This window comes from Halichoerus grypus, chromosome 15, assembly GCF_964656455.1.
Source record: "Halichoerus grypus chromosome 15, mHalGry1.hap1.1, whole genome shotgun sequence".
NCBI lineage: Eukaryota > Metazoa > Chordata > Mammalia > Carnivora > Phocidae > Halichoerus > Halichoerus grypus.
The window spans coordinates 4,245,887-4,299,932 of record NC_135726.1 but is presented as its reverse complement, the minus strand read 5'-3'; the positions used below and the strand labels follow the sequence as shown (position 1 = coordinate 4,299,932).

Here is a 54,046-nt window from a genome sequence, read left to right as displayed (position 1 = left end):
TCAGAATGTGCAACTCGGACATCTAAAAATAAATACCGTATAAATACGCTGATCTCCCCGAGTCCCCTGCTTGTGGACACCAGCCCCAGCCCCCCTACCGGTATGAACCTCTACACTGCGAAGTGCTTTGGAATCTTTTCTCCAAAGGAGGGCATACCCTTCCCATGTAAGTAAACCCAGGGAAGCCCATCTGAGCTAACTCTGTTGTCTGCAACACAGCAATAAGTACTGTTTCTTAGTTCATATTTTTAAAAATCAACCTCCAGCAGCTTGTCTCTTCTTAGCTTTAGGAAAAATGCATGACATTTGGGTTTTGACAAGCTGTGTAGTTGAGTGATGAACAAGGCAGACGGTGCATTCAGAATGTCTAGGTTGAAAGCCTGGGTCCGATACACCTGCGCGATTTGGGGCGAGTTACTTACACTTCCCGGATCTCCGTTTCCACATCTGTAGAATGGGACCGAACCATCACAGCAGCTACTGCCCAGGGCGGTTGGAAGGATTAAACGAGTTAATCCCTGTAAAGAGCTTAGAATAGCTCTGGGCACGCAGAGGTGTGCTGGCCAAGGTGTTTCCAGCTGCCTGTGAGGGAAGCCCTGATGTTTGCTGATGCCCAGTGTCCCTGGTGCAAATACCTCCATCATGGCTGGTTGCAAGCTACAATGTGAGGTCACCAAACGTGGAGTTGGGAGGGGGTGAGCACCGCTGGATCGTGTAAACCGGTTCTGGCCGGCTCCAGCACACCACTAAGTGCAGAGGCCCCCGGGGAGTGTTCTGTTAGTCCGTGGTGTAAAGTGCGGTCCCGGACCACCTGAGGCCTTGTTAGCAATGTAGATCCTCGGGACCCCTGGGTCGGAAATGCTGGGGGTGGGCCCAGCCATCTGCATTGTAACTCGCCCTGCAGGTGGTTCTGCGACGTGCTGAGGGAAGTGTGAGCTTTGGTCTGTGTATGTTTTAATACATTCCAGTGACTATGTAGCAATTAACATGACAATTGTTCCTCCTTGTGCCCTGACGTCACTGCCCCAAGTCGCCAGTCTCCTATCCATCACGTTTAGGAAGACTGACCTCATCCCAAGGGGACACTGAGTGCCAGAGAAGCAAAGGGACAACCTCAGGGCCACACAGCGTGAGCTGGGCAGACGGGCTGGCCGTCGCCTTCGTGCGGCCCTCAGTCGGCAGGTGGAGTCGTGGGGCCTCCTCCCTGGGCCAGCCGGGGCCCCAGGGGAAGGGACCCTCAGGTCATCCCAGGGTGGAAACCAGAAACCCTGAAACAGGAGCCCAGAAGCAGCGTTTCAGAGTGGAACCCCAGGGCACCGTGAAAGTGGCCTCTGGAGTGAGCTGTTCCTTTTTCAACGGAAAGGGCACATCATAAATAATTAAATAGCTATCTTGTCCTGTCTTTACAGTGGGTTCCCCGGGGTTCCCAGAGCATTTGCGGATGTGGAGATGTGGATCATCACCGCCAGGGGTCCCCAAGATCAGGTCCTCACCACCAGGGGTCCCCAAGGTCGGGTCCTCAGCGCCAAGGGTCCCGAGGGGGGAACGTTTATCCCAAGCAGCCTCTGTACCTTCTTCCTCCTGAAGTCCAGGTTTCACCACTCGGCTTTGGGATCCCAGGCAAATAGCTTCTGAGCCTCCATATTTTCCAATCCCGCCGCCCTCACAGATGAGCACGGTGTGTGCTTGTCACAAACATCGTAGGCCCTCGGTTAAAATGGTAGCCACTCTTGCATGGGAAGCGTTCTCACTCCCCTTCCCCAACCCCCCCCCAAGTTTCCCATGTCAGCATGGAGGTTTGGCGGCCCCCCGGGCTGCATGGGAGGCCCCGAGCTAGCGCTTTCCCACACAGAAATGAAGCCTGAGAGCCTAAGTTAATGTGACTGCAGACTTTCGGGCCTAATGGCCATTGTCAAGAAGAGCCTTTTAGAAAAACTTTCAAGCCCGAGCCAGGTTTTAAGGCCCCTGTGGGCTTGTTAAAGCCAGCATTTTCCCCCACAGCCAGGCAGCCCCAGGGAGGGCAGCCCACACAGCCCCCCCCCCCCAGAACTCTCCAGCACTCCCCTGGCGGCGGGTGGACCCCTCCCTGCTCCCTGACAGCTGTCGTGCGTGCCCCCAGCCTGCTCCCAAAGGCCTGGTCGGGTGGGTGGGGTTTTTCTCTCCCTCTTTCAGCCCAGGAACAGCCCCAGCCCCCAAGGCCAACTCAGCACAATGCACCAGGCTGGGGAGGTCAGAGCCCTCCCACAGCATCTGCTCCTGGTGAGCATAAATCCAGCGAACAATCCCCTGGGGGGGAGGGGGGCATCTCCATGTCACGCGGGGTGGGGGTGCTGGGCCCAAAGGGGGCCTCGAGATGCTCCTCGGGGAAAGCAACACACACAGGCTTGCTTTTCCTTAGATGCGCTGCAGCGCTATGGTAACAGCCAGTGATACAGGCAGCCGGAGAGAATGTTCTAGAATCTCTAAAGAGCCTGGCAGGAGCGAGCTGGGCCTGGAGACCGAGCTGGGGGTGTCTGTCCGGGGCATTCCCGCACCTCTTGTTCCCTTGGCAAAGGAGCCAGCCTGTGGGGCAAATGGCTCCCTGCCCCCCACCGCCCCCACCTCTCCACGCTGTCCAGAACACCTAGAATGTGCTTTCTGGAAAAGACGCCGGTGCCTCTTCCTTAAATATCCCAATCTGGGGCCTCTTTTGAAAATCAAAAGGTCTGAGAACACAGGGCCACCACCATGTGGGGCGAGAGCTGCCCTCTGAAGCAGGGCACGACCTCTTCCCTGGCCACAGTCCCCACCTCTCCGTGCTGTCCCCTTGGCACTCAGCCTCCTTCCCTGCCCCCTGCCCCTGCCCAGAGAGGGCACAGGAGGGCCAGACGAGAGGCAGGCGGCTCCCAGTTAGGAGCCACAGACCGCGGAACGAGGAAGGCAGGGAGGGCTCGGAGGGTCAGGGATGCGCTCATCTGCTGTTTGTTGAGCCCCTCACACAAGTCGGAGTTTGAGGAGCAGACAGCCTGTGATTCCGTCCACGTGCATATCCTGCCTCAGAGCAGTTGAAATAAATACCCGTTTGCATATCCGACCTGCAAAAAGCAAAAAGATTCATAAGAATGAGAAAGCAGAGTTGGCTGCCTTGCGCTGGGGGGGGGGGGCATTGGGGGTAGAGAGAGGCTGCTTAATGGGTAGGAGGTGTTCTTTTGGGGTGATGGAAATTTCTGGAACTAGACAGTGCTGGTCGTTGCATACTGTTGTGAATGTGTGTAATGCCACTGAATTGTTCACTTTAAAATGGTTAAAATGGTAGATTTTATGTTATGTGTATTTTACCTCAATAAAAAAAAAAAAGGCATCCTCTCCAGGGCTGGGGGGGTGTGGGGAAAGGGGGGCGTGCAGACAAGCACAGGGCTTCCCCAGGGTGCGCTTCCTCGTGGCTTTATAACTGAGATCCTCATCTTCTTGCTGCCCATAGGCCAGGAGCCTCTCTCAGCCACCCGCCCCCCAGCAATGGAACATCTCCCTCACACCAAACCCTCTCATACTTTGAATGTCCCCGCCAGGGAGGCCCCATCCTTTTCAGGTCAGGCCCACCGAGGATAAGGTCCCTTTCTTAAAATCATTATGTGAAACAGGCCCCAAGCCCGCGAGTGAGACCCCTTCCTATTGGTCATTCCTCCACACTCAGGGGCAAGGGATACCCCAGTGGGTCACTGGGGGTCGTCAGAGAATTCTGCCTGCCACCGTGTCCATCGATGGGGGACTTCTTCAGTCAACTACGATACCTCCACGATCTCGAACACAAAGAATTTAAATAAAAGGAGATCATCTATGCAAGCTGTTGACAAACATTTCCCGTGACGCATCAAGGGAAAAGAGCACATTGCAGAACTAGACATATATATATATAAGTAAAATTTCACAGATGTGTACCATTTCACTTACACATAATTTCATTTTATCAAGAAAATTATATCTAGGCACGCCCGTGTGTTTGTGTTTGCGCGTGCACGTGCGCACAAAGTCTGGAAGAACACAGGTGTTGAGCTGCAGACCTTTCATAGTCTGGTCTATATCCTTCCAGACTTTTTTCTTATTTTATATACTTCTGAACTACTAGAATTCGTTACATGGGATATCTGTTACTTTTGTAGTTAAAAAAGATTAAAGCATTAATAAGAAAAAGCTCATGAAGTAGTCACCAGTTTAATTTCCACATTTTTAAGGCACGTAAAGGAAAACTGGTCCACCCCCACAGGCCCTTTGATGTGATGACCCTGGGCATCCTTTTCAAGCCAGGCTCTTTCTTTTTAGCTTTGAAATACTCCTTAGTGACTCTTGAACTTATTCATTGCTAAGTGAGAGATTCCAGAAATCAGTGTGGTGAGAACCTGGAACCATTCCCCCGGCACAGTGTTCTTCTCCAGGAGCAGGGACCAAATGCCTCTGCACAGGTGGGCGGCGGGCTGAAGCGGGTTGTCTACACTGGAGGTGAGCAGCAGCCGGAGATCGGAGTCAGGCTGGGAGGCAAGACCAAGCTAGTCCTGGAAGGTCAGGGCAGGTGTACGTACACCAGGTGGCCGGCAGGGATGGGGGACCCCGGGAGGCATGAGTCAGGCTCAGGGCAGAAAGTAGAAAAGATTCTAAGTATTTCTGGCAGAAAGTTGGTACAAGGTATCAGGTGCTTACAGAAGCAATGGCCACAGTCAGGACCCCCAGAGGCCGCAGGACTGACCTGCCCGGGGAGCTGCCACGGGAACTGCCACACTTCGGAGGACTGAGCATCAGAAAGCTGTGGAAGAGACCATCGAGTGAAGGACACACCCTTAAAGCTGCAGCCCGGGGCTGAGAGCCCCCACAGCTGCCCTGCACCTCCCTCGAGACAGGTACCCATAGAGCTGGGAACCCAACACCAGCATCCCGATGACCTTGGGGCCAAGAGGAAACAGGCCAAAGAGACACAGCTCCATGTCCCCCCACCTTCCAAATCTCACGTGAGCACATCTAACTGGCACACCAGAACCCTATGGCAAGAGAGTTTGGGGAATTCATTTTTAACTTTTCAACGAAGTTAGAACCTATGCTGACTCCAAGGATCCTTACCCAGGAGGGGGGACAACATGCCGCAGGAGGTCAAGGATCCAGCCAGGGGCCTGGGAGTCGGGTTCCCAGCCCCAGAGGCAAGAACTTCGCCACGGCCCCCAGTTTAGGTTTCTTAGATGACCCCAGGGGTCCTTAAGTATAGTGGTGGGGGTCAGGTTTCTCTGCTTTAGCCTTGGTGTGGCTACAAAGATTAACTCCTGCGAAGCTCACACTCTGATTATTGTTGATCATCCAAGTTGTATTGGCCATTCTGTATCCAGGGGCTGCCATTATTAGCCAAGCTCTGTGCTGAGCGTTTCATGCATCACTGTGTATCAGATATTTTACAGCAAACTTTAAGGACGGGGACTGTGCTATTATTTAAAAGGTGATGAAACAGGCCCAGAGGAGTCTTGTAACTTGCCTGAGGTCACACAGCAAGTGAATGGCAGAGACAGGATAAGAACCCATTTATTTAACCATATGACATTTAATTAACGATGTGACATTGGAGCTACCACAATTCATCTTCGATTTTCTTTTTAAAGGAGAAAACAAATCTGTGCTTCCTAAATGCAGTTTGTTTGGCAGACAATTGTTCCAAAATATGGGATGCATGGGGCCATAAACAATAAAAGGAATCCTTTGTCAGGGAGGAGCCAGAATCTACAGAACTAAATGATCCCTGGGGCTCCCTTTCAGAGCTAACATTCTGCTCTGAAAGCAAGCCTGCTTCCCCTATTACACAGCAGCTGGAACCTTCGCTGAGCTGAAAGTGACTACCCACGGGGTCGGAGAGGTGGGGGGTGCTGCTTCTTGGAGGATACTCTGTGATCGCTCTTGAGGCAACCCGCAATATGGTCCCAGGGTTGCCATAGCAACTCCCCATCTGGGCTATTTCAATGAAATATAGGAAGCATCTTCTGCTTCCAGCCTGGTGTGGCTTTGAAGAGGGATTCCTTCATTCATTCAACAAATATTTAAAAGTGGCATCCTGGGGTGGCAAACTCGGATGCTTACAGGAATCAGACTGTTAACATGGAGGAGTTTTTGTAAAAGGGTAGCAGGGGATTAACCAAACACTGGGGGCTGTAGGGCCCTGGAAAGTGCACCGCCCCCCAATCCATATGGGCACTCATCTCAGTCCCAGCCCCTCCCAGCCCAGCAAGAATGTGATCCCAGTGTTACAGATCTTCTTTGGATTTGTCAAGAACAGTCAAGAGCTGGGTTTTTATGTGAAATCTTACCATTTTTAGACATTGATGGCCAATTCAAAATTTGGGATGGGGCTTCTGAGTACCATTGTGCAGGTCATGCACTGCTCTGGGGTCACCTGTATTGTGTAAATTCAAGGGAACAGCGCTCTCTGCAGTTGTGCATTGGCAAACTGTGCAGTCCAACTGTGACAGAGGGGCCAAATCTGGCTGGTGGGTCACCAGCTTGCCAATCCCAACTCGAAATATCCAGCCATAGATGTTTGACTAAACTAATGATTGTACAACCATCCAGGAGAAGACAAACACCACGACTCTAGCAGTTTTCACGGATGTGAAAAAGCCCTCACCATATATTAGCAGGTGGAAAGAGCGGGTTACAAAAACATCAACAGAGTGTAATCTCAGTTTTTGAAAATAAAATGTATATTCTCAGTTAAAGTGAAAGACTATATCCCTAAATGTGACAACAGTTACAACAACCACCTCTGGGAGGTGGAAGATCAGATCATTTTGATCTTTGTCTTTTTTTTTTTTTTTAAGATTTTATTTATTTGACAGAGAGAGCAAGAGAGCACAAGCAGGGGGAATAGCAGAGGGAAAAGGAGAAGCAGGCTCCCCACTGAGCAGGGAGCCCGTTATGGGGCTCCATCCCAGGACCCTAAGATCACAACCCAAGCTGAAGGCAGATGCTCAACCATCTGAGCCACCCAGGCGCCCCTGATCTTTGTCTTCTTAATCTCTGTTCTCTAAATGTCCTGATGATGGCAAGTAATACTTAACAAAATGGAAAATGTTTTATTTCAAAAATTCTTCTGAAATGCAATCAAAGTTTCTTTTTATGGTCAAAAATAGTGGTCCCCAAACCCAAACCTGCATCCACATTGCCCTGAGTGTTTGGATGCAGACTTCCTGCCCACCCCCCGTCCGTGACTCCACCGCCCAGGGACCAGGCTCGTGGAATTTGCCTTCACCATACTTCCAGGTGATGCTAATGCAGGCCCAGACCCTACACATTATGAACCACCAGGAAAAGCCATCATTAGGTTCTACTTCAGCAAAGACTTTCTCATTAGAGTAGCTAAGAATTACTTGGCAAACTTGCTAAAAATACAGATTCTAGGGACGGCTGGGTGGCTTAGTCTGTTAAGCGTCTGCCTTCAGCTCAGGTCATGATCCCAGGGTCCTGGGATCGAGTCCCGCATCAGGCTCCCTGCTCAATGGGGAGTCTGCTTCTCCCTCTCCCACTCCACCTGCTTGTGCTCGCTCTCTCTCAAATAAATAAATAAAATCTTTTTAAAAAAAATACAGGTTCTGGGATACTCCCCCAAATCATGGCCCACTGGGTGGGTGAGTGGGGTGTGGGAATTTTATCTGCATTTTAGCAAATATGCCGGGTGGTTTTGCCGTGGCCTGTCTGGGGACACCCTTTGAGGTACAAGCCCTTTTAGGTGGCACCTATTTGCTGAGTAGTCACCGGGCTCCGAATGTATGCCAGGCACCATGCCAGGAGCCGGCAGACCCGGGCAGCTGCAGAAACAAGCCTCTGCCTTCTGGAGGTGACACGGAGCAGAGCCAGAAGCAGCAATCCCCCCCAGAGTTGGGAGAGACAGCCTGGCAGAGGGTGCTGGGAGCCTCTGGAGACATTCTTCCTCTCGATCTTTCAGACCAACAGTGTGGGTCTCAACAGCAACCAGCCTCCTTTCAGTTGGTGTTTGGATCTTCAAACTCAAAACTCACACCACTGGGCAGCAATCCGCCTGCTTGGCTCCTGGTTAGACCTCCGTAAACAGGCTTCTCGCTTCGTCCCTTCGCTTCCCCGGACTCGGCCGTCAGTTCTATTTCAGCTAAAGTCACCTGTTCCAGGTGAGAAGTCTGACGTGTCCTCCCTGCCTTGCTGGGTGCGCTCTGTGAATTCTTTGTTTTAAAATCTGTCTCAACGTCTGTATTCCAAACAGACAGGAAAATAGAAAAAACTAATCTAACAAATCCCCACCCGCCCATAACACAGATGCCTACTTTTATCGTATTTTCTTCAACTCTTTTAAAAATAAATGAAAGCAAAGACATGCAGCTAGTCTCACTCCGACGCCGCCTCCCTCCCCGGGACTCAGCACCCCTTCTCCCAGCACTCGAGGTACTTTTGCTTGTATGTATATATTCACAACCGATATATCGTCTCATTGAAAATTTAGCTCCGGTGTAATCATTCCACAGCCTTATCATTTCGCAAATTGCCTTTTACACCCACCTTGATGCTTTGGGATTTATGGGCATAATCCCATTATGTTTTGCCTGTGCATGCCACCACGGCTTGGCAGATCCTCAGCAGTGACCTCACACTCGGGAACTGCTGGGATAAGCCAACCCAAGAACATGTCGAAGTCTGCCCTAGCTCTCTTGAATTGACAAAATAACCCATGGCCAAGTTAGCTCTCCGTTCAAAGCGGCCTCTTTTCTCCCATATCCCCCAGCTGCAGGGCAGCACCTCTCCCCCCGCCCCCAGACCAGGGATGGAGCTCCCTGCTCCAGGTCCCAGCCAGCCTCCTCCCCAGGCTCCTAGTCTGCAAGTCTCCGCAGAATGACTGGTAGGGCTCTTGGCCTCAGGGCATATGTGCTGCCCCTGCCCCTTCTGCCCCACCCAGAGGGAGCCAAGGTCCCCCACCTGCCCCAGCCCTGGGGTGCGCTCCAGTCTCTCTAGTGGTATCTTAAGGCCCCTCCAGAGACAATTAAAAGGGAGGAGCATAGGGGATGGTTGGAAGCCCCTGGAGGCCGAGGAGCTGGACCGGTGCACCAGATAGGTAGACAGATACATAAGGTATGTCCTCGTCCTCCAGGGGCCGACTGGGGACAGAGCCAGAGGCAGGAGGGAGCCAGTTCCCAGATGAGGAAGCCGGGACCCCCCCTCTCCGCCTCTTTGCCCAGTTGGGCGCAGAACAGATCTGACCCAGTGGGAGCAGGTCTGGGTTCTATGTTTGGCTTGGAAAGCAGGGCAAGGCCCGCCCTGTTCCAGTGCGCCGAACACCGATTGTTGACTGAGCACCTACTATGTGAGAGGCACTGGGGAGACCGTCCCCGCCCTGGAGAGGGTCACGGTTAGTGGGGGATGGGGAGAAGCAAATAATATAAGGAAGTATCCTGGGCTCCTATAACTCTGACCACCGACGACAGGGGGCTGAAAACAAGAGAAATGTCTTTTCTTACAGCTCTGGAGGCCAGAGGTCTGAAATCAAGGTGTGGCCCAAGCTCCAGACGCGGGTGGCTCCAGGGAGGACACTGCTGGCCCGCCCCCCAGCTGCTGGGGCTTCAGGTGTCCCTCCTCCGATCCCTGCCTCCGTCTTCACCCGGCCTCCTCCTCTGTGCCTCTGTCTCGAGTCTCCCTCTGCTTTCTCTTACAAGGACCACCTGCCATTGCATTCAGGGCCCATCCTAAATCCAGGATGATCTCATCTGAAGATCCTTTAACTTAATTTCATCTCAAAGACCTTATGGCCAAACACGGATGTGTCTTTGGGGACCGCCATTTAGCCCATGACAGAGTGTGGGGGGACCTTCTAGAAGAAGCAGATCAGAGCAGAGACCAGTCGCTGTCTAGAGGGACAGAGTGAAGGATGACTGGATCAGGGGTCCAGGGAGGGAAATGCACAGAGTCCTGGTCTGAGAAACCAACAAGGCCTCCTGGCCCCTTGTTCCCCGGAAGCTTAGACTTGACCCCAGGGCCAGGAGGCACTCCTGGGGGGGGGGGGTGTTAGCAAAGGGCTGATACGGAGCTGCAGTCTGGGGAGCAAAATTCTCTTCTAAATTTAGGATGAGCTTTTCTGATGGGCAAGGAAAGGCCTGAAATTAAAGCATAATGTTGGAAAGAAATAAGTTCTAAAAATGTCTTTTAGTTTTATGACTTAAGAACTTACAATCAAACATAAAGCGAGTCTTGGAGGCGCCCGGGCTGCTCTGGGCTGGGAGGTGCGTGGGTGCTGAGGGCAATAGCAGGTGCCAGGCAGGCTCACACACGAGATCCCTCCAAGTCTTGAGCGAGCACAGGTGTGGCGGGATTCCTCCCAACTCTTCGTGGTGTCCTGCGGCCTCTGTCCCGTGAGGTTCTGCGGAGCCAGGTGAGGCCAATCAGTCACTTTCATTGGGCAGAAGGTTGGTGCTCACTCATTCATTCCTGAGTGGCAGACCCGCAGCGGGGGCTAATGAGAAGCTGCTTAGGACGACCTGCGGCACCTGGGTGGCTCAGTCGGTTAAGCGTCCAATGATCTCAGGGTCATGATCTCAGGGTTGTGATCTCAGGGTCGTGAGATCAAGACCTGCATCGCATCGGGCCCTAAGCTGGACTTGGAACCTGCTTGGGATTCTCTCTCCCTCTCCCTCTGCCCCGCTCGCTCTTGTGCTCTCTCTCTCAATAAATAAATCTTTTTTAAAAACGGACTCCCTGGGTTCAAATCCTGCCTCACTTACTAGGGGTGTGTGGTGGACTGTGTTTCTGTTCACAAATATTTGGTGATATATCCCTGCCCCACTGAACTTCAGCCTAGCCATATGCCTTGCCCTGGCTACTCCATAGGGAGGTGAAGTGTCCTGCCTAAGATCCTGCCTCTGAGTGGTGGAGCTGCGATTGGATCCCTTCCACTTCGCCTCTGCTGGCTCCCAGCGCCAGCCCCTCCCCCCACCGGGGCGGCCGGGAGCCCCTCCCCCCACCGGGGGCGGCCAGGAGCCCCTCTCAAGCCCCATCCAGGTGTCAGCCTGCTCTGGTAAAACACACCACAGAAGGCATTTGTGTTCTCTTCCACGCCAGACCCAGAGCTATAATGGTGGGACCCTGGACAGTGGCACTAACCAGCAGGGATAGAAGGATCTAGATGCTCTGTCACTGCCTTGGTGTCAGGCTGGAAGCGGCTCACAGCCCAGCCCTTCCCCAGAGCAAGGATGGTCTTCTGGAACCACTTAAAGAGTGGCCATCATAATACGTAGAGAATATCCTCGTGCTGCGTTGTTGGCGCGGTCCATCTCATTTGTTGTCCTGGAAGTGTGTGAGGGAACAGTGTGGTCTGAATGTGTGTGTCCCCCACATACACATGGTGGAATCCTAAGGCCTAGTGTGATGGTGTTAGGAGGTGGGACCTCAGCGGGGGGGTGGGGTGGTGAAAGGGTCGTGCATGTAGAGCCCTCAGGAATGGGATTCGTCCTTGTAAAGGAGACCCCATGGAGCTCCCTCACTCCTTCCAGGTGCGGACACCGCGGGAACCAGGGGAGGGCCCTCAGCTGACCACACTGGTGCCCCAACCTTGGACTCATGGCCTCCAGACTGGAAGAAGCAAACCTCTGTTTATAAGCATTCAGCCTGCGGTATTGTGCGTAGCAGTCCGGCTAAGACAGAGAAGTACCGTGGTCACGGTCCTGGCTTTGAGAGGAGACTGGAGCTCAGAGGGTGAAGGAACCGGCCACTTCCAACCCGACTCGGCCTGAGCGTAGAGCTGCCTCCTGGCCCAGGTGGTCCCCTCTTCACAGCGGACCTTTCGGTTCCTGTTTTGGCCTCTCTTCTGCAGCTCACTGACAAATGGGGACCAGGAAGTGGCGAGTGACTGTGATGAGGACCACCTGTCCTGGGACGGGGGCAGCAGGGGGCCTGCTCCCAGCAGGGTGGCACCCGGGGCTGAGCTCCTTCCAGCCTCGCAAAGCCCCCTGGAGAGTCAACATCCATCAGGAGCCCGGGTAAAGCGGAGAAACAGAAGCCTCCCCCAAGGATCAATCAGCTAGGAGCTGCGACCTCCCGGGAGGGCACAGAGACACGAGGGCAACGATCGGGGTCGCCTCTGTCCCACCCCCACCTATGTCAGCCCCTGAGCAGGAGGGTGCCCCAGCCCTGGCAGCATGCCTGGCCACAAACAAGGTCACACATGCCTTGGCACTCCCCCCACTGAAAGGTGAGGTCAGTGTCCCCTCCCCTTGAACTTGGGGAGCTCATGACCCCTTCCCCAGTAGGGTCTCGTGGAAATGCTGCCATGGGACTTCTGAGGTTCAGAGGCCATACAGCCTCCCCCGGGTCCTCGGGGACGCTTGCTCCGGGGGAAGAGGTCCACAACCCTGACCCCGCCGGGCCAGAGGGGGAGGCCGTGCTGGGTGCTCAGATCCACACCCCACTGAGCTGCTGGACAACCACCTGCACCAGATGCCAGCAACCAGGACGTCCGACCAGTGGATCTGACCTCAACCAAATGAGACCCCTGCCAGTGAGAACCACCTCACCGAGCGCTTCCTAAATTCCTGCCTCACAAAATCAAGGGCAAAATAAGATGGTGGTGGTTGTACATCCTTTGATTTTGGGTAATCTGGAGCACGTGTTGAATGACCAGGTAAAGTAATTCAGAACGCATCTAAGCAGAGACTTGAGTCCCCAGAGCTCCATCCCCAACCCCTCCGTCAGGGCTCAGGGCTCAGGGCCGGCCCAGAGGGCAGCGGGTGGAGGTAGTTCTAGGCAATGTTACCCGATACCTACTCGGTGCTGGTTACAAGGATAAAGACATGCAGAGGCAGGGCCTCTCTCTGCCCTCAAAGACCTCACAATCCCATCAGGTGCCCTCTGAAATCCCAGCAAAGGCCTGAGCTGCTACTTTAGATTCAAACCCAGCTCCTTGACCCATAAACCCAGCTTCACCCTCTTTGCTCTTGCCCGGAGCAAACATCCCCATGGAGCCTTTGTCCACAGTCCCCTTGTCCCCCCACCCCCACCCTTTGCCCACCTCACTGCTCCTCTCCTTCAGGTCCCAGGTGGTGTCACCTCCTCAGGGAAGCCCTCCTTGATGCCTCTGACCAAGCCCAGTGTCTTTACAATGTTCCCTCCCAGAGCCTGGCTTTTCTTCCAGAAGGCGCTTATCCTTACCTGTAATTGTCCCGAGTTCTCTGACCAGAACTAAAACCCACATGCTACAAAGCCGGAGACCTAGTTTGGCTCCCTCTGTTCTGGGTGTAGGAAAAATCTGGGGCATGCACAGCTAGCAAGACCTAGTGATGGGCCTGACATAAGGAGACCTGAGGCCCTACGGGACATCGTCCTGATCCTCGCTGCCCCTTCTGCCTTGCGACCCATCCCAGCAGGTACCACTGCTGCTGATTCTGCAGACGAGGAACCTGAGGCCCAGAGAGGTTAACTAACTTGCCTGAAGCCACAGAGCTGCAAGCAGAGGGAGGGGGAGGAATTGGCACCCAATCGTGGCTGGGGGTGGGCTGGAGGGCAGCCTTGCCCACACCTAGCAGGGCTCCTTCCCACTCTGATTTCGGGGTGTGCCCCATCCCCACCCCACACTCAGCTCCTCACGCCCGGTCGTCTGTATGTCTGAGACTCCTCCAGCCTGATTCTGGGTTTCCACCGGGCTGGCGTGCTGCAAGTCCAGTTTCTGAGCTCTAGAAAAACCCCAGAAAGGCTGCTTTCTCTCAGCTTTTCCTGAAGATGGAGTGGAGGATTCTGGCCACTCGGGAGATCCCACAGTCCCGCACCACGTCACCGTCCCAGCTACAGCGCCAGGGGCACGGGGAGACCTGGGTTCGAATCCCAGCTCTGCACTTGCTAGCTGGGCAGCCTCAGGGACTCACTCTGTCTCCCCGAGCCTCAGTTTCCATAAAACAGGGACACAAGCGGCACCTTTTTCTTCAGGTTGTTGTGAAAAATTAAATAAGCAACAGAATATGAATGTGCCTCGCCCCCAGTGACACCACGAATGTCTGTTAGATTTGAGTATGACAGCGGCCTTCATGTGTAAGTCAAGAAAGCAGCGTTTTCACACACGCCAGACAAACCTGTTTTTTGAAAAACAAAAAAAAATTTATTTCTGTAAACTGTTTGAGGGCAGATGTTCTTCACAACCCCAAGACAGCACAGATTTCCTACCCCCAAATGAAATGAGCAAGGAAAAGAAGAAAAAGAACAACACAAACTGTGCTCATGAAGAACCAAGCCAATCTCATCTTTCTCTGGGAAAAAAAAATCCTTTTGAACGCGTGGTGCCCACCCGGGAGGAACACCACAGACCTTCTCGTGCCACGAGGGCAGGGACCCGCTTAGTGGCAGAGCTGCCCCCCCCGGCGCAGAGGGCCTCCCCGAAAGCGAGAAATCGGCCCCCAGTTCTACCTGAATTCCCGCTGTGCACCCTGGCCTCCCTCCCAGGCGTCCTCACCGGGGGAGCCCCTGAAGGGAACTCTGAAAGATTCCTCGTCCCCACTGGACTCGGCCCCGTGCCCCCACTCCATGCTGCGATGAGACCTCAAGCCCAAGGGTAGGAATGAGCCACTCCAGACCGTGTGCCCAAGCCACAGCTGGGCAACTATTAAGGCAAATTTTTTCTCTTCCGTTGGGTCGGAGTCAGGCCTGAGCGTCTCACTGCCGAGCACCGTCCCCGTTGGACGGATGCATAGCTTAGGCAACTCTGAATCGGGGGATGAGGGACCCCGGAGCACGCTCGGGGGTGGGGGTGGTCTGAGCCTGATGCATGGGATCGACGTGTGTGCTGGCGAAGGCGGCCCCCCGACGGGCACAGCGGCCTCCTCCACCAAGCAGGCGGGCGCCACGGACACCAGACGGCGGCCCAGACCCCCAGGCGACGCGAGCTGGTGGCGGGAGAGGCCAGGCGGGATGCAGTGTAAGAGAATGCCAAAAAAAGGGGGCACCACAGGAGCCTCAGATCTTGGTGATGTGCGTGGCCTTGGCATCAAAATGATTTTTCCTTAGAACAAGCAAGAGGGGGAGAAGGAAAAGGAGATAAAAGAAAGATGTTCCATGAGCTTCGGGAGATAGGGCGCAGGGGGGTCGGGAGGGAAGCAGGGAAGGGGAGACGAGCCGCAGACAGGGTGGCGCGCGTGGCCTCGCACGGCGTCTCCTGTCCCTGGTGGGCTGGCGGGCTGGTGGCTGAGGCCGCGGTCCCCTTCCCCGGGGAGCAGGCGGATGACATTGCAAGGGGCAGGGGAAGGGCTGGGGTTACTCCGTCTGTGCGTCGTAATTGGCGCCCCCCGCCTTCTTGAGCTCGCTCTTGATGAAATCTTCCTCCAGCTCCTTCCGATCGCTGATCACAAACTCTTTAGCAAAATTCTGCAAGAACAAAATAAAACACAGAGTTCCCGTGAAGAAGGGACAGGATCAAAGTGTTGCTCAGAAAACACACCAGAAAGTCCTGGCACCCAAAATACTAAGAAATGATCAAAATGAAAATTTGGTGGCAGCGTGGTTTGGCAAGAAGAGGAAAAACCGTGACTGGAGATCAGGAAATGGGTGAAGTCAGGATACAGTGTAGTCCCGACCAAGGTGATGGGCCAAGGTCAGACTGGGCTCGAATGCTGCGCTGTCATTTTCTGGCTGTGTGACCTTGGGCAAGTTCCTTCAACTCTCTGTGCCTTAGCTTCCTGGTCTGTGAAAGACCAACCTGTCAGAATAATAGGAGAAGAGGCCGGAAAGACAGGCGGGTGTGCTGGGAAGTGTTTAATATCAGGCTGTTCCAAAACGAGGGGTGGGGGCAAGTCCTGAACAGAAGCTTGTGCTCATTTCCATGGTGTGAACATTTGCACCAAGGTGGGTTTCAGCCACAGTGATGAGCTGAATCGGTGCAGACACTGTCCTCCCTCGGAGCGCACAGACTTCACCATAAGTTCCCCCGGGCCTGGCCCATGTGAGGTACTCAATAAATGCCTGTGGCGTGAACGCGTGAGGCAGGTGATCTGGCTTATCTGAGAACTCTGAGCCACGAAGAATCAACAGTTATTTTGATATGTGGATCACGAGACTTCACCAAACAAGGATGGTGAAAGAGAAGAAAACACAGAAATTTACCAAAATACGAATAACATGTCTGAAGGTCAGAAAATCATCCATACACACACACACAAAAAATCCACAAGGAAATAGTGTAAACAATGACCACCATTTATTAAGCACCTATGGGTACCAGACACGGTCACACGTTGGCAAACTTAATTCTTTTTTTTTTATATATATATTTTTAAAGATTTTATTTATTTATTTGAAAGAGAGAGAATGAGAGAGAACACATGAGTAGGGTCAGAGGGAGAAGCAGACTCCCTGCCGAGCAGGGAGCCTGATGTGGGACTCGATCCAGGGACTCCAGGATCATGACCTGAGCCGAAGGCAGTCGCTTAACCAACTGAGCCACCCAGGTGCCCATGGCAAACTTAATTCTTAAAACGCTTTAAGATGACCCAGCAACTCTACCCCTAGAGATCTACACAAGGGAAATGAAAGCACACATCCCCACAAACACTTGTACACGAATATTCACAGGGGCATTATTCATAACAGCCCAAAAGTGGAAACCACCCAGATGTCCGTGGGCAGAAGAGCAGGTAAATAAATTATGGTCTGTCCACATGATGGAATATTACTCAGCCATAAAAAGGAATGAGTTGTTGATACACAGTATCATGGATGAGTCTCAAAACCATCATGCTGAATGAAAGAAGCCAGACATAAGATCACGTACCGTATCATTCCCTTTACATGAAATGTCTGGAAAAGGTAAATCCACAGAAACAGGAAGTAGATTTGTGGTTTCCGGGGACTGGATGGGGAATAGGGGATGAGTTCTAATGGGGACGGGTTTTCTCCTGGGTAGGGGGGATGAAAACGTTTGGGAACTAGATAGGGATGGTGGTTGCGCAACACTGTGAATGTACCAAATGCCAATGAATCGTATAATTTAAAATGGCTAATTTTATGTTATGTGAATTTCACTTCAATTAAAAAAAAAAAAGACTACAGAAAAAAAGTCACCATGCCTCCAAGAAGAATGAGTAAACCAAGAGAACACTCAAGGTCAAGTTTCACAGTATAAAGACAAACCATTTGCCATACCAAGCCACTAAGATTCTAACAGGGAGGGGAGAGGGGAAGGTTAATATTTGTCAAGCAACTCATGTGCCAGGTGCAGCCTCATACATCTCACTTAATCCTCCCTCAGCATGTTAGCTTTTTTTTTTTTTTTTTAAGATAAGACCCACGGGGTTGGGCTTGAAGAGATTGTGTAACTAGCCCAGAATGACCAAACATCCTTCTGACCCTTTCTATTCCCATCCACCATCCTGTGCTTTTAAGCATCGGTGTCTGTCCTCAGTATAGTGAGTGAACACAAGTTGGACGTATGGGCCAGGAAGGGGAACCGAGAATTAACGTGTTTCTCAACCTGAGCCCCAGTGGCAGTGGGGGGAGGGGTAGAGAGCAGAGGAGGAGGAAGCCAACAGCTCGAGATGCCTCTAGCAGGAAGTGCAAAGTTCCCCTGCTGTGTGATAGCTATATATGGTGACAAAAGAAATAAGAACACTCCTGCTCATGTCTGTTAGCCATTAGGAGATTTAGATTAACAAGAAGTTTGATAAGGCACTAAGAAATGTACAGTGAAACTGTGCACGGAGCTAGGCAGAGTCCAACTGAAAACCACGAGCATATGGGAAATCAAATCACAGCCAAAATAAGGAGCAATCCAGAATAACAGAATCTAGTAAAAACGTAACATAACAATAAATGTAAACGAGCAAAATTATCCCCCAAAACAGCTATGTCTTAGACTATCAAAAAACACCCCCCCCAAACTCTATGCTAGATACCAGAGACATGATTTAAAAACCAAAAGGTGAGGCAAAAAATGATTATATCAAAAAAAGTACACAGAGAGGCAACCTCACCTTCTCATTATGGGAGCAGCATCCGCCCTCCAGGGGGCCAAAGGAGTGGGAGGGGGTGGAGACATGTGGAGGGGCCGCCCCCACACAGGATGCTCAGCACCCCCAGAGGCTTCGAAGGTGAACTGACACTTCCCCTCAGGGTGTGGATGCTACAAAAAGTCCCCAAAAGGTCTGAGTCAGCCAAAACCCAGCTCAACATCGACCCCTCCCTTCCCCATCTCGGTTCCTTCCAGCAATCCTCAGAAGGGACCTTGCACTTGGCAGGGTGAACACCAGCGCCCCCAGGGAGTGGGCTTCATTGTGACATTTCAAAAAGAGGCAGAAACAGCAAAACCAGCTCTGTAGGCAGCCGGACCCCCAACCTGGGAGCAACACACCAGACGGGAAGGAGCCTGCATAAGGACCAGCCCACAGCTGAGAACCACAAAGAGCACATCTGAGCAGGGACCGACCACCACCCGCCTTTGCTCACACCTCTACCCTTAGCCACTGTCCCTAGCACCTTCCCGCTGTCACCAAATGCCTACAGGGCAGAGGCAGGTGATACCAAAGGCCGCAGTTGTCAGAAGGAGACAGGGCCCAGAGCAATGCTAACACATAGGGAATTTTTCACTTTCTAGCAACCACGTTGAAAAAAAGTAAAAAAGAACCTGGTGATAGCAATTTTCATAGGATTTTTATCTAACTTTACAGATCCAAAATGCTGCCATTTTAACATGTAACCAACATACAAAATCATTAATGGGACCCTCCACGTTCGTTTCTGTGTAGGAAGTTTTCGAAACCCAGTGCACATTTTACACGTACAGCACAAAGCAGTGCAGACGGGCCAAACCTCAAGTGCTCAGCAGCCCCGTGAGGCTGGTGACGGGGCGGGTCTAGATAGAACAGGAAAGAGTCTGAAAGAATAATGTGCTCAGTCAAGGAGAATCATGAATCATAAAATAGCTCAACTGATATGAGTAGAGGAGGGGGAACTTTTGGAGGCCTGGAAATGGGCCATATCTCGATCCAGAACTTAAAAAAAAAAAGGCCGTTAAAACTCTGACATTCACCCCCTCATCTGATTGAAAAGCAGCAAGAGATGCATTCCTCCCAGGGCACACAGCAGCTTCACGGCAGGGGCCCCGTGGGGCAGGTTCTGACCCTGGTCTGTCCTGTCCTCTCCCTTCCTCTGCTCCAGACCGCCCATCCCTCCCACCACAGCCTCTGTCATACCCTCAAGGCCAGAAAGCCACATGGCAACAGCTTCAAAGCAAAAGGTGCCGGTCTGGAGGCACGGTCACCTGTGGTTCTAGAAAGATCTTCTCTGTCATATCTGGGAACACTCTGTCCCTGTCTGATAGCTTCCAGAAAGGGTCACTCCTCCCTCTTTTCCATGGAAGAGGCCCATGCATCTAAACCTGACTCCAGGATGGCCTTGAGACATGCAATACTAAGTTTAGGAGGCATTTGTCCCTGTGACTTTTCTCAAGTGCATATATGTTCATATTTCAAAGATGTAAGACAGACATTGCTTCCATTAGAAGCTTCCAATGGTCTGTCCCTAGGAAGGCAACTCTAGAGAAGGACAGGTTAGAACCAGGCTCCGTACATAGTCTAGAATCTATTTGCGAGACTGGTTTAAAAAGTGTTTAAATATTTGCCTGTCTTTTGTTTTAAACCATCTCACTTTTTTTTAACTTTTTTTTTTAAGATTTTGTTTATTTATTTATTTGACAGAGAGAGAGAGCGTGCAAGCAGGGGGAGTGGCAGACAGAGGGAGAGGGAGAAGCAGCCTCCCTGCTGAGCAGGGAACCCCATGCAGGACTCGATCCCAGAACCTGAGCCCAAGGCAGACATTTAACCACCTGAGCCACCCAGGTGCCCCACCTTTTTTTTTTTTTTTAAGTAGGCTCTACACCCAGTGTGGAGTCCAATGTGGGGCTTGAACTCACAACCCTGAGATCAATACCTGAGCTAAGATCAAGAGTTGGGCACTTCACTGACTGAGCCACCCAGGCGCCCCTAAACCATCTCACTTTTAAACGGCTCCCAACTGCCTGGGTTTAAACCCCAGCTTCAGTCCTGAAGTGTGCTGGGCATGGGTTTGGTCCAAACACAAACAGCAACAGTTGTCCATTTGCATCTCGGGCAGTTGGCCCTCCCCAGGGTCTTCCCCTCTCCCGCCACCCTGGGACTTACCACCCCTCCCCCACACACACTCCACCACCCCCACACTCCACCCCCCCCCAACTCAGTCTCCTCATGTGCAAATGAGGACAATAAGACCTACATTCTGGGGCTGTCAGGAGGATCTGATGAGTGTGCATAAGGCTTGGACACTCGATGAGGGTTCCCAAGAATGAGGAGGTGATATTTTTTTTTTTTTAAGATTTTATTTATTTATTTGAGAGAGAGAATGAGAGAGAGAGAGCATGAGAGGGGGGAGGGTCAGAGGGAGAAGCAGACTCCCTGCCGAGCAGGGAGCCCGATGCGGGACTCGATCCTGGGACTCCAGGATCATGACCTGAGCCGAAGGCAGTCGCTTAACCAATTGAGCCACCCAGGTGCCCTGAGGAGGTGATATTTTAAGTGATCCTGGGTTCACCTTTGTTCTCAAGATTGTCAGGGGAATCTGAGATGGAAAGTTTCCTGAAACACTCAAGAGTGAAGGCACAGGGAGCAGCTGGTTCCTCTTCTCTCACCCACAATGGTTTCTTCATCCCCGCCATTTATTTTAATGAAGGAAAGTCCAGGCAATTCCTTAGCATAACCAAAGCAGCAACCTCGGCATCTCCTGGCCCTTGCAGAGAGAAGACAGCAAATCCAGCTGCACACCCAAAAGCTGGGCACAGGGTTAGCCCCAGGAGGACAGGCAGGAAGCCTGTTGGGGTAGAAGCGTCAGGTCTCCTACCCAGAACACTAGGACTAGGGTGGGTCACTAACCTATGCAGAGAATGTGGGTACAGAGAAAGGTCTGGGAAGAGAAACTGAGTGTGGAGTCTTTGGCAGTTAAGTTTGTGATGTCAGCAATGCACGTTTCTACAAAGTGGGACGAGGGAAGAGAGGTGACTTTCATTGCATCCAAAGAGAAGGAGAACTAATGCCATGCATTTCTTCCAGCAAACATATGCTTACTAAGCACCTGTTGTATACCAGACATTCTCCTAGGTCCTGGGAAGGCAGAAGTCTGGTGCTTCAGGCTCTCTTTGAGAGTCTGACAGCATAGGAAGAGAACCAGGGGGGCTCTAAAATGCCCCAAGGGAAGCAGTCAATGGCTCTGGGCCCTGGTCTCTATCTCTGTGATAGAAGAGGGAGAGACAACAGGTTCTCCTGGCACTTTCCCAGCAGCCATCTGTGGCTTTGCACCTGAGCCCCCGGAGCACGTGGGGCACAATTCCACCTCAGATGCCAGAATCTGAGGGGCAGTGGGGAAAACTGGCACAGGAAAGTCAACTACGGGATCAGAGACTGGCTTTCAAAGGGAAGACATGTGCTAGCTTCAGGTCCATCCCCAACCCCTGCAGAGAAGTGCGGGCAATAGAATCTCTCCTCCCCCGTGTGTGAGCTGGGGCAGGGGGTGGACAAGACACATGCTGGCCACAATAATGTATCTCTTCCCCAAGTGGGTGAAGATTAATTATAAGCCAAAGACCTCGGTATGGTAAGGAAAGCAGTCAGTGTCCCACGGCCTACATCGTGCTAGGAGAAAGGACACCTCCGAGAAACAAGTGCAAGATGAAAATGCACAGTGCCAAGCCCGCTGGGTGTTCAGCTGCCAACCCCTCCTGGGCCCCCCACACTTGCCCTCCTACAACCATTCTAATGAGCTTCAGAGACCCAGGTTTTCAAAATCCTTCCAGCAAGGTGTAATTTACTCAAAAAGAATAGGTTCTTGGAACAGGCATGAGTCATCATAGAAAAGGGAAAAAACAAACAGCAAAATGGCACCGTCTAGTGTTTGGCAGATTTGGGAACAAAGGCCCCTGCGTCACCCACGCAGCTCATGAGTGACATGACCCCACTTCGCCAGGGAGAAAACAGAGGACAAGGGAGAGGCATTCGGTCACATTTCAGGGGGGCACCGGGGAATTGTCCAATCTTCCGAGGCAGGTGGCAAGGAGGCACAACATCTTGGAGCATGCTGGGCGTAGGGTTGGGCCAACACCAAACAGGGGCAGTTGTTCATATGCCTGGAATCCTGACCCCTGCAGGGCCACCCACCTCTTCAGCATTTGGGTGACCGCCTGGAGTCTGACCCCTGCTCTCCTGACCGTGGATATTTACAGAAGCCCCGACACCCCTCTGCTGATGTCTGACTATGGCTACATCTAGATGGGGAATGGCAGGAATGTGGGAAACATGCTTCACTCCTCCTGCATCCACGGCAGACATCATCATCAATCAGGGCATTTTTCTCACAAGTCCAGACTTAGCATCAGAAGCCTTCTTAACCCAGAGCCCCTGCTATCGATCGACTGACAAGCACAGTTAAATCCAGGCTGACATTTTCAATTTCCGCCTGGTCAAAATTGTGCCCAGCCTTTCTTCTCAGCCACACCCACTTGGGGAATTTTTCCCAGGAAATAATTCAACAGACTTTTTTTTTTTGGTAATTATAATATATACTCACAGATGTTCATTGTCAGTAAACACCAGATTGTTTCCCCATTTCAACAAAACTTGAATAAGTAAATAGTATCTGCATCGAACACTTCATATACATCAGGAATTTTATGCCATATTTTATTTAATTTTTATAATCCCATGAGTTAGATATTATCATCATCCCAAATTTTCAGAGGAGGAAGCTCAAGTTCAGGGAAACGAAGTAAGTAGTCAGCGAAAGGTGACCCCTGCTGAGTGGTGGGCTGGGCCTGGACCCCACAATGGAGCCTGTGCCAAGGTCTTTACAAAAGTGAGGCGTGGTCCATGGAAGGGACGAGAAACAGGAAAAATCCAAAGGACACAAGCTGCAAAGAGCACAGGCAACTCCAGCCCAGCAAGATCGCAGGGTACATTCATGTCACCCGTGAAGAGGAGGGGGCTGATCTCAGTGCTCCGGGCTCCTTCGGTGAAGACCTCCCCGAGTTCTAGCTAGGTCCCCGCTGCAGGGAAACCGTATGACAGTGGTCATGCCACCACCAGCTGGCCGAGGGCTGGGACCCAGCTGGGGCTTAGCGAGGGGCACCCAGGCCCCAGCCCGCCGGGCAGAGCTCTTGGCTCGTGCAAGCAGCGGCCAGTCATGTGCCAGGCTCAGGATGTGGGGCATCCTCCTCTCTCTCCTAAGAGCTGTAACTTCTTGCTAGCAGGAGCACAGACTGGGTCCCATGGCTCCCCAGCGTGAAAGTGGCCTCTGATCCTCCACCAGCTGCTTCTGCCTCAGCCTCCACATCTGAGTAATGGGGGTAAGTAATGGGGGTAGTAACAGCACCTGGTCCATGATGACTAATCCTGGCGCCCATCCGTGATACCCACACCGCCCTTCGCAGGCTGCTTGGGGCTTTGTATTTCTGATCAGGTCGTTTGTGTCTTAAACATAGGACACAAGCAACAAAAAGCCCCCTTGCCTGAGCCCAGGCCCAGGTGAAATGCATGAGCACAGAAGGCCCTTTCTGGTTCGGAGAATAAAGGGCCTTTCCATAAACCACGAGCTTGAAGAAGCATCAACATTCCTGGTGAAAACAAACAGCTGACACCCTCTGGAGAGCCTCGAAGCAGCCACAGTCGGTCCCCAGAGAGCCGGGTCCCCAGAGTGCGGGCGGCATCAGCCCCTTAAATCTCATGACACGGACGAGTGCGGGTTCTCCCGGCCAACCCCGCCAGCTCGCACTTCTGCTTGCTACAGAAACAAAAGCAGAGTGTTTGGAAATCCCAGTCCACCCCCAATTCCCTCCCTGCGTGTAACTGGCTTCCACAATTTAATGCAATCCTGAGACCAGTTATTGAACATTTAGGAATGTCCTTCCTCTGTCCTAGGAATATGCAAAAAGTAAGACACAGTCTGAGGCCTGTGTGAACAGATTTGTTTCTTCACTTTTTAACACCTGTTTTCCTAGCTCTGTAATAACGTTGCCATGGTCCCTGCCCTCGAGATTACCATCTAGGGTCATTTATTTATAATTCATGGAATCTATAATTCATGGGATCGTAGTAGAAACACAGATGAAGGAGCAATTAATTCTGATGGAGGCTGGTAGGAGAATGGCATAAAGAAGGAAGGTTTTGAAGGATGAATAGAAGTTCATGGGTCACCAAAATAGAGAAACCCTTTCCCCTTTGCATTTCTTTAATCCTTCCAACAGCCCCACGGAAATTTACATTCTCTTTTTTATAACATCTTTTTCATAGATTCGAAAGACAAAGTTACTTGCCTGAGGTCCCAAAGCAAAGAGTTGACGGAGCTAGAATATCACCTTGGGTCTCACATCCCCTTAAGCCCACGCTCTTTTCCATTTGACACAGCAGCATTATTTTTTTTTTTTTTCAAACAAGTGCTGAGCAATGATATTCCATTTCCAGTTTTTATTTTAAAGGCTCTACCATCAGGAAGACTGAGTAAGTTTAAAAATAAATCTAAGAGGTTTATTTCCCGCACAACTTCTCAGAGCCTTTAATGGACCATGGGAATCGACAGAAGTAGGGTTTCCAAACCGCATGTGGCCTCAGAACATTTTCTTGGTGCTGAGGACTTTGGAAACGGGCAGCGGGGCCAGGTGACTGCATCGGGGCTCTGGGGCCAGGCGGTCTGGGCACCAGGCAGGGCTCCACCATGTCCAAGCCCTGGGACCCTGAGCAAGTGACTCAACTTCCCTGCGCCCCCAGCCCCTCATCTATAAAATGAGGAGAGGGCTAGAACCAGGCTTGTGGCAAAAAGTTAATGATTTCAATATGGGGAAAGTCCTTCAAAATGCCAAGCACACAGCGGAGCACAATAAAACCATCGTTAGGCATGTTATTAGCACAGGGGTCCACAGATGCGGCCCTGTTGCTGGAGCCTTAGGTATACCTGGTCTTGGCCCTGTGGGGTGAGAGGGGGTCCAGCATGACCCCGCTCCTGTGGTTTCGAAGCCCTGAGAATACACATTAAGCTGAGAGTTCCACACAGTCACTGAAACGTCCATCCTTCCTGCCCTCACTGCTCCTTGGGGGCACAGGACTGCCCTACTTTCCCAAGGATGAAAGCGGAGATGGACCTTGGTCACTCCACGCCATGAACATTCATAGGATGTTAAAAAATAAATAAAAGGGGGGCGCCTGGGTGGCTCAGTCAGTTAAGCATTTGCCTTCGGCTCAGGTCATGATCCCGGGGTCCTGGGATCGAGCCCCGCATCGGGCTCCCTGCTCAGCGGGAAGCCTGCTTCTCCCCCTCCCGCTCCCCCTGCTTCTGTTCCCTCTTCGCTGTGTCTCTCTCTGTCAAATAAATAAATAAAATCTTTAAAATGAATAAATAAATAAATGAAAGGATCACATGAATAAAGCCATTCTGCAAAGCAAGCACGATGCATCACAGACCGAGTCTGCTCTAAATCAAGCCAGCCTGGGCCAGCCTGGACAGCAGGCCCCTAACAGTGGGGCCTGCCTTGTCCCCGTAATCCTGTACGGGCGCCAGAACAATGGCCCGGGTGTTCTGTCCCCGGCACCAGCCGGGCCCTTCTGTGTGGCAGACGACAGCCGGGGCGGGGCAGCCAGGCATGCTGTCTGTCCGGCCAAACCCCCCGACCCCAGTCTGGGCGTCACCACTGTCCAGTCCGATTTGCCCGGGAGACTGTCTTGTTTTGTCTCCCTTTCCCCTGGGCACAGACCTATCTCAGTTTCTCAGCCTGGCACTGAGCACAGACTAGAGACCCCAGGTCAAACCTCCGGATTTTGAACTCCTCTGCTGCTCCGGCCTGGGTCTGCTGCTTGGGAGCCAGGGCTTTGGGGCAAGTCCTAGCACTGCCCTGGGCCCAGTTGCCTCATCTGTTAATGCACCCGTGCAGCAGGCCCCGGGGGAGGGAGGAACTGGCCGATGTCAGCACTGGCAAGGGTGGGCCAGGCCAGGACCTCTGGTGTTGCTGATGGCAGGGACTCCGGTCCAAGCCATGTGCAGGACAACGAGGCAATGTGGCTCAACCACAGACTTACCATCTTCTAAGGAAATAACGCCCAAGGGAGATAGAGAGCTGTGCCTCACGGGTCATGTCGAAAAGGGGAAGCTAGGAATAAGAGCAGCTACCACAGCCAGGTTTTTCCCAGACATGCTTCCAAGCATTGCCCTCTATTTGCTCAACCCTAAGAGGCAGATACTGTATTACCCCTGTTTTGGACTTCAGAGGACTGAGGCCCAGAGAAGGTAAGCAACGCACCCGAGGCTGCACAGCAAGGGCTGAAGCTGAAATCTGAACGCACACCATCCGGCTCAAAGAGCTCCACTTCAGACCACAGCACTGCAATGCCCCTCTGCCCGACACAGTAAAATGAGGTTCCTTTAAAGGAATGATGCCCTGGCACGTTCTGGCATGGAGCACTGGGTGTTATGCACAAACAATGAATCATGGAACACTGTATCTAAAACTAATGATGTAATGTATGGGGATTAACATAACAATAAAAAAATTTAAAAAAAAATAAATAAAGGAATGATGCCCTAAACAAAGTGCCACACTTTTTAAATGAAAACGTTTCAAAGCGGAATATGACCTAGCAAGTCAACCCACTCAACTCTTCATTTTCTAAATAAGGAAACTACAGCCCGGGAAGGAAAGAGATTTGGCCACGGCCAGGCAGGGGGCACAAAGATCGGCCTTTCTTGATTCTAGTGTCTCTTATGTCCATTCACATTGTCTACATTTCAGGCAAAGTACAAGGATGTGGGTCTATTACTTTCATTACAATAAAACCCAAGGGTTTATCAGCAATCTTATAGGCAATTCACTTATTTTCACATGGAATTCATGGCAAGAGGCATGTGGAGAAGTGCCACAGTCCACAAGACACAGAATCCAGAATGGCCCATCGGGAAGGTCCCTTAGAGAACATCTGTTCCGAGTCCCTATTAAACAGAGGGGAAACTGGCTGGTGTGCCAGGATCAGCAGGATTTTAGTGACTGTGGAAAGACACATTGTGCCAGCATAATTGACCCTTTGTAACTTAAATGGCTGTATTTGCAACTGTAGCATAAATGTGAGGTATTGTGATAGCTTCAGATAATAAACCCTTTTAAATGCAGAAGTGAAAAAGGCAAAAGGTAATGGTCAAAATATTACACTGCACCTGCAGTTCGAGACGGCATCCCAGCTCCCCGGCCACAGGGGACAAGGGGGTCTTTCCACCTACCAGCATCCCTTTAACACCTGGGAACGTGCCTGAGCTGCCAACCATGAAGCCCGCCTCCCTGCCCATGGGATGTGCATGTGACCTAAGTTGAGCCAATCAGGGTCCTCTTAAGGGAATGATTGACACTGAGGGCTCCCTCTTCCCCTGGGATCAAGACCCAGAAGAAGCACCCTAGCCTGGCCCGTTGCTCCTGTACAGAGGCCACCTGAGGCCAAACCCAGAGAAAAGAGAGATGACAGGAAGCTACTGCTGGACCCCTGGATCCAGCCACACCTGAAGGCTGGAAACCCTGCTCTTCCCAGTTTAGAAAGCCAGGCCAATCCCCCTTTCTCCTTCAAGGTCTCTGAGCTCACAAACAAATGGATTATGACCAACAGTTCCAAGTGAAACTTCACACCGAAAAATTCTATTTCCCGAAAAATCACCCTCGGCCCCTGGCTCACTCAACCAAACTGAGCCGAGTTCTAGACCTGAAAGGAACTCTGTAGCCTGCTCATGGGGACGGGGTTTCCTTTGGAGGTGACGTCAAAGTTCTGGAACTAGACAGGGATGGTGGTTGCCCAACACTGAATGTGCTTTAACACCACTGAGTCATATGCTTTAAAATGGGGAAAATGAGCAATTTTATGTTACTGCATTTTACCACAATTTTTTAAAAGGAAAGAAAAAAGGAGCCCTGCAAAATTCAAAAGACCGCCCCGCTGGCAAGCGTTCTCTCCCCACATGCCCTCCCCTGCTGGCCACACAGGTCCGGGGAACACGCATGGAAGGTGGAATTCAGCAGGCGACCTTTGGCCACAGAACAGGCACTCTGTCATTTTTCATTCTGCTGCCACAAAGGAGACCCCTGAAAGCTGGGCAACCACTAAACGCCAAAGGGACCTGGAGAAAAACAGCCCGCGGGGTTGAGTAGGGGGCTTTCCAGAGCACGGGTGTCAGTCTTGAGCGGGGTGCAGAGCGGTATTAGCTAGTGATGCTCACCAGGAGGTGAACTCAATGACGTTTATTAAATAAACACTTACTGGGTCCCAGACCTGGTACTAACGCGCTCAGAGAAGATCATCTGACAACTCAGACCTTTTAAAAATGATTTTCACATCCGTTAACTCTGGAACCCCACCTCCTGAAAATGGATCCTAAAGAAATAACTCAGTGGGAGAGACAAAGGAGCTGCATGTATTAAAATGTGGGTTGGAACATTATTTATAAAAATAAAAACTCGAAGCAACTCAATAGGCCAACAACAGGGGAACATTTAGTACGTAACAGTGCACCAAATAGCACCAAACTCAGCCACCAGAAAAACGCTCATTACAGAGACTGCAGCTGCATCATTTATGAAATTAGGTTGGCGGTCGTGGCGGGGGGGATGCCCACCTAGAGTGCACTTCGCAGGCTGAGATGCGCTGGGGTGGGGGAGCTTGCCCCCAGAGCTGGCAGGGCGGATGGAAAAGACAGGCCACGATAATGCAAGGATGGGAATTCTTTTTTCTTTCCTAACATTATTTCTTAAGTCAAAGTTTTATTTGCGGGATAATTTTAGACTTACAGAAAGGCTGCCGGAGAGACAGTACGAGAGTTCCCACACACCCCACACTCCGTGTGCATGAGGGCTAACATCTTACGTTCCTGCACTAAGTTGGTCACAGCTGAGAAGCCGACACTGAAACATTACTGTTAACTAAACTCCAGAACTCGTTCCGATTTCACCGGTTTTTCTGTTCCAGGATCCAATCCACGAGACCACGTTCTATACAGCCTATTTTTGTGTTTGCTCTGTTTTTGGTTTTTACAATTCAATGGTTTTTCACATAGTCACAGATACGTGCAACCATCGCCATAGTCAATTCAAGAATATCTTCATCCGCTGAGAAAGCAAGCCCGTACCCGTAAGCTACCATCTCCTGATCGGGGGCTTTGAGAAACCCTTTTGCAAAAGAGAGAACCCTTTGGTAAGGAGAGAACTCTCCATCACCTCCCTTTTCCCCTGGTTTATCTTTCTGGAAATCAGATTTTCTCTTCTCAGCGTGACCCCAAGCCCTCGCCCCACCTGAACCACCTTGGAAGTTTCCGACAGTACCAATTTTGGTTACATCCGGACCAGAGAAACACCTGGAAATAGAGAGCCCTCTAAAACTTCAGGAACTCAGGGACAAAACCCCTCTTCCTACTAACCTAGCAAGGACTGGGGAATAAGCGTTATTACTGAGCACCTACCGCATGCCCGGCACTGTTTAGAGGCCATGCACGAAGTCTCCCATTGGGTCCTCATGGCCACCACTGGAAGTCAGCCATGATCACCCATGATCCAAGTAGTCAGTGGCTACCATTTTGATCATCCTTCCAGCCCCCTTCTTCATGACCCACCTGCCCCATCTCAAAGGTAGGCCCTCAGCTGCCATGTTTCCATTATGTGGTGGTCACAATCACAAACCTGGCTACCTGCCCGCACCCCGCACCCTGCAAACAACTCTGGGAACATTTCCTCAGTGGCTCTGGAGGTCCAGAGATGTGGCGCAGTTTGTTTTACGTCCTAGGAGCCAAACCCAGCCCACCCCGTCCCTGGGGATGGTGATCCTTTGTGGGATGTGGCCCGCCCGGACCCAGAAGAACCCAAGACCAATTACCTGCACGACCTCCTTCACCAGGGTCTTGTCCGTGCCAGTTTTGGCTCGCTGCAGCCCGCTGACGTTCTCGCCAATCCACGTGATGAGGGCAAACTTGGACCTCTTGCTCATGGTATCCCCGGTGGTGAAGCGCACGAAGGCAAACAACCGGACGTCATCTGTCGTCAACAGCAAAAACAGGGCACAGTGCTCAATGAAAACTTCCCAAGACTTTGCTCCCGAGGAGGAGCCACGAGCCAGAATGCTCCCAGAGCAGCACGGCAGGAGCCCGACGCTGACCTTGGCCAACATCCCCTCGTGTAACCCAGCAACGGCACCACAGGCTCTGAGACCCAGTTCACAGCTAGGAACGGAGGGGCACGTGACACTCCCAAGGCCGTGGGGGCAGTTCAAGGCCATACTGGCCTGGAAACACAGGCCCGCCTGGCCACTAAGCCTGAGACAGCCCCCACCCCCACCCCGCATCCCTCACATGGTCAAGGAAGGCTCAGATTCTGGATCTGACTTAGCGAAACCTTCCTCAAGTCCTCTTATCCCGAGGTGCTGCTCAGAATGGGAACTAAGATGGGAGGTGGGGGGTGGGGGGACAGAGTAGCCCCGATCTTGGCGTGGGGTATGGCTCTAGGACCGCTGGGCCTGTCTAGATCATGGCTGGAGGATTAGCGCAATAAAGAATGCTGAGTATTGTTCCATTGGCCATGCCCTGTTGGCTATATGTTACAGATCTGTTGTTATTAAAAGGCCTCGGGGCGAGGGGGGGTGGTTTGTTCCACTGGTCCACATCTATCTACCTTTTGTTTCATTATCATGCTTTTTTTCATTATTGTTCCTTCAGATAGCCCACCATTGCTATGCATTACCCAAAATATTTGCGACAGTCCTGAGTTTTTAGAGTGACGTGTGTGTGTGTGTGTGTGTGTGTGTGTGTGTGTGTGTTTCCCACTAGGATGAGCTAGGGTTTCTCCACCTCGGCACTCCTGATTCTTGGGGCTGGATCGCTCTTAGTGGTGGGGACTATCCTGGGCAAGGCAGGGTGCTGAGCGGCATCCCTGGCCCCCCACCCACTAGATGCCAATATCACACCACTCCCCGCGCCCCAGTTATAACAACCAAAAACGTCACCAGACATTGCCCCACGTCCTTTTGCCCCCAGCTGAGAATGAACTTCTGGGCAGTTTGTGTCCCCACTGAATCAAGACCCTCTTTGTGTCTTCCACCAACATTCTGTGTTTTTCTTTGAGGAAATTATATATCCTTACTCAGCTTAGTTCCTAAACAGTCCATATTTTAATTGCGATTATCGGGGAGAGCTCATCACTGTCCCTTGCTGGAGACGGCGGCCCAGGACCGGCTTCAGGTGTTCCCCTCCGGCTAGCTGCTTGGCTCAGCTCTTCCGTTCTCAAAGGGCGCCCAGCTGCTGGCTTTAGGATTTCTCAGGTCCCCAAAGCGAGTGGAGAGCTGTGCTTCTCAAGTGTTCGTGTGTATCTGAATCACTTGGGGATCTCGCTAAAATGCACATTCAGAGTCCACAGGTCCTGGATGGGGCCCCGGGGCCTGCATTTTCTAAGTGGCTCCCAGGTGATGCTGATGCTATGGGTAAAAGGACCACATGGAAGCTTTTCTGTATTGTCATTTTTTTGTAAATCAAGGTCTCTTCCTCCTTAGACTTCCCAGGGCCTCCCTGCTGAATCCCACACAGAGTATAGGTTTACACCAAGACCCAAGGCCAACGGCCTCTGAGTATAAAGGAGATCTGGAGCTGGTTAAGTTCGCTGCCTGGTTAGGACATCAGAGCCTGAGCACATCCCGGCCTACAAGCGGTGCTGTCTCATGGGCGGCCAGGGAAGCCAAGGAACACGGTTCTCAGCTGACCACAGACTCCTGATTCGGACCCTACGGTCCAGGCCAGGTGGCCCCATGGCGTCAATGTCTTAAAGGAAACAGGTCACAATCACCCAGTCACAGTTTATAAAACACATTGATGTTTTACTATCTCAGGTGGTCTTTATAATGATGCTGTGAGGTGGGCCATGGGGGAGGAGGGGACACCACTGTTGCCTTCATCAACATGCACTTCACCCTCCGACAGGTGAGGCTCAGAGGTCATGGGATGTGCCCAAGGTGACACGTGACGGTAAGCCGAGGCCTGGGCGGCCTGGGTGTGTCTGCCCAGCCCCCTTCCTTTGGGGGAACTGCCCCCACCCGGCCACAGGAGTCTGGCAGACACCCATTGTGGGAATGGACCATGGGGGTCAGTGGGGACAGAGAAGGACAGTCTCAGGGACATTTCACGGGCCAAATCAACAGGGCTTGGTGGCAGACTGGCCGTGGGAGGGAAGGAAGCAGGAGTCCAGGAACTCCCACATGGGGGCGAGGGATCTATCTCTTATCCTCGAGGACTCTGACTTAATCTCCAAGCCCAGAGCCTCAGCTGCCTCATCTGTAAGATGGGGTGATATTTTTTGGTCCTTCCTTTTTTTTTTTCTAAAAAAAGAAAAAGTCACAGTAAAAGGTAGAAGTCACAAAACATAAAATTCACCATTGTAACTACTTCACAGGGTACGATTCAGCGACATTGAGTACATTCACAATGCTGTGCCACCCAGCCCCTACCCATTATAGTCCTTCCCCTGCCCCTCTGCCCAGCCTGAAGCAACACTAATCTGCTTTCTGCCTCTGGATCTGCCTACTCTGGACATTTCACATAGATGGAAGCACACAATCTACGGCCCTCTTTGACTCAGCACGTTGGCAAGGTTCATCCACATCGTGGCATCATCGGTCCCTCATTCCCTTTACGGCCAAATAATACTCTAGTGTATGTATATGCCACCTTCTGCTCATCCATTCGCCTGCTGATGCACGTCTGGGAGGTCTCCCAATCGGGGTGATTGTGCACCTCCCTCATCAGTCGGCCACAAGGATTAAATAGGAACAGCGTGCAACCCGCCGGGCCCGGCCACGGTGGGAACGTCTCCATGAGCTGCCAGGTGGGCAGTGGGCACAGGAAACAGGGTGGCGGGGCGGGGGAACTGAATGTACGCGGCCACGCAAGGCTGCTGCACACGGCGTGGGGGGAGGCCCCCTGGTTCCGGAGCTGCGCGCGGGAAGCCAACACGCTCCTCTGAGCAGCCGAGCGGCCGTAGTGGAGGAAACCGAGATGCCGTGGCAGGCGTTTAATGAAATCGCTGCCCGATCTGAGGGGGAGGCAGGGCCGCACGTCGGGCGCCTCCCGACGTGCTCATGCCAAGGCAACGCAAGCAAAAGCACAGCAGCCCGTTTCCATGGGAACCACTGTGTCTCCCAGCCCCACCTCGGAAGCCTGGAGGCTTGGGTGCCCATGACCGCGGCTGGATCCCCAGCGCCCCATCAATGGCCAAAGCCTCCAGGTGGGAAAGTTGCAAACCGTGTGCCCCACGTACCAGCCAGGGACCGAGTGTGAGATGCACAAGAAGTGAGTCACGCCCCCCCACCCCCCACCCCCCACGGGCATGGGGAACCTGGCAGCCGTGGACCTTCCCCAATGTCATTTACATTCTAATGGCAGGAGGGACGGTTTTCCTGGGTGGCTGCTGGGGCTTATCTGACAATGCTTTGGCCAACGAGATTGCTGACGTTTTTGAAAATCCAAGAGTCACGTTATGCTTACAAATGTTTGCGGCCCCAGATTTGGCCCGACCTGCAAAGTCAGCTGAGTCTGCAAGGGAAAGTCGGTTTGTCCGAGCGACCTTGTCACAGCTGCCCCCTCAGACCTGAAGCCTCTCTATCCCACTCACCCTGAAGGAGGCTCTGAGCCCGTTCTGACCTCCAGCCGGCCGGCGCAGGGGAAGTTCTTGTTCTTAGTCATGACTTGGGCCACCTTCCCTCTTCTGGACAAACGGGGCTGACAAAACACATGCGCGCGCCCGGCCACAGCATGGCATCTGAGTGACAAACAGCCCTCCCCTCCCTTTTCTCCTGCTGGTACCCGGCTCACACACAGGAAAACGTGGGTGCACCAAAGGGAAGGCAGAGCTAAGCCACATCGTACACGTGGATAACACGTGCTCCTGCATGTGTGTGTGCACGCACCCGTGTGTGCCCACTGTGATGGAATCTGGCCGGGAGGACGTGGGTCCTAGAGACGGCCGTCACCTTCAGAGTGCCACTCGGTCCCTGAGGGCCAATGGCACATCTTTCCAGCCTGAGGCTCAGGAGCTGAGGGTGCAGCTCCGGGTCACCCCGGTGGGGTTACAGACAGACCCCTGAGCTCCCTGTCTTCTACAGAGACTTCCACACAGCTGTCTACACCGGCTGCCGCCTCAGCCGTTCACCTTCCGCTCCCCAGCATCCAGGTTAACAGCCCAAGTTCCGGAAGCCATTAGAAGCTCCCCACCTTCATGCCAGCTCTGTGACCTGCACCAGATGCACCCACAGCTCTAAACCTCAGTGTCCCCCCATCTGCATGGCTGTGAGGACGACAGGAAACAGGATACGCACCGGGCGTGGCTGCTGGGTCCCCACCTCTCTGCTAAAACTGCCCCGGGGGCCTCAGTGCCTCCGACCCACCAGACCCAACGGGGGCCTTCCTGCCTTTCCCTCCCCGCTGGCTTTCTGCACCCCCCACACTTACACTCGCTCCTCTGAGCGTCAAAGCAGGGGCGTTCCCAGGCACACAGTCATCGGCCACCGCTTGGCGAGCACTACTCGCAGGCCTACTAGGTGCCGAGCACAGTGGTGGGCAGATTAGACAAACAAGGGTGCTAAGGATAACGGAAGCCGTTTACTGAGCGCCGACGACACGCCGGGCACCGTTCGAAGCACATACACGTGCTGGCACATTTCTGCATCCCAAGCTCTCCGTGCGGTCGGCTCTGCTCCCAGGCCCATTTTACAGCTGAAGAAACTGAGGCTCAGAATGCTGACGTGGTAAGCAGCTAGACACCACTTTCCCTGCCCGCTGGAGCACCCGTTGAGAGCCGTTCCCAGAGCGGGGGGCCCCGGACCAGCAGCGTCAGCATCCCCCAGGAAACCATGGGAACGTGGCTGCTCAGGGTCCACCCCAGACCTGCTGATTCACGAGCTCTGGGAAGCTGCGCCCCTGGGGGATTCGGGTGCCTTCAAAGCTTGAGAAGCACTGACCTAGAGAAAGCGGGGGAGGGGAAGAGAACCTGCACCAGCCCTGGCAGGAGAGCGGGGACACGGAAGGTCTCAAGGGCAGAAAAGCTGAAGTGCCCCAAGTTCAGCCCACCCCCTTCCTTCCCACCCACACTTCTTTTATTTTGAGGAAGTGATCGTGAAAAGGAGCTTCCTGTATGGCCTGGCTTCTCAACATCAGAATTTACAGACTCAGAGGCATCTAGGCAGGACTCCTGAGTACCTGAGACCGAAGACCATCAGTGGTCCCCCCAAGACTCTCCCTCGCTCAAATCCCACAGCCCAAGGAAGAGAAGAGCCGTCTTTAGGAACAGAGCTACTGAGCCGCGGCACGGGGTAGCGGGGGTCCTGTCCCCTCCAGATCGCCCATTAGACATGAGCTATCACTGACGAGGAGTCACAAATGCATCACGAGATCACATAGAGCCCCGTCTCCTCCGAGACGCCAACCCGCAACAAAGCAAGGCCAGGAGCGCCATCCTTGAGGGCCGTCAATGCTGCCGCCCGTTGCCTTCTGGCCAGCACCGTGAGCTCAGAGCCCAGGCTGACTGCGTGTCAGGCCTTGTCCCTGAGTGAGGGCTGTGGACACCTGCCCCTTCCCACCCAGCCAGAGTCTCAGTCATGGAAAGATGGCCCTCACGTGGCGTGAATAAATCCCACTCGCAAAAGAACTTGACCTTCTGGGCGGTCTGTGAGGCCTCGCGGTGTGAAGAGCTCCCACAGCCCCACGGCCCGGCCAGCTCAGGACCGAGAGACGCCGGACAGGGTCCGCTTGGTTCCACGTCCTATTTCTCTCTGCAAGGTCCTTGCCTTCATTTACTAAGCAAGTTAATACACAGCATGAGGCCGTCACTGCCAAGTTTGCGGGCACGGCCTGGCACCAAGCGAGCACCCAGATAGTCACTGTGGTCACTGTGCACTCTCTCCTGCACAGCCCCTCCCTGCCTCGGGCTCTGCTTTCACCCCTTTCTCCACCCTGCGTTTCCCTCCCTTCTCTCCCGATGGCCACCTTTACCCCTCACCACCTCCTCCTCAGCTCTGTCTGCGGCTGGACCAGCAGGAGGGATTCAGAAGCGAGAGAGGGGATGGCAGGAGGACCAGGGGGTGATGCTAAGTGCTTAGGACAAGGCGGGTGTGGGAGGAGACACGAAGAGGGGAGATGACCGAGATGACCACACAGGGCATGGGAACAGAGGAAGGAAAGGAGGAGTCAGACTTCACTGGGATCACCGCGGCCACCAGGATGAGCCGCCCCGTATTTTCCCAAAAACTGCGAATGGCACAGAATCTCCACCAAGCTCTCAAGGACTCCCCCACCCCTCCCACCCCAACTTGAAATCCCCCTCAGCTCAGGTCATCACTGAGAGGCAGATTCTGACCATGCCACCCAGCATTCTCACCAGGGTGACCCCGATGCAAGGTCCGCACTGACCGAGGACCCCCACCTTCTCCCAAAAGGGACCGTAGTCTTTCCCTCTGCCTCTCCTTGAAGCCAGCCCTGGCTGGAAAGGGACAAAACCCAGAGGAGACTGAGAATTGTTTATAAATGCCCTGAACAATTTTTTTTTTTTCATTTCACACAGAACACAAAGTGGAGAATAATCCGCAAATCTGTACAAATAAGCAAAAATAAAGAGTCTAACCACCTAAGTAACCACTCTGGTGTATGTCCTGTGGATCTATTTAGCTCCCTTCGTATCTGTCCAGTCGCTGTTACATCCCCCAGCACCAGGCACATAGTAGGCCCACAGAGAGACAGAGAGAGTACCTCATTTCATAATTTCCACCCAGCAGTGAACTTCAGAGCAAGACAAAAGAAAGGGGAAGGAGAAGCAGGGAGGAAATTGCCCCAGAGCTTGCTCTAAAGCTGACCTTACCTTATATAGATTCCCTAAGAAGTTATGCAAACAAGGTTCAGTAAGGAAGAAAACAACCCACACACCAAAAAGCTGAGCTGTCAGCTTCCACCAGGCGAGCTCCCTGGAGCGAGGACGAGAGGAAATGGGAAAGAATTCTAACATCCTGCTGCCCAGGGCGAGGGGATGAGCGGACCGTGGACAAGAGCCGCATCAGCTCTCCCTCCCAGCAGGCTGCTCACAGGGTGGGGATGGGGGGGCAGGCAGTCACAGACCAGGGCCTGGGAAGTCAAAAGCGTTCTCCCTGGGACTCCGAGGACGGAGGGTTTGTTGGGTGCCCCGGGGAGGGGACTGAGGCCTGAGGGTGACAGGACCCAGTTCCTCCCTCGAAGGGAGGAGACCTATCATTCCTGAAAAGCCCCAATTACTCACTCTTTCTTTTTCAAGGTGATTTTTATTGTTTGCCCTGATTGGTAAAACAAACAAGAAAAAAAAAACCCTCCTGTCCCACTCAAAAAATGTTTAGAAAACACGAAGCACAAGAAAAAAAAATAAAGAAAGTCCATTATCCTAGGAATACAGCCCCGCTGTGTTCGCTGCTCAGAGAGCGTGGAGATTTGATTTGTTTACGAGCTCATACTGCGTGTGCGCACGTGGATGAGCACACGGTCTCCGCATCCTTGGCCACGCTGCGTGTGCAGGTGGATGTTGGTGACCCCGTTCCTCGAAGCGGGAGACTTCTCCAGTGATTCCTTACTCACTGCATTTTCATTAAATGCGAATGACCCAGCTTCCTACTTCGCCGGAGAACACGAGAAAATGGAGTACAAGATAGCCAGAGGAAAAGCAAGATGATTACTTCGGTAGGACCCTCCGGGACTGGACTGATCTGGATACCCAAATTATCTGGGTAGCTGAAGGCTCTCCCCCAATGACAAGGCACCAGATTTTTTTTTTTTTTTTGATGGTTACTTTTACTTCCTTAAATGGAAGTCAGCGTGTTACACCGGGCTCTACCTTCTGGCTTAGAGAACAGAGGCCATAACCAGTTCCCCCAGACGGAGCCCATGTCTCCGGCACCTGCAGCGGGACACCCTGGGGACACTGAAGTGTCCGTCCCAGCGCAAAACTCCTCTGTTGTGCTCGGCTCTGCATTCACGTTGCTGCAGGGTCCTCCCCGGCCATCAGTCTGTCACTTGACAGACAATAACAACCTGTGATGTGGGCACTTTGCTGAATAAGACGCAGTCCGTACCCTCAAAAGATACCCAGTCTAGCCTGGCAAACAAAAACAAAGTGTAATTACACAATGGAGTCAGTGCCCCAGCAACGAGTTGTCACAGGGCGAATGGGAACATCAAAGCAAGAAGGAAACTCATTCTGCCTGGGGAGTGGTAATCAAGGCAGGCTTCACAGAGGAGGTGACGTTTGATCTGGGTCTTGAAGGACAACCTAGAGTTCATCCAGCTAACAAGATAAGGACAAAAGGGCTCATGTTAACAACTCAGGGGAGAGATTCTGACAGAATTCCACAGGCAAGAGCAAGAGCTTCTGGGGGCAAGTCCAGACGCCTTCCTCTACAAGCCCTTCTTCTATCTCTGACTTGCCACAGGCGAGAGGAGCATATAACTGGCTTATTACTGCATGTAAAATCAGCATGTAAGGGCTCAGGATGGCTCTCCTGAGGGCTCCTATAGTTGGCTCATCCCTACACTGCAGGAGGGCAGGAGTCTTGTCCCCTACTCTATCAAATACCCAGGACAGTGCCAGTCACACTGTGCATGCTCAATAAAGATGCCCTGAGTACGCGAAGAGCCCTTGGCCCCTCTTCTATGGCCGCTAGAAAGCTTTCCAGTCCCCCGTTGTCGGCTGCATTCAGTTCAGCGGAGATGCCATTTTAGAAAAATAAAACCAATCCCCTTCCTGGATTTTAAAAGCGTGGCTTCTGCCCCCAGGGAGCAGGAGTGAACAGACAGGCAGAAATGATCCGATGTGGACAGACGGATAGCAGCTGACTGACTGGTCTGGACAAATGTGCCCTTTAAATAAAAGCACGAGGGGAAAGCAGACCAGCATGATGTTACTAGAATTACCGAGAGACGCATAACATGGGGTCTTCTCTACCTTTCCTGTTCATGTCACCAAGGATGCTGCCCAGGCGAGCAAAGCAAGCGCTAAACCTCACCAGCCTGGGGGGGCAAGGACACCCAGGCTAGCGTGCCGGCTCCGCCTCTTTCCGTGGAGTGACCGTGGCCCAGTGGCCTCCCCCACTGATCCCCAGTTCTCTGGGCTGGGGCGTGGATTTCCCATCGCTGCCTCGGAGCCCCTGGGTGGTGGGGACAGAACTCACGAACGGATTTTATCCCCACGGCTGTTAACATACCAGCCTTCAAGTCTGCCAGGACACTTACAGCTGACTCGTTTTACTTTTAGTCACTCACTTATTTATTACCCCTTCTGAATATCCAAGACAGAACCTCCTCTTTTCTTTAAGCGCTCATTTCCGACGCCAGGGTTTCAGGCAATGAAACAAACAGATCGTCGGCACCAGCCCAGTGCCGGGTCCTGGATCAGGGGAGATGAGGACCCAGCCGTGGGCGCTGTGTCTCTGGATATCAATCCTCATCAGAATTGATAGCTAAAGCCCTCAGAAGGGGGCCCGGCACAGAGCTGGTGGTAAAAAATGCTAGACAGTGATGACAAAAGGTCAACTATCACGGAGCGAATGGAAGTGGCAAGGAGACTGGAAACCCAGGAGGTCAAATGCACATGGCAGGTGGAGGGGCCCGCAGCGCTGAGTGCATCTGAGGGGCTCTTGGGGTGGAGGGTCGCCAAGGGGATGGGCAGGTCTGAAACAGAGCTAAACATACTGACCAGGGAGTTCGCCACAAAAAGGACCAAGGCTAAATGCTAGAAGGTTGTAGAACTGAAGCCATAGGAATAAAATGCTCAAGTAAAACCCAGAGTTGTCACCGTAACCCACAAGGCCCGCCACGCTCCGGACCCTGCCCGCCCTGGACCCCACCTCCGTATAGGCTTGCTGCCACAGCCCTGCTGGATTTCTGTCCTCCCGCTCACCCCCTTTCTTCTACACGTTGTAAAGACTGAGATACCATTTACATACCATAAAAAGGTACACGCCCTTTTAAGTGTACGGTTCACTGGTTTTTAGTATGATCACAAGGTCTAATCCCAAAACATTTCATCATCCCCAAAAAGAGATTTCATGCCCACTAGTGGTCACTCTTCCTGCCCTGTCCCCACCCTGGCAACCACTCATCTGCTTTCTATCTCCACGGGCTTACTTGTTCTGGAAACTTCGAACACATGGACTCTTACAATATGGGCCTCTTGTGTCTTGGCATAACGTCTCCAAGGTTCGTCCAGGTAATAGCATGGTAATTCATATCTCAAAAGGTACTCCATCCCTTTTATGGCTGAATAATAGTCCACCATATGGAGAGACACACCTTGTCTGTCCTTCATCAGATGATGGTCGTTTGGGTGGTTTCCAATAATGCTGCTAGGAATGTTCATATACAGGTTTTCGTGGGGACGTGTCTTTTCATTTCTCTCGGGTAAATACTAAGGAGTGGACTTGCTGGGCTTAAACTTTTTAGGAACTGCCAAACTGTCCTTCACAGTGTTGCCACCATTTTCCTTCCCCACCAGCAGTGCACGAGGGTTCCGATTCTCTACACCCTCACCACGGCCTCCTAGTGCATGGGAAGTGGTATCTCATAATGGTTTGATGTGCATCTCCCTAATAACTAATGATGGTGAGCGTCTTTTCATTTATTAGCCATCTGTAGGTCTTCTTGGGGGAAATATCTGTTCAGATCCCTTGCCCATTTTTTAATTGGGCTGTTTATCTTGTTCTTGTTGAGTTATAAGAGCTCTTTATATACTCTGGACATGAGGCTATGATCAGATAATGTATGATTTGAGGGCCTTCCCTTTTGCTGGGCCCACTCCTCACCCAGGTACCCGAGAGTCCACCACCTTCTCATTCAGGTCTTGCCTCAGTCTCCCCTCCTCTTCAGGCCCCACTGTGGTCTGTCTCCAGGCTATGGCTTCGTTTTATTTTCTTTATGGCACTCGTTCCATTCTGAGTGGTCCAATTTGCCAGCCTGTCTATTATCTGCCCCTGCACTCCCCAAACAAATGCTAGCCCTGTGATTTAGATCCCTCATTTCCCCAGCACCCAGAGTGGCCACACTTAGCAGGTCCTCGATGTATATTTGTTGGGTGGGTGAGTAATGACAAGTCGTTGAAGAAGAGAGCAAGCTACTTTCTCAGAGTTGGACACATGCCAGTGGGTTTCGCTAAATTGAAAACAGGGCAAGTGGCATCCCTTCCAGGGCTGCGTGGCTCGTGGGGGTGAACACAGGCCTACCTCTTTTGGGCAGGGGGCTCGCATGGGGGCTGCCCGGGGCCCGGCTCTGCTCACTCCTCCCCACAAGCCCAGCGTGACCCAGAGGGGACCCTGGCCTGCCTGAGGCGGCACCTTCCTTTACTTGCCAACCGTGAATAATACACTCCAGTCTATAGTCGGGGTAGAACTATAGCCCAAAAAGGGATGAAACTACTTCCGGGTCAGATCAGATGACCTCCCAGGCACATCCTTTCAGACAAAAGTCATCAAGTCAGAATTTTACCCTGGGAAGGATAGAGGCATTTGAATCACAGAGCTGCTCCTCAGAGGCCACCCCAGGTTTGCCACTTCAAGGAAGGCAGAAAAATTACCTCCGAGCTGCGTATTCCCACAAATGTGCCACCAGCCAGAGACACGGGCCTCAGGTCTGTCCCTTAGCATTCAAGAAAAGAGCTCGTGGAAAGCTATTTATGAGCGTGGATCCTAAGGGTCCTCATCACAAAGAGAAATTTCTTTTCTTTCTCTTTATTGTATCTACATCAGATGATGGATGCGTGGGAAACCTACCGTGGCAATCATTTCGTGGTACATATAAATCAAACCATCATGCTGTACGCCTCACACGGATAGTGATGTATGTCAGTTATTTCTCGATAAAGCTGGGGGTGGGGGAAAGAAAAGAGCTTGCCTGTGGTCTTCCCTCCTGTTTTTTTTTTTTTTTAAGATTTATGTATTTATTTTAGAGGGGGGTGGGGCAGAGGGAGAGGGAGAAGCAGACTCCCTGCTGAGCTGGGATCCCAGTGCCGGGTTCCATCCCAGGACCCTGAGATCATGACCTGAGCTGAAATCGAGTCGGATGCTGAACCGACTGAGCCACCCAGGCACCCCTTCCCTCCTTGTTTTAAAAGAATTTCAGTGGCAAGTTAGGGAAGCAGCCGGGCGCCGGGAGTGGTGGCCAGGGAGGCAGGCACTAGGACAGGAGCAGAGCTGGGCCTCTGTGCAACCCTGGGCCAGTGTCCGCACATCTCTGAGCCTCCGTTGTCCCATCTACGGAGCGGAAATTACAACAGGGCCTATCAAACTGGGCCACAGTGTAGATTAAATGAAATCATTAGATCACGGTGGCTGGCAAAACAGCGGCCCCCGAAGATGTCCGCGTCCTAATCTCTAGAACCTGTGACGGTGTGAGCTGATAGGGCAAAAGGGCCTTTGCGGATGTGATTGTTAAGGATCTGGATGTGGGGAGATCACCCTGGGTGATCCAGGTGGGCCCGCAGTAATCACAAGCATCCTCACATCAGGAAGAGGGGGACAGGAGAATCAGAACCAGAGAGATGGCATCATGAGAAGGACTCGACCCACTCTCGGTGGCCTTGAAGGTGGAAGAGAGGCCATGAGCCAAGGGCCACGGGTGCCTCTAGAAGCTGGAGAAGGCCAGAAAATGGATTCTCCCCCCGGAGTCTCCAGAAAGAACACGGCCCCACTGACACCTTGACTTTAGCCCCGTGAGACAGATTTTGACTTCTGACCTCCGGGACTGTGAGATGATAAAATTACATCATCTCAAGCCACTAAGTTTGTGGGAATCTGTTACAGAAGGCATAGGAAAAATGAGATAGGTGACCATAAACTAAGTCCAGAACCAAATCAGGATGGAAGGCAAGTTGATTTCAAAATGCACTGATAAAATGCTGAGGGAATAGCCCTGCCATCAGGTCAGACAGAAGACTCTGGGGACCTGCCCCTGCTGAGGCCAAGGAGCTGAATCTGAAAAGCCAAACCCATAAAGTTAGGTGGGCGAGGAATGTAGCCCTGCAGGGGCCCTGGGGCAGGAAACCCTGGCCAGAGGCCAGCTCGGGCGGAGGCAGCCGCCAGGAAGCCTTAGCACCTGCAGACGTCTGTATGGGTCCCTGGGCTGCTCTGTCGGCAGGGGATGGCATGCCTTCCAGGGGCGAGCTCAGCTCTCAAACCTCTCAGGGGACGGTCATCCATTCAACTATTCACCCAGCATCTGGGGAGAATGTCAGGTGCTGTTCCAGATGCTGAAGGTATGGCCCGGAACCCGACAGACCAGGACTGTGGCCGAGGAACTCAGACTCCAGCAGGAGAGTCAGACGACAGACATGACTCGAGGAAGTGCTAAGCACGGTAGCCCCTCACGGGCCCACATAAGGGAGCGACACACCCCTGGAGAAAAAGGGGTTGGGGCTGGCTAACCACGATGGGTGGGGGGGTTCACCACCAAGGAGGCCACCACCAGAGCCAGAGTCCCTCTCTCCAGGGCCTCGCCATGGAACTGAAGAAACAGACACACAGAACCGCCGCACAATGTGGTGAGCATCACAAAGGCAAGGAGGGCATCTGAACGGAGGGGACACTTACACTGGGCCTTGAAGGATGTATAGAAGTCCTCCAGGAAGGCAAAGCAGATGAGGACAGTGCAGGAACAGGGAGGACTGCCCACAAGCCATAGGGAAGGGGGAGGGCGGGGCAGGGGGAAAGCTGGGGGCCTTGGACACAGATCTGGGTTCAAAGCCCAGTTTGTCCACTTATTGCGCCATCTTGAGCAAGCAACTTTTGATTCTCCAAGGAAACAGTCAGATTCCTCATCAGTAAAATGGGATAACTCCTCCTTATTCCTTTCATACACATCCGTCAAAGATAAGAAACGTGAGCTGTGCTAATATTACATGCAAAGTGCCTACATGGGCATCCGGGCATCCATGAGGTCAGAACCCTGCGTGTTGGGGACGTGCACTGGAGGGCTCATAAGGGGCACTCCGTGTCATCTCTAAGCATTTGGACCTTATGGGCAAAACCCACTAAATGTTCCAAAGGGAGAACAGTTGATGCCACCTGATGTGAGGTTTAGAAAGCTGCCTCTGGCCTGGCCTACAGGCTTGGCACGCAGTAGGTGCTCACCACATCTCCCGGAGAAGGAAAAGCCATGATCAATGGTGGAGCCATGGGAAATACCCACACTTAGAGGGCAGGAAGGGAAAGGAGAAGCAGCAGTAGGAAGTGAGAACAAGAGAGATGAGGGGCGGAAAAGGAGAAGTATTGAGTTTGCAGGGGAACCACAGAGAGGGGAAAGTGTGTTTTCAGTAAGTTGTGCTCACCGACAAATGCTGGGGGGACATAAAGGGGAATAAAGACAAAGAAATGACCACTAAGGGCGCCTGGGTGGCTCAGTTGGTTAGGCGACCGCCTTCGGCTTGGGTCATGATCCTGAAGTCCCGGGATCGAGTCCCGCATCGGGCTCCCTGCTCGGCGGGGGGGTCTGCTTCTCCCTCTGACCCTCCTCCCTCTCATGCTCTCTGTCTCTCATTCTCTCTCTCGCAAATAAATAAAATCTTAAAAAAAAAAAAGAAATGACCACTAATTTTGGTAACCGGATTACCAAAGACCTATGCAGGCGGGGGGTGGGGGGGGTGGGCAGGTTTCCATGCTCTAGGTGTTGGGGGGGCACCAGAATGTAACAAGGTGAAAAAGCGAGGGGAGATGAGGGGGTGGAGGGAACACCTGGATTCGATCCCCAAGCAATACTTCCAAAAAGTTTGCAGTAACTCCCAAGGATTTGCATGGAGCAAAAACTCAATTGAATTCAATGAAGTGAACACGCTTTCTGAATAAGGGACACCCTACTGATCAGGAAGATGGACATGTAACAGCCTTCCCTAGGGAAGGAGAAGACCCCAAACTCAAAAGCAAGCCCCAATATCACCCAGGAGGCAAATCCAAACGAGCTATCACAAAGCCCACGCATCTTATGACACAGAAACAATGCAATGTGGCTCGAAACCTGCCAGCAACAGATGTGTGGGAAAAGAAGGCAAGGAGACACTGACTATTGCAGAAAACTCTGAAGGTAACGGCTCGGTAGCCTCAGGGTGCCACTTAAAAATCATAACCCAGCATTGTCCCTAGAACAAAAGAGATGCTCTATCAATGTGTGTTGAATGCACAGACTGATAGACTGCTTAGTACTTTACAAAGTTCAAAGCATGGTCACAGATTTCAAGCTTCCTTTTGACCTCATATTCCCTTCGACTCTACTAGACAATATCTCTCCTCACCTTCTCTCAAATTTCTGAAATCTCTATGTGTGTGGGCCGCTAGGGTGAAGAAAACCTACGGGCAGAACAGCATGAGAAACCGACCTCCAACCGTATTGTATCGTATGGCCCCACATGCAGGGGCCACAGACAAGTGGACTTCTCAATTTGCATCCCATCCCTGTTCTTTTGGTGACGGCAAAGAATCTGCCCTTAACCAAATTCGAATCTGGTCTTCTGAGCTCTTTTTCAACTAGGTCTCAACTTTTGGACTTCTGTGTTCATCTGTGCATTACCCAATCTCAGCAAGAATCCCGCTAAGTCAGTTCAACCAGATCCCCCATCCTCCATGTCTGATCATCCCTTATATCTCATCAGGTTCCTCATCCTCCATCACCTACCAGGTGATGTGTGATCACCAGACCCACCGGCAGCAAGAATCCTGTTAGGTCAGTTCAGCCAGAATCCCCCCCTCAGCCCTGAAGTTCCCTCTTGGTAACTCCCCATCCACCAACCTCCACCTTGCTCCCTGGCTCCTTGACAATAAATTTGTACTTTTTCTTGTATGTATTCAGAATTGAGACTGACCTCTCTCCCCTATTGCAAACCTCCCCTGTATTGGTCCCTACACCTGCCACACAGTGCCCCTGAATAAAGTCTGCCTTACTATTCTTGAACAAGTGTTAGAATAAATCATATTTTCCTTCTTTTTTTTTTTTAAGATGTATTTATTTTTTGAAGGAGATAGAGCACACGTGGGCACAAGACGGGTGTGAGGGGCAGAAGGAGAGGGAGAAAATCCTCAAGCAGATTCCCTGCTGAGCAGGGAGCCCGAAACAGGTCTCAATCCCAGGACCCTGAGATCATGACCTGAGCTGAAATCAAGAGTCGGCCACTCAACCAAATGAGCCACCCAGGCGCCCCAAATCGTATTTTCTTTAACAGTAAACACACCTCCATTTTCCTTAGGGACCATCCTATTGCTGCTCTCAGTCCCTGGCAGGGCCGACCTCATCCCACAGGGGCCCTGCCCAGGCCTACACTAATACCTTCTGTTTCTCTTCCCGGGAGTAGAACAGACCAGAGAAGGAAGCTGTGAGAGAGGCAGAGAGTGCATGGTCAAGGATGGTCCCTTTCAAACCCTTTCTTAAACATCTATGCCACATGGTCGGGCAGCCTCTCCTGACATACTTCCCATGATGAGGGTCTCACTACCTTCACTGAGCTCATTCTAACTTGAAAACAGTTCTTTCTCAAGTGGACCCAAAATCTATCCCTGAAACTTCTACTGTCTGGTCTTATTCTACCACATGGGATTGGGGGGGGGGCACAGGAACACTGAAGAAATGCACACTTCTCACATGGCAGCCTCTTAATCGCAGAAGACAACAGTCATGTCCCCTCAGGCACCTCTCCAAGTTAAATATGCCCAGATTCCTGAGCCAATTCTCTTATGAGAGCTTTTGAACTCCTTGTCCAACCTGGATACCCCTCCCTTAGCCTGTCCCAGCCATCTACCTTGGGGGTCTGCAGGCCATTTCCATTTTAGATGGAAATGATAAAGAACCTACTCAAACTGGCCTGAGAAAAAGAAATTTTAACTGGCTCCTGAAAGCAAATGGCCTCAGGAGAGAGCTCTAGGCATGGCTGGACCCGAGAGTTTAAGCCATGCCATCCGGGCCCCACTCCCCATCTCTGGCTCTGGTCCTGAGTCCTCACACAGGTCCTCTCTCCACATGGTACATGGGCCTGCAAGCTCCAGGCCTTCCTTATGCTCACAGGTCTTAATCCCAGAGAAAAAGGGTTCTCCAGGCAACTCTGTCCAAAGTGTCAGGGATCGGGGCGCCTGGGTGGCTCATTCGGTTAAGCGTCTGCCTTTGGCTCAGGTCATGATCCCAGAGTCTTGGGATCGAGCCCCACATCGGGGTCCCTGCTCGGCAGAGAGCCTGCTTCTCCCTCTCCCTCTGCCTGCCACTCTGCCTACTTGTGCTCTCTATCTCTCTGTCAAATAAATAAATAAAATCTTTAAAAAACAAAAACAAAAACAAACAGGGCGCCTGGGTGGCTCAGTTGGTTAAACGACTGCCTTCGGCTCAGGTCATGATCCTGGAGTCCCTGGATCGAGTCCCGCATCGGGCTCCCTGCTCCGCAGGCAGTCTGCTTCTCTCTCTGATCCTCCCCCATCTCATGCTCTCTCTCTCTGTCTCATTCTCTCTCTCAAATAAATAAATAAAATCTTTAAAAAACAAACAAACAAACAAAAACAAAGTATCTGGAATGGAGCTGACTGGCTTGACTTGAGTCACAAGGGCCCAAGCCCGAGCCAATCAGTCAACAGAAGGCCTGGCTTACTCTGATTGGCCAGGCCTGGGTCACATGCCTTCCCTGTAGGCCCTGCGGAGTCGAGTCAACTTCCTTGGAACTACCTTGGCTGAGCAGGATTATAATGAAATAGGAAAAGCCCCCACCTCCACCCCAAGGATGGGATGCTGGACAGACAAAAATATCAAACCCCACTTTTCTCTGTGAGTGATATTTTGAGTGGAAGACCCCAGGCTCGAGAAAGCATCATGGGAATATCATCTGCACCCAGAGCATCATCTAGCCGACCACCCAGGGCATCTATCCCCGTCAGGCTTCATGCTGACACTGCCCTCCACGAATGCACATTTTTGTTAACCAGCCCACACACCAAGTTTATCTCAACCTACCCACTGATGGGCAACACCTCAAGAAGGCACTCTGTTAACAATAAGCATAGTTTTGAGCACTGATTCTATACCAGAAGCTGCCCCACGAGCTTTATACATATCATGTCAACTTATCCTCACAGCAACGCCGTGCGTGACGTGCCATCATTATCCCCATCTTACAGAGGAGGAAACAAAATCTGGGAGACTTGCCCAAGGTCACACAGCGTGTCAAGGCTCCGAGTCAAGGCAAGACACCCTGGCTCGACCAGGGATGCTCATAACCGATCGACTCTGCAATATATACCAACAGAAAACTGGATTCATTCCCAGGTGCTTGGATTCGTTCCAAAATAAAACTGCTTGCAACAGAGAACTTTGAGGTCCATCAACAAAGAATTGACTAAACAATGTTACATTCATATGAGAGAACATTATGTAGCCGTTGGAAAGGCCCAGCAATGACAATAAAACATCAGCTCCCTGAGGACAGGGACTTTCTCTGTTTCTCTATTTATCCTCAGTGCTTAGAAAAGTACCCTGCAGAGGAGCCACTCATATACATGAGAGGAAAGAGGGAAGGAGGGAGGAAAGGAGGATGAATGAAAGACTGAGCAAATGAATTAATGAACCCATTTCTGAGTGGTAAAACTGTATCTGAACTAGTTTCAGAAACCAGTTTCCTAGTTTCTCTTCTCTTCTTTTCACTTAGTCCTACTTTTTCAATATTCTACTAGGAACACGTGTTATTAGTAAGGCGCAAAAACAAAACAGTGATTTCAGAGACAGCGCAGGCCACTGCTGGTCACGTATACATGATCTGTGAGCCCTTTCGGCCGCAATCCGAGAGATCACGGGTTCAGGCAGCCTGGCAAATGGCTCCTCCTGGCTCCTCCTGGCTCCCGAAGGCTCTGTCGGGGGTACCACTGGCCCTCGGGTGCAGCTCCATGCCCGTTTCCTCCCCATCATCTCTTTACCCTCCCACCTTTCTGGTGCTCTCAGACCAACACAGTCTACTTCCACATCAATTAAATTCCACCAACAAGAGGACAATCACTGTAACTAACACTTAAGGAGCATTTACTATATCCTCACCTCTGTGGAACTGCTTCCTTAATCCTCCTAATGACCACGTTATAGCAAAGGATGAGCAGGTGGGTCACTCACCTACCCCAAGTCACACGACTGACCAGACTTGGAACCCAGGCCATCCAACGCAGCCTAAACCTTTAACCATCGGACAGTAGGTGCTTTGTACCGAGCACCTACTGCATGCAGATCCAGGCCAAAGGTCTAACCCACGCCCACATGGGGCCGAATGTCTACTGCTTGCCAGCCTGGGGCTGAGCGCCTACTAGGGCTAATCAGGAGCTGTGTGCCTACTGAGCACTGAGCTGGGGCATGCACAGAAAGCACAGCGTCATCCTAAGAGCTACAAGAGCAAAAATAATAAAAAGTAACAGTAACCACAGCCACGTGCACCAGGGGCCTATGCTCCCGTTTTAAATGTGTTATTTCAGCTCACACTCCCAGTGACTGTCAGAGGTAAGCACTGCAGGATCCCCATTTTACAGACTAGAACACTGAGGCACAGAGAAAGGGATGTCCTTGCCCAAGGTTACACAGCAAGCAAGGGACACAGTCGGGATGTAACTCAAGAGCCTTTCTAACTCTGGGCTGTTGAAATAAAGAAGACATCACACTGGCCTGGTTGGGGGCAGAGATGGGGAAGAGGAATTCTGCCTGGAGGGACCTTCCAAAATCAAAGGTCCAAAGGTATCGGGCTGCAGGTGCACAAAGAAAGGTGTGGGCAGCAGAGGTGGGTGGGGACAAACTGACTGGACCTTCAAGCAGAGAGCCTCTGCCAAATTCCATGGGCAGAAGGGAGCCAGAGAAGGTTAAGGAGCAGCAGAGTAACTTGGGTAGAGATGGGCTTTAGGAAGAATTACTCCAGCAATGGGACTAGAATGGATAAGACAAGAAAGATCAGGGCTAAGAGATTGTTGCAATAAGGGCCAGGAGGTGAGGAGCAATGGACCTGTGTTTGGTTTGCCCCTCTTCTGGAAACAGCCTGCCTCCCGACACACACACTGCCACTCTTCCCTTAAGAAGCCACCCTCCCCGAGACTTAGTCTCCTGGTTTGGGTGGGGCTGCCCCTCCCCCACTCCAGGGGTGGGCACTGACTCAGGCCTAGCCAGCCAGAGTCCCACTGACTGGTCCAGGATGGGCACATGAACCCAGCCAGGGCAAGGAGTGTGCGTCAGTCTGGAAACTTGCACTGAAGTCATTGGCCGAGGGTGTCCCTCTCCCCACAGGGACGGCCCTGCCCAGGGTCAAGAGTTTGAGCCCCACGTGGGGTATAGAGATTACTTCAATACTTAAAACTTAAAAAAAAAAAAAATCTAAACCCACTTCCTTAGAGAGATGAGGCCAAGACTATGGGCCTTTGAGCCAGTCTGCCTGGGTTCGAGTCCCAGCTCTGCCAAGTCCTAACTGTGATTGCAGGCAAGTCACTTAACTTCTCTGGGTCTTGCTGTACTCATCTGTGGAAGGGGGACAATCTCAGTCATGGAGACAAGGCACGTCGAGTGCAGCGACTTGCATGGATAAAGTTACTAGTCTGCGTTCTGAGTCCTTTGTCGTGGGTTATGAGGACACGGCTGGGGGAAGGAACGCGTTTTTCCAAGACGAACCAGAGCAGACACGGCCACCTTAACTCGCCTATACATTTGTCCAACAGATGGCCGGGGAAGACAGGCAGATTTCCAGCCAAAGCAGACGGAGCCTTCAGATCCCACAGCCCATTCATAAGATCAACAAGCAGCAGGGGAAGCATTTTTAGTCCCTGGCAAGGCACTCCCAGCCCTGCCTCCCTGCTGGTTGGGGGAAGGGTCAGGGTAACACCCCCCTCCCCACCCCCTGCAAAGCCCAAGGGAGGAAGGAAGTGTTCTTTGACTGCACCAAGCCTTTCCAGCTTCGCCCAATGGCCCAGAGCATCTGTTCAAAATCTATTCTATTGACAGGATGCTCTTTCATCTCTGGGTCACCTTCTCCTACTTGGTGGGGAGAACAATAGCTTCAGGAGCAAAACCCAGTCTGATGGGGGTGGGTGGGTGATGGATGGTCAGCAGGAGCAAAGAAACTGCTAGTTTTCTGTTCTTGAGGTCAGCGAGGAGGGAAGCTGGCCTGTGAGACAAAGCCTCAGATCCGACAAGGCAAAAAATACTGCTGAATCTCCTAGATGTGCACCAAATTGGGGGAAAGCCCAGAGTTTGCACTTAGTCTACTTGCAAAAGCATTCACCACCACCACCGGGGAGGAAGTGTAGAGGTGGTAGAGAGACAGGGCTCCTGAGTCAGGGGGCTGAGTTCAAATCCTGACCCACTGACTCTCCACAAGAGGCCCTAGATGCCTTTTTAAACGTGAGTTGTTACAGTACTTTACACATCTGGTATTTTAAACCAAACCTTTACAAAAGCAACGACTGATGATTTAGAGGAAGCTCTCAGGAAGACATTTGAATTGGAAGAACATTAAAAAACAAAACAAAACCTTCGTACCACCCAGCCCAGAGCAGACACTTCATAAATATTCTTTCAATTAGACTAAATGCAAACTATCGCTTGGTTAAGGAAACAGTTAAGGAAAGGACCCGTCACGTGATCTATGGCACAATTTTGTACTTGTTCTTTATTTCACAAATGACCATGTAGTTTTGTATAGGCACCGTCCTGAGCACTTTCCACTCATGGATCCTCACAACAGCCTTCCAAGATTACAGGTAAGGAAACCAAGGCCTGAGAGGTTAAATAACTTACCCAAACCACACAGCTAGGAAGTGGCCACACAGTGATTCAAACCCAACTTGCTAGCTCAGGGTTCCTGCCTAACCTCCAAGCTGCACTGCCTTTGTCTGCACCTCTGTTTCAAAGCTAAGGACCACAGACCCGGAAAGAGCTCATTCTCCACTCTCCGCTCCGAAGGGTCCGATTACCAAGGAGGCTGAGCCTTTTGCCCCTACTGAGGGGTCTGTGGTTCCATACACCATGTGTTCCTTTCTTTCAATGGTTTAAACACCCCAGGGAAGTGCAAGAAGTTTACAGATCGTCAATATTTTGCTTGATGATTTCTTACCTACGTACACACCTGTGTACCCACCTCCCAGATGGAAACATGAGACATCTCCAAGACCCCAGAGCCTTCTGTGTGCCTCCCACGCCAGTCACTGGCTATCTACTCCAAAATGTGACCACTATTCTGACTCTTCACACCACAGATTTGCTTTGCCTTTTCTACAGTTTCATGTAAATGGCATCATAGGGAGCGTACTCTGTCATATCTTGCTCTATATTCTACAAATAAAACACACACATGTCACCAGCACACTGACAATGAGCTTGGGAGAAGGGAGGATATAGCTGACAGTTTCTTTCTCCTGCAATAAGCTCCAGGATTGTGTTTTTATTTTGGCTCACTGACCAATGAAAGGGGATGGTGGGGAGAGCGAAACGCGAGGTTGGAACCACACTGAGTTGACCCTTGAAAAACCAGTGACCCGCATGGGCAAAGGAGCTCTCTCTTCTGGACCGGGTACTGCGGGGAGCAACGAGCCAGGCGGCCACCTCTGTGCTCTGGATGTCCAGAGGGGAGTACGCTTTATGAGGCTTTAAAAACCTCAAATCTGGTTCCTCCAGCGCCAGAGGCACCCGGGGTGGCCAGGCTCCTCCCAGTTTGGCCTCTGCAGCTCCTCCTCCCCCCCCGCCCCCGCGTTGACAGTTTCCCAAAAGATCAGGAATTCCCCCAGAAGGCGCGCTTCCCTACCTGTGCACTCTTGGATGAAGTCCTGATATTCCGCTCCCTGCTCGCCGGGGACGATGGTGGAGCCGTCATACTTAAAAGTCACCCTTTGGATTGGGAGAAGAAAAACACACACACACATGAGCGATGGTAGTAGCTGCACGGCGCCGAGCTTCCAGCAGGGCAACGTAAAAGATGCTCTGGCTAGGGGGAAGCCAGCGCTGGCCTTCCACGCTGTCCTGAGTTAAGGCTGCGGGAGACAGCTCGGGATGACCCTTAATCCGTCCCGTCTGGAAGACGGCTCAGTGCACCAGGCCCCTCGCGAGCTCGGGGAGCGGGGCTTGGAGAGCAATGGAAAGTTCCTCACCAGATGACTGCCGAGCCGTCGTCGCGCACCAGGTTGTACGCCGTCCGGCAAGCCTCCTTGTCGATCTTGGTGGCCATGGCCGCAGGGCCGCAGCGGGAACACTCTGCCCCGAGCGACCAAGCGCCCCCCGGGCCGGCCGCAGGGATCGGAGCGCGGCGGGGACGCGCGGAGGGCGGGCGGCAGCGGCGGCGGCGACAGCGACGCGGGGCGCGAGCGGCGAGCTGCGAGCGCGGCGGAGGCTCCGAGTGCGCACCGAGCGCGCGCCGGGACCCAGGCGGCTCCGCCACGCCCCCCTCTGGCCATTGGCTGCCTGGCCGCGGGGGCGGGGCGTCTTGACTTGCCTGCGACCAATCCCAGTCCGGGCGGGTTGCGCAACTCCGTGGCGGGGGCTGGAGGAGGGGCTTTGTGCTCCTCCCAACCCCCTTCCCGGTCTCCCACTCCCCCTTCTTACTCCCAGCATTTCCTTCTCCCCAACCCTTCTTTCTCCTTTCCCTCACCCTTCTCTACTCCCTCTCCCTCCTCCCCCTCCCCTTACTTGTGTCTCCCCCTCTTTATTCCTTCCGTAGACCTCTCCTCCCCTCCCCCTCCTTGCTCCTCCCACTTCCCTAACCCCTCTGCCTCCTCTTCTTTTACCTCCTCTCCCTTCCTTTCTTCCCCTTCTCTCTTCCTCTTTTCCTCTCCCCATTATCCCCAACACCAACCCCTTCTCCTTCCTCCCTGTTCCCTCCTCCTCAAGTTCTGTTCCTCCCCTCCTCCCTTCCCCGCTCCTCCCTTCCCCGCTCCTTCCTTCCCCCTCCTTCCTTCCCCCCTCCTTCCTTCCCCCCTCCTCCCTTCCCCGCTCCTTCCTTCCCCCCTCCTTCCTTCCCCCCTCCTTCCTT

At 52.3% G+C, this 54,046-nt stretch overlaps 1 protein-coding gene and 1 long non-coding RNA gene across 3 annotated transcripts; both read right to left on the bottom strand.

Annotated features, from left to right (window-relative positions):
* Positions 1-1,185: 1,185 nt before the first annotated feature.
* Positions 1,186-11,576, bottom strand: LOC118543732 (uncharacterized). 2 transcript variants are annotated; one of them, XR_013444371.1, is made up of 4 exons: positions 10,193-11,576; positions 4,675-4,777; positions 2,790-3,074; positions 1,186-1,707 (listed from the first exon to the last, which is right to left on the bottom strand). It is a non-coding gene; the product is annotated as an uncharacterized LOC118543732 (long non-coding RNA). The 2 variants fall into 2 exon arrangements; XR_013444370.1 differs by lacking the exon at positions 1,186-1,707 and having other exon boundaries at positions 1,791-3,074.
* Positions 11,577-14,081: 2,505 nt separating this feature from the next.
* Positions 14,082-53,376, bottom strand: COTL1 (coactosin like F-actin binding protein 1). Its single transcript, XM_036104942.2, has 4 exons — positions 53,169-53,376; positions 52,826-52,908; positions 29,892-30,049; positions 14,082-15,363 (listed from the first exon to the last, which is right to left on the bottom strand). Exons 1-4 carry the CDS (start codon positions 53,243-53,245, stop codon positions 15,253-15,255), a joined length of 429 nt encoding a protein of 142 aa, XP_035960835.1. The 5' UTR covers positions 53,246-53,376; the 3' UTR covers positions 14,082-15,252.
* Positions 53,377-54,046: the final 670 nt, after the last annotated feature.

Coding starts and splice junctions, on each gene's coding strand:
- COTL1 (XM_036104942.2), bottom strand. CDS start 53,245: ATGGCCACCAAGATCGACAAGGAGGCTTGCCGGACGGCGTACAACCTG. Junction 52,909..53,168: donor GACGGCTCGGCAGTCATCTG/GTGAGGAACTTT, acceptor CCCAATCCAAAG/GGTGACTTTTAAGTATGACG. Junction 15,364..29,891: donor TGGTGAAGGAGGTCGTGCAG/GTAATTGGTCTT, acceptor TTGTTCTTGCAG/AATTTTGCTAAAGAGTTTGT.